Genomic DNA, 72089 nt, shown 5'->3' on the forward strand with positions numbered 1-72089 from the left:
TGACACCTTGATAAGAGAGACCACCACGAGTAAAACCAAAAAGGAACGCGTACAAGCAATAGAAGATGCTTCGGAATCTGCAGCTTCTTGTGTATTCAAAACATTGTCATAATTCTTTGTATGATGTTCATGTCACTGAGAATATTCAACAAGAGAAATACAAGCAGTGTCAAAATTAATGCCATCCTTGTTAGACAGAATAGTGACAATATTATCATATGAATGATCCTTAACCGTGTTAAGAAGATGTGTAATCAACTGGTTTCGTGCAATAGTTGTACTAGCAGCAGCAATGTAAGATTCCTCCCCAGCCTCTCAAAATGTCCAGCATATTCCCCTATAATCAATTCCCTCTTCAGAAATATAAGAGATCTCGTCCTACCTGTTTTGACTTAGAGAGAGAAAATATTCTAGAGAGAGAATATTCAGATTATGAATATTTTTGGATAGAAAAATAACTCATCTTATTAAAATAAGTTCCCTTGAAACATAAATTCAAAAAGAACTTTCCAATGTGCAATTGGAATTTATTGGAAATGGGTATAAAGGACCTTAGCCCAAGGGTCTAGATTTTCAGAAATTTTTGGATTATGGTCCAATTAAGGTTCCTATGGGCCAATAGCATCAATCCATGTGTAGGGAGGAGATAAATCTAATTTGTAAAAGAAGATACCCAAAAATGAGTAAATGCTCACATAAGATGAAGAGTTGACTATGTACAAGGTTTATTAGTAAGAAACTATGAGTAATATAAAAAATATGAGATATTTTTGATAGCCAAAAATGAGTAAATGCTCACATAAGATGAAGAGTTGAAAATGTACAAGGTTTATTAGTAAGAAACTATGAGTAATATCAAAAATATGAGATATTTTTGATATCCAAAAATGAGTAAATGCTCACATAAGATGAAGAGTTGAAAATGTACAAGGTTTATTAGTAAAAAACTATGAGCAATATTAAAAATATGAGATATTTTGGGCATAATAATTCTATTTTAACATATATATAAGGAAGGGGAGTCCATTAAAGGAGGTGCATATTTCACATGCTTGAATGAGTTTTAAACTCAAAAATAATGTGATATTTTTATCTCTCCTCTCTCTTGAATCAAACCAAATTAAAATGGAACCAAACTGAATAAAAAAGGAACCAAACTAGATCCAAATCTAGTCCAAATTCAACCAAACTGAATTTGGAAAATTCTAGAATTCAGTTAGCTTTGGTTAGAGCTTCCCTCTCCTATAAATAGAACATGAGTCCTTTGAAAAAAATAGAAGAATTTTACTATACTAAAGTTATGCTGAAATAATGCTAATTTCTACAATTCTCTAAAATTCTCTCCAAATTGAAGAAATTGGAGCTTCCCTCTTTCTTCAATCCCCATTGGTGGCTCCATCAACATACTTAACCAGTTGATTGGTTGGGGACCTCTACCGTGAACAAAGAATCAAGCAATTTGTAAGGTAATTAGTGAATTTTGATCAGTTTCTATAATTTCTCAATGTTTCTCTCTTCTCAACCCCTCTCAAGCTTGAGAAGCTTAATTGGAATGGTTTTTGAATGCTATTGAAGTTAATTGATGAATGGTAGTGAAGAGTTACATAATTTGATGAATGCTATTGAAGTTAATTGATTTAATGATAGTTAAGAATTACATAAATTTTCATTTATGCTTAATTCTAATGGTTTTTATGTAATTTCTCTCTCTCACTCAAGAAATGGTCATACTCATGACCCATTCTCAATCCAAATGAAGCTTTTCATAAAGCTATTCCTTAATCCAAGATTAATCTATGCTTGAGGTCAAATTAATGGCTTTTTTCTATGCTTTTAGTTTATGTATTTCATGAATATTGATGATTCAACCCATTATTGGGTTAATGATCCAATTAGGGATCATTCTAATCATTTTTTTAGTGATAAGCTTTATCCTTCAAAATAAATTGAGATTTATCAGTCATAGTAGCGGAGCTATGGCAAAATTTTTATAAAAATTACAAATAAAATAATTTTATTCAAAGCATGAAAAGAGAACTTCCTACCATATTCTAGGAATTATCATCCTAGATTAATTGAAAGAATTTTATTGTAATCATGGAGAAATTGATTTTTATGTTATGCATAATTGATGATTATTTTATTTTAAAAGTGTTACTTTTATCATATTTGGATTTCATGCATAGAGGTATGCATAAAAGAATTATTATTTTAATATAAAAGTGTTTCTTTTATCATATTTAGATTTCATGCATAGAGGTATGCATAAAAGTTGATTATTTTATTATAAAAGTGTTACTTTTATCATATTGAATTTCATGCATAGAGGTATGCATAAAAGTTGATTATTTTATTATAAAAGTGTTGCTTTTATCATATTTGGATTTCATGCATAGAGGTATGCATAAAAGTTGATTATTTTATTATAAAAGTGTTGCTTTTATCATATTTGAATTTCATGCATAGAGGTATGCATAAAAGTTGATTATTTCATTATAAAAGTGTTTCTTTTATCATATTTGGATTTCATGCATAGAAGTATGCATAAAAATTGATTATTTCATTATAAAAGTGTTGCTTTTATCATATTTGAATTTCATGCATAGAGGTATGCATAAAAGCTAATTATTTTATTATAAAAGTGTTGCTTTTATCATATTTGGATTTCATGCATAGAGGTATGCATAAAAATTGATTATTTTATTATAAAAGTGTTACTTTTATAATATTGAATTTCATGCATAGAGGTATGCATAAAAGTTGATTATTTTATTATAAAAGTATTGCTTTTATCATATTTGAATTTCATGCATAGAGGTATGCATAAAAGTTGATTATTTTATTATAAAAGTGTTGCTTTTATCTTATTTGAATTTCATGCATAGAAGTATGCATAAAAGTTGATTATTTTATTATAAAAGTGTTGCTTTTATCATATTTGAATTTCATGCATAGAAGTATGCATAAAAGTTGATTATTTTATTATAAAAGTATTGCTTTTATCATATTTGAATTTCATGCATAAAGGTATGCATAAAAGTTGATTATTTTATTATAAAAGTGTTTCTTTTATCATATTTGGATTTCATGCATAGAGGTATGCATAAAAATTGATTATTTTATTATAAAAGTGTTACTTTTATCATATTGAATTTCATGCATAGAGGTATGCATAAAAGTTGATTATTTTATTATAAAAGTGTTGCTTTTATCATATTTGGATTTCATGTATAGAGGTATGCATAAAAGTGGATTATTTTATTATAAAAGTGTTGCTTTAATCATATTTGGATTTCATGCATAGAGGTATGCATAAAAGTTGATTATTTTATTATAAAAGTGTTGCTTTTATCATATTTGGATTTCATGCATAGAGGTATGCATAAAAGTTGATTATTTTATTATAAAAGTGTTGCTTTTATCATATTTGGATTTCATGCATAGAGGTATGCATAAAAGTTGATTATTTTATTGTAAAAGTGTTACTTTTATCATATTGAGTTTCATGCATAGAGGTATGCATAAAAGATATTCTTTTTATACTAAAAGTGTGATTTTCATCATAAATGGATTTTATGCATAACTTAGATGCATAAGAGAAATTCTTTTATTCTAAAAGTGTAATTCCTACAAAATTGAATTTATGCATAGGAAGATGCATAAAAGAATGGAATTTCAATTCAAAAGTGTTATTCTCATCCAAATTGAATTTATGCATAGGAAGATGCATAAAAGATTGAATTTTAATTCAAAAGTGTCATTTTCATTTAAAATGAATTTATGCATAGGAAGATGCATAAAAGATTGATTTTTATTTCGAAAGTGTTAGTCTCCTTAAATGGAATTTATGCATAAATAAATGTGTAGAGAAATCTTATATCAAATACCCAAGTCACTCCCTTTCCATTGTGGTACCTCCATTTTTGATGCCCCCTTTGATGCCTCCACGATGCTCACCTCAACACTACCATCTCCCATGAGATGATAATTTAGCACCCAAGTAAATTCTCCCTCTACCCAAGCCACACCTTTTCCATTGTGGTACCTCCATCTGTGATGCCCCCTTTCATGTCCCCACGATGCTAAGCCTCAACCCTACCATATCCCATGCAGTGATACTTTAGCACCCAAATGCCAACCTCACTACTTGCAAGGGTCAAGAGCCTTCCAAGGATGAACGAGCTCTTAAAGCCATCATTCTTGAGGATGCTTTAGTGCCATCATTCTTTAGGATTATTTATATTTTCCATCATTCTCGAGGATGCTTTAGTGACTACCTTGGTGGAGATGTTACTTGCACATTCATGAAGGTTGAGAGAGATGATTCATACATAATAGAGAGCTTATATTACTTGATGGATGTTGATGGGGGTGTAGCCATTTATATGGTAGTGATGTGTGGACATAGGCCAATAATTTGTTGGGACACTTTTTATGCCTTAGGAGGTTTTAAACCTGAGGATGTGCACACACTGTTATGAGTGTGTGTACGCAACCTTATCATATTACTTTGCTTGTGCTTCACTCATTCTCATCAATCTACTTACATTAAGTATTGTGTTTATATGTTTCTCTCATTGCTTTTGCTGTATATGTGTATATGTTGCTACCTTTGTCTCCACTCAGAGTAGGTTCTCTCAGCCCTCTTGTCATATTCTCCTTGAGCTTATCTTTTGATTATCCAGATCTAGCTATCCTCTTAGGTCGAGATGATATATCTTATGTTGGCAAGTTTTTAACATAATTATGGACGTTTCAGTCATGTTTTGGGGCTTGTTCACATGGTGCAAGGCTATTTTAGACATCTCAGGGAGATTTAATTTGAACTATCTTGGTTTAAAATTAGGTTTTGTCCATTACAATCACATACATTTGGTGTACAAATATGTATGTCATTGTTAACAATCGGCATCTTTACAACTCATCATTAAAAAATCTTTCACACCATTGTCATCATTGTCGTCAATTTCTACATTCCTATTAGTAACATTTATACACACTGCACTGTATCATTGAAGGTTGAGATGCTCTAGGAGCCCTGTAAGAGATGTTATTATGAATTTGAAGAATTTTTTCTTAAAGTCTCAACTTACTTTGACTAGTCCCTGTATTTTTATAAATATTTAATAGCTTATAATGTGACTTACAAGATGCATACTCATGATTACTTTTTATGAATATATTGGAGTCACTTTAATTCACTTTTTATCCCCCCCAAAAATTCAAATTTCATATTTCAAACCTTTTGACTCATCTCACCTTCTTTATTCTCCCTTATCCTTCTCTTCCTCCCTCCTCTCCTCCTCGTCCCTCCCACCCTAGATCCCTGTCTCCTCCACTTGGTTCCCCTCATCTATTGATCCTTGTCTACTCCTCTTCCTACAATATGCTCTCACCCATTGTTGCACCTCTACCCCTCCTCTTAACTGTATCACCTATATTACTCACCAAGGTTTAACCTTATGTCAGTTTTCTTCCTTGCAATATTCTGCAAACTTCTATGAAGATTTTTCTTATGTGATTCCTCTCCTACTTGTTTTGCACATCACCTATATCACCTTTTTAAGGTATTTCCTCTCACTAGTGATGTTCCTTGTATTCTACATACTCACTTGATAGTTTTCATCATGTTATTTTTCTAGATATTACAGGTATATAAATATTCATTTTTTTATTTTCTCTTTATGGTACATAATTTGTACACTCATATACTAACTTTTATTTTTTCTATGCATAGTTTATTCTTGCAATTGTTATAGTTGGTTATGGAGACAAGAAGGTGAGAGAGGCTATTTACAAAATGGGAAGCTTGGTGAGGTATGAATCTTCTCTTCAATTCACTAAGTTATATTTCTTATTTAGAATTCTTATGCGCTCATAAGTTATGTATTGGTAAATAGTACACGTGATTGCTATGTATGTAGGTACATATCCTTAAAGGAGATAAATCCTACATCCATTGAGATGGCTCGTCTCAATGCTATTAAGGCAATGTGTATGATCGAGGATAACTTTCCTAGAACAATTCTCACTAGCAAATTGCATCTTGTGGTGCATTTGGTTGATGAAGTGGTGTTGTGTGGCGTTGTTCATGTTCGATGGATGTTTTTCCTTGAAAGGCTCATGAAAACCTTAAAGGACTTTGTGAGATAACGATCAAGGTAAGAAGCAAGCATGGCAGAGGGATGGTTGATGCAAGAGACTAATCACTAATGTGTCTCACGGAAAAGGAAGGCAACCAAGACTGGATGAAGCATTACACCACAAGGTGAATACATTGTGCATTCTAAATAGTCCCATCATAGAGAAGTGGATTGGGAGATACAACGATGAAATCAATAGATGAAAGGATGAGAGAAGAGCTTTTAGAAGAGCAAATAGACACTTGCCATTCCCACTTAGCTTGGAACCTCTACCAAATGTGATCAATATAGAATGGCTTTGTATGGCAATATCAATGGCATCAAGGTAAGTACATTCTTCATCCTTTGAGGCTTTTCTCCTAAGATCTTCTCTTCCTTACTCTCCAAAATGAATCTTCAAGATATCTATAATAGACATCACAAATTTAGGTTTCATGTAGATCTTAACCATGAGTATGCAAGCCTTTGGAGTACTAGAGAAGGTCAAATTTACATAGATGTCAATTGAAAGCATGCAAGCACATAATAAGAAGAGCATTGATCTTTGGATGGATGGTAGGATTTACCAAATGGATCCTTTGTTAGGTGCTCTAGCCCCCTTTCTAAATGTAATTATGTTTCTACATTTGTTTGGTTATGGACTCAATCGTTTTCTTGGATATTATAGAAGACTACACTTCTTAGATCCAGGTGAAGCAAAAAGAAGGTTACAAGCAAAGAATCTTGTTCTGCTGCTTAGTCAACAAACAAGAAAACACATTCAAGAACGAGTTAATGAGGTAATTGCTAAGATAAATGCATTGGAATGAGAACATATTCTCATGGAGAAAACCCTTAGAGTAGTGGAAGGTGATAAGGCTAAGCTATGTAACAACACCTTCACTCCAAAGAGAATGGTTGAAAATGTTCTAAAACACCTTAGAAACATAGAGAATATTCCCAAGGGATTTAGAGAAAGAAAAAGGAAGTGGAAAGTGGTGGACTTGCTAGATAAATGTAGTGGTGCAAGAAAAAGAAGACTAAGGTGCAAAGGTGTGGCTTATTTCTCTAAATTCATTTTCAAAATTTATATTAAATGTTTGTAGGTTACTTAAAGTTTCTCTTTAGATTTGTTTTACAAGAATTTTACTGGTCACATGATGGGATACATAATTGAATAAAAGCAAACAAGAATTGGTCTCATGAAGCATGCCATAAAAAATGATAGAATGATGGGATATATAATTGGAGCAAAGAAAACAAGAATTGGTCTCTTGAAGCATGCCATATAGAAAATGTAGATATAATCAAGATGTTGGATGATCCTAATAACAAATGTCTACATGACATGATATACGATAGATTTTCTAGGAAACTAAAGGACCTTGTTATTCCATTAGGCATATGCCATGCATACATGCGATAGTGGTGGAATCAGTCATAGGGGATATGAAGCCATATATAGAACCTTCACACATTCTCACATAGGAAAGGGATCAATGAGCTCCTTGATTCCAACTCCTTACAGTGTTAACATGGCTAGATATTGCATGAATTCTCATGTAGGTGCCATGTTGTTGCGTAGTTATCACAATGTTGAAGATTCCATGCCTATCTTGGAAGTAACTTCCTTTCATTATAGTGAGTTTAATAACCTTTGCTTGGACTTGGTTATAGTTCACAAATGGAAAATGATCAATGTTAATGGATTGACATGGGATGAGTGCAATGGAACATTTCTATTTGTCTCATCAAGTTGGATGAATATCAACAAATAGTCAGAGTTACTATAAGATATCTCAACAATTGACAATGGAAGAGCATGGAAGTGTGTCAAGTAATGCATCACAGAGAAAACAAAGAAAGAAGAAAATGAATACTTTGGTGTATAATCCTAGAAAAATATTTGGTGGTTAGCTACATTAGAGGTGCTAATAGAATTACACGATACACTCAAATGGTGTTTTGAAAGGAGTTCAATCCCAAATGTGATTAACTAATAATTTATAGGTATGATTCTAGAGGTATATGCCATCGGCATATTTAGCATTGTTGTGGAAGTTGGAAGGTGATTTGAAGACACTGAAGTGCATGCATGTATGTAAACATGGACAAAACTCAAAATTAACATACCTATTCCTACCAATATAGAGTTCATGATAATAAAGGAATTGATGATTTTTATAGGAAAAGAAGGGAAGGAATGTAAAGTAGATAAGCAATAAAGAGAGAAACACAAAGTCAAAGGGAGAAGGAAAACAACCCACCAAATGGGCAACGAGATCAAGAATTTTGATCAATCAATCAACATGAAATTGAAAAATATTGAGAGCTAATTATTGATATGCCCCTTAATCATGTCCATCCATGTACCCTACATGATGCAAGGATTAGGATATTAAACAAACTTCTCATGTTTCATGTCAACTATGCATGGAACATGGAGCTGAAATAGAGATATGATGATTCTATTGCCAAACTAGAGAAGGTTTTGTCAAAAGTGTGCTTTCATGGGGGATCGATTAAATTCACAAAGAATGCCAAAACATTTGGGCAAACATAAGATCGTCTTAGTAAAATTTTCATGGGTGGCTCAAAGGCAAGGCATCTTCTATATTCCAACCATACAAATGTTCTCATGAAACCAATGTTCTTAAAGAACACCAGGCATGGAAAGGGAATAAGGAAGAGCAATCCCATCCATGAGATGTTAAATTGGTTCTTTAGAAGTTTTGGTAGGAGAAAGCAAATGTAATCCCAAAAACAAAATCCCCCCTTACATTCTAAGATAAAAGATGTCATAAGTATGCAAACAAACTTGACATAGCATGACGCAAAGGATAACACCAATGGTTTGCAACATGTTATCTAAGATGGCAAGAAGTGTGTAAACTCCACATTCTAAATTTTTTTCCAAAGAGATGGAGATTGGCTTTTAAAAACTTATCAATGGGTTTATTCATAAATATGTCTCATTTATAAGGTAGTCACTTTCTATAAATAGGTCTCCCTTTTTTTTTCATCATATGGCAAGGACAAAGCAAACTACATGCCAAGTTGTTTCTACACCAATTAGCATTGCATTATAGGCAGCTCTAATAAGGCATACACATTCAAGTAGGAAGCACATGTATGTATAGCTCAGAAACCTCAGCTATAACCATGACCTCAAACCTGCACTAATTAGCAATCTCTTAACCTTCATCCTCAAGGAGACAAGTCTCTTTTACATGAGATCATCACTCCCTTTGAGGCCAACCCCAACCCTATCAACACACCAGCGATTCTCTGATACACGAGATCCTCAATCCCGTTGAGGCCAACCCCAACCTCGTCAACCCTCTAGAATCCCCATCAACACTAACTTCCAATAGTGACCTCCCTGACCCTCTGAACATCACAAATTTGTGTTAAAAGATGCAAGATTCACACCATCTCTAAGTATGCAAGGCTTTGGGAAAATGCACACATGACATGTGTGTGTTTGGTGTGGAAAGTGATTCCTACATCAAAAGGAGAAACCTCAGGTCGTTGTCTCTAGAAGTGGTTCTGCAGATCCCACCTAACCGATGCAATTTGGCTAACTAGAAACTACAGACATTGGTGGCAAGATTACAGAAATGAAGCTTCAATCACAACTTGTCTATCCACCATCCGTGGATAGGACGAGTTCACCTACCTGGAACATTATAAAATCACATCTTGTATGTAGCTTCTTGTAGTGAACAACTATAAATAGAAGTGTACAAGAAGCCACTTGGTGAGTGTGTAGCCTAGCCTAACACTCAAAGCACTGTATTGATTGTAATATCTAAGTATTGATTGAGCTTCTTACCACCATTAGGATAGGGTTTTGAGGATTAGACCTTCCACATTAGAGTAAGAATTTATCATTTGTTGTGTCACATGTGATTTAGTAATATAAACAATTTTGATTCAATTTCAGCTTGTTCATTCAATCTAATTGGTTGATCACTGTGTCGCATTTCCTTGTCCCCATAATTTTAACATGGTATCAAAGCATAGAGTCTATCTAGGCACTACCTAGCCTCTAAGATTAAGCAGACCAGCATCTACATCAGCTTCAGTCAATGCTACCTTAGATCTATAACCATACTGCTCTACATCAGTGGTGCATAATAACTTAGTGAGCCTTCTGCAGTCTCACATTTAGCATCCTTCACTTGGGTTGTTGTAGACTCAGATCTGTAGAATCCATGTCATCTTCCAATCTAGTAAAGTCATGTCATCTTGTGACCTGCTGATGCAATGTCATCTTTTGGTCGTTGGAGTCGGATATCTGAACCAGCTCTCAAACCCATCTTCCTGAATCAGTTTCCTGAATTGGTTGATGAAATTAGCCATTTAAATTAGCTAGTAGAGTCAGCCATCTGAGTCAAAACCTACTACTGACAAGCCATCGACCTATTGTTAACAACCAACGACTTGATGATACTACCTACTACTGATAGCAGTCTCACTGTTTATTTTGTCACACAACTTTTTGATCGGTGTTCATCATTTGGTCGGGTTTACTTTCTTGGCCACGTTTACTACAATAATAACAATCAACTGTCAGAATCAGCTTCCGCTAACAAAATCCAAAGGCTCAATTAGTGGCATGTTTTGCTAACTCAATGTCACCCACAACTTTAGTAGCCTACGCTTGGATGGAGCTTCAAAACTCAATAGTACAAAGTATGCAACATGGAATATGAAGATGGAGTTACTATTATTCTTCCAAGATTATTGAGAGATGATTTCTATGGAGAGACCAACTAATCTTACTACTAAAGCCCTAGAAAAATGGGACAAGAAGGCAATGTTTGCTGTCCACATGATAAAGTTGAGTGTGAAGGATGATATCCTCAACAATTTAAGGAGGTGCTAACTCCCAAAGAAGATTGGGAAAATATGAAAAAGGTGTATGAGTCTAAAGGTACTTCAAAACAGATTGCCTTGAGAGCTAAACTCAAAAATGAAACAAGGAAGCCCAATGAGAATGCTACGAACTTCATGAAGCGGTGGAAGACATGCATATCTGCACAACTAATAGATATGGGAGACAAGATGTCTGACAACAAGCTTGCTACAATCATCATCCATGGGATAAAGGAAGGCTATAAAGGTCTTGTTCAAGGCCTCATCATTTTGAGGGAAAAATTACCACTTGAGGAAATGGAGCAAATCCTTAGGGATGAGGATCACAGACAAGCAACCATGACTAACATCCATGGTAGCAGCAGCAGCAACACTTTAGCAACAAGTAACAATGACAAATACCTACTCACAATAAGAGGTAGAGGAAGATAAAATTGTCAAAGAGTATGAGGAAGATATAACAACTACCAATCCAACAACAATAACAATGATCAAGGTACTAATGATGAAGGTACTTATTCTTCTAATAGTAGGGGTGGCTATTCCTCTAGAGATAGAGGAAGAGGTAAAACTTTCCATAACATCATTCAATGTTATTATTGTAAAATATATGGCCATTTAAAAAAATATTATAGGAAAAAGAAAGCTGATCTAAATGGGAAATCAATCACCTCTGCTAAAGATACAAGTTCTCAAAGCTTCACAAATGCCAACACTTTTCTCTCAATTGAAGAGATCAAAGAGGCCAACCACATAGCCCATGGCAGCAAAAGAAGGAACCATGGTGGATTGATAGTGGGGAAAGATCCCACATGAATGATCATACTGAATACTTTTCTAAACTGGGTTCTACTAATGATGGTTTGATTTACACTGGGTTCTACTAATGATGGTTTGAACACAATACTCCTAATTCCATCATCACAAGCAAAGGATAAGTTTTCCTTGAGCTAAACACAAGGGAAAGGAAGCAACTTGGAGATGTCCACTTGGTGCCTTCGCGCACCAAGAACCTACTCTAAGTTGGAGCCATGGTAGATAAATTCTTTCAAGTGAAATTTCAAGGTCAATAATGCCTAATCAAATATCCTTAATGTAATTATCCTTAATGCAGTTACCAAGTAGTCGAAAGAGGTCAGAAGCATGGAAAACTCTTCAAGTTAAGTGGATCAGTATTAGCAAAACTATCAACAATGCAAGCTGATAGCTAAACCCCCTTACCTTTCTTAGAATTATGGCATAAAAGGTATGGTCACCTGAATTTCAATAGCACGTGTCTACTAAAATCAAAAGGCATGGTTTTGGGCATACCATCTTTGCAAAAAGCTGATAAAGTATATGAAGTCTGTTGCATTGGCAAACTTCTAGAGTCTCTCTCTCTCTCTCTCTCTCTCTCTCTCTTCTTCGCTTACCCACTCTGTCTCTTTCCATCTCCTATGTACCACCCTAAACTTGCTACCGCCTTGTTGTTTACCTCTCTCTCTCTCTCTCTCTCTCTTCTTTGCTTAGAAGGCCCCTTACTGTTGTTTCACCAACACACACACACACACACACACACGCATGGACCTTTCACCCATCATAGATTCCCAAGCATTTAGAGGCATATGTAGAAGTTTAGCCTATGTAAAAGGTTGCGAGTCATGTGTAAATTTTCTACCAATACAATCAAGGATTATCATGTGTGGAGGAAGCAAAAACAACGTGCAAGGATGAAGTCTAAGGTACAAGAAGAACAGGACCACAATGTGTACGATTCCTCCTCTAGCAATAGCCTGAATAATGAATAAGCTTTTACTTCATTACCCTCCTGTAGTCTATGGTCCAATTAAGGTTCCTATAATGGACCAAAAAGATTAATCCAAGTGTTGGGATGAGATAAATACAATGAATAAAAGAAAATACCCAAAAATGAGTAAATGCCCACATAAGATGAAGAGTTGACTGACTACAAGATTTATTAGTTAAAAACTATGAAATATTACTAAAAAAATGAGATATTTTCGAGTAATAATTCATTTTTGACACCTTGGTAAGGAAAGGGGGAGCCTTCAATGAGGCACCTAATTCACATGTGTGGAGGACTTTGAAACTCAAAAATGATATTTTTATCTCTCCTTTCCCTGGATCAAAAAAATAAAAAAGGGAGCCAAAGTGGTCCAAATCTTGTCCAAATTCAGCGAAACTGAAGTTGGAAAATTCTAGAACTTAGTTGGACTCAATTAGTGGCTTTCCTCACCTATAAATAAACCCTCATTCCTTTGTATTCTCATCTGTGAGCTAAACTATGTCGGTATTACTCTAAAATAAGTATATTTTCTATTATCCTCTAATAATCCTCTACAAATTAAAGAGATTGGAGCTTCTCTCTCTCTTCAACCTTCCTTGGAATGTTCATCAACATACTAAACCAATTGATTGGTTGGGGGCCTCTCCATAGACTAAAGAATCAAGAAAATTAAGAGGTAAAGTATGGTTTATGGTCTTTTTTCTTAATCTCAAAATGTTTCTCACTTCTCAACCCCTCTCAAGCTTGAGAAGCATTCAATTGAATGGCTCTTTAATGCAATTAGAACTCTCTAATTAATTTTAGTGATAAAACACATAAAGTTTACATTTATGCTTAAATTAAAATATTTTTTTTAAAGCATATCTCTCCCCTCCCCAAAGAATGGTCATTCCTATGACCAATTCTATATTCAAATGATGCTTCTCATGAAGCAATTCTCAAATCTAAAAGTAATTTCTATGCTTGTCAAATTAGAGGCCAAAGAAGTGGATTTTTAATGCTTTTATGCTATTTAAAAATTAAAAAACTTAGGAATCAAGTCCATAATTGGATATTGATCCTAATGATAGTTATTCTATCATATTGTATTACTAAAACTTTATGCTTTCAAAATTATTGAAAAATTATCAGTAATAGCAGCGGAGCTATGGTAAAATTTATGAAAAATTAGCATATAAATCATTTTCGTACATAATATGAAAAGAGGACTTCCTACCATATTCTAGGATTAATCATCCTAGATTAATTGAATATTTCTCATCATAACCATTTTCGTACATAATATGAAAAGAGGACTTCCTACCATATTCTAGGATTAATCATCCTAGATTAATTGAATATTTCTCATCATAACCATGGAAAAAAAATTTCCCGAGAAAAGATCCTTTCATTAGTTATAAAAAACGCCCGTAGGGCTACAAAAGATCCTCTCCTGCTCACAAGAAAAACAGAGCAGAGAACAGAGCAAGGCAGCTAGGGAGACTCTCCTTAGGTGCTGAAAAGTACAAGTATCAGTACAAATAACGGAGATGCTATATCATACAATAGGAGGGGAGAAAAGCCAAACAGGTGGCCTGTAGTGCCAACGGGGGGACCTCGCGTGTAGGGTATAGAAGGGGCTGCTTCGCCAGGTTGTGTGAAAGGCCTGGCACCGCAAGATCGCCTCATCCGAGTCGCCCCGGATGCGGTCATACTGTCCTCACAAGGTGTGAATCAACTCCTGCCAAATCCCCCGAACAGTCTCTGCTGGAGGCTCCAATCTCCCCTCAAAGGCCCTGAAACACCGGGCCCTCCAGGTGAACCAGATGGTGAGGCTGCTGATGTGAATGTGATGAGATGTGATGATATGTGAATGGGTGTGATGTGATGTAAATGGATAAGCATGAGATGTGAAGTGATACATGTGCATGTGAATGAATGGATGGATGTGAATAGATGTGCATGTGAATGAATGAATGGATGTGGATAGATGTGAATGTGAATGAATGGATGGATGGGGATGAATGAGATGAGATGTGAATGGATGGATAGATGTGGATGTGATGTAATGTGGATGGAATGAATGAGATGTGATGTGCATAGATGTGGACGTGATGTAGTGTGGATGGAATGAATGAGATGTGATGTGGATAGATGTGGACGTGATGTAATGTGGATGGAATGAATGTGACGTGATATGGATGGAATGAATGTGATGTGATAAGGATAGATGTGGATGGAATGTGATGTGATAAGGATAGATGTGGATGGAATGTATATGATGTGATGTTGGATGCAATGAATGTAATGGATGTGAATGGGTGTGATGAGATATGAATAAATGTGATGAGATATGAATGAATGTAATGGATGTGAATGGGTGTGATGAGATATGAATGAATGTGATGAGATGTGAGTGGGTGTGATAAGGATGGATGTGGATGGAATGTATATGATGTGATGTGGATGCAATGAATGTGATGGATATGAATGGGTGTGATGAGATATGAATGAATGTGATGAGATGTGAGTGGATTTAATGAATGTGATGAGATGTGAGTGGATTTAATGAATGTGATGGATGTGAATGGGTGTGATGAGATATGAATGAATGTGATGAGATGAGATATGAATGGGTGTGATGAGATATGAATGAATGGATGCGATGAGATATGAATGGGTGTGATGAGATGTGAATGGGTGTGATGAGATGTGAATGGATGCGATGAGATGTAAATGGATGTGATTTGATGTGATGTGGATCGGGGTAGATGTGAATGGATGAGATGTGATGTGAATGGATGTGATGTAATGTGATGTGGATATGGGTAGATGTGAATGGATGAGATGTGATGAGGATGGATGTGATGTGATATGATGAGGATCTGAATAGATGTAATTGGATGTGATGTGGATGAATGTAATGCACGATATGGATAGATGTGATGAGATGTAATATGATATGATTAGATGAGAATGGATGAGGATCTGAATAGATGTAATTGGATGTGATGTGGATGAATGTGATGTAATGTGATGTGGATATGGGTAGATGTGAATGGATGAGATGTGATGAGGATGGATGTGATGAGATATGATGAGGACCTGAATAGATGTAATTGGATGTGATGTGGATGAATGTAATGTACAATATGGATAGATGTGATGAGATGTAATATGATATGATATGAGATGATTAGATGAGAATGGATGAAAGATGATGGGAACAGTATGACTGGATGTGGAATAAGCAAAGTGAATTGATTTGGAAGAATGTGGAATAACGAGAAATGATGTTGAACAATGTGGAAAGATGAGAGTTCGTTAGAAACTGTATTTATGACATGTTTTTAAATGACTGTTTTATGTCAAGAATGCTAGGGAAGCATTTTGATCATCGTGTGAATGAGATTGTGGAGACCTGAGTGAAAAAGTTGCCACCTACGCTAGGTGACTTGCGAAGGAGCCTAGAGGGTGCTGACCATGTGATACTCGGGCTTTGGGTCGCCGAAGATACCCATGCGTGCGTCGAGGAAGAAAATGGAACAAGGTGTTAGAGTTGTTTTCTAAACTCAAGCATAGATCTAGTTGACTATCCTTGCTGGTCCTCAAAAACGAATGAGTCCATGGCTCTTTTATATGGATCTGTTGGTTGATGTTGCTGATCTTCAACGGAGAGTCCATCTGGATTTTCTTATGTGATTATATTGTCGGGTACTATGAGCTAAGTACTATTGAAAATGCCCCTGAGTGAACAAGTGGTGAGCATTCTGGTTGCCAATGATGCCATAGGTACACCGTACACCCCGAAATTCGTTCCGTGAAGTGGGCAGGGATCTTTCATACGGTTTATGCATAGGCCGTATGCATAGGGCCTATGCATATGGCATACAGTTTATGCATAGGCCGTATGCATACGGCATATGGCTTATGCATAAGCATATGCATATGGCCTATGCATACAGCCTACGCATATAGCATACGGCTTATGCATAGGCCGTATACATAGCCTTATGCATACGGCCTATGCATACGGTATACGACTTATGCATAGGCCATATGCATAGCCCTATGCCGTATGCATACGGCTTATGCATAGGCCATGTGCATAGGGCATATGGCTTATGCATAGGCCTTATGCATACAGCTTATGCATAGCCTTATTATGCATAGGCCATATGTCATATGCATACGGCTTATGCATATGCCTTATGTATATGGCATACGGCCTATGTATAAGCCCTATGCATAGGGCTGTATGCATATGCCTTATGTATAAGCCCTATGCATAGGGCTTATGCATAGGCCATATGCCTACGGCAAACAGCTTATTCATACGTTCATGCATAGGCTGTATGCATATGCCTTATGCATAGGCCATATGTGTAGGCCATATATATATGGCATATTGTAGGAGGTTTTAACAATGTTCTAATATCACATGTTGTATTCTTTGTCTAAGCTTTAAGTATGGCTTGGGTTAGAGCAATCATGTTTTGTTGCCTATGGATGTATGTAGCAGCAATGTCGAGTGACCCGTCTCACAAGATCCCAATGTGGCCAATCTATTGTCCATTATAAATGAGCGATATGGGTAGAAAGCTTGGTTGTAGTTTACACAAACACAGGTATGGTTCCATAAAACCTTTTCACATAAACAAAGTTAATCTTTTATGCATTCTATTTCTCTTATATTTTAATCTTATATGCAGGTGGGCTTGCAGTCGGTGGGCCAGTCAACGCCATGGGGGCAGACTACCCCACTTGGCTAGTCGATACCGTTGGGGGCAATCTACTCCACTTGCTTAGTCGGGGCAAACCACACCTTTCATAGGCACGGGGCTGAGTGGTGCAAGCCCATCACAGTATGGGTGTAATGAGCCTACACCACCTTCCTCTACTAGAGCCCGCTCCCTCACGTCTATCTTCACCACCATGACAACGACGTAGCAGAGAGTCTAGGGGGTAGTAGATGTGCTAGTAGGGGGGGCGACTGCTTTTACTTTGGCAAGAGCAGCACTAGGTCTCCCGATGCGTCTCCCCAATAGGAGGGCTCATCATCTACACATTATGAGCGAGCCCCTAGGAGACCCATTCCACCGTTCAATCCACACTTCCTACCATACACCATGGATCCTTTGCATGTACTTGCGAACCTGGACTTCGTGAACTCCTTCAAAAAATGGAAAGCACAAGATGAACTATCTAAGAAATGTGTTATTGATGTGCTGCTTAAGTCGGAGTTATTCATGCCACATGTGGGTCTGTGTTTCTCTGAGGAGTGGATGATGCGGCACATCAAGCTTTTGCTCTTTAATAGGAGAGCAAATATCAAGAGAAGCAAAAAATAATTTGGAGAATCCTAGCGTGTGTATGGCCGAGGAGTGGAGGCACGCACACAGTTTCGTGAGAAAGCACCTAGGTGCTTTTCAAACAACAAGCAACGGTGAGTGTTTCCCGACTATGGAAGTGAGAGGCTTCGTACTGTGGCTCCAGCAAATCCTCCTTTCTTGCTTGTTTCGTAAGTATCATTTCTTTTCTCCTTTCATTTCGTTTTGTACTATATTGTTTTCTTGAAATAATTATATATTTTCTTAATTGTTTTTTGTAAAGGGAGGTTGTTGGGCATGACCCCAACAAAGGAGGAATATGACTATGGGTATAGAGCCCCTCGTCCGCAATTATGGGCGTCAAGCATACGCGAGGTGTACACTTGGATGAGTCTCTTTTGGGAACTCAAGCTAATGAGGTAATGTGTTGCCTAAACCATTCTCTTTTCTACGTCTAATTGTATTTCCATGCTTTCCTTACCTTACGCATAATGGCATGTATGCAAGATAAAGGGGAAGAAGAAGAGGAGGATCTAGATTATGAGCGTGAAGCAAGTGAAGAGGATGAAGAATCGGATGATGAAGATCACTCGAAATCTGATGAGGATTCCAGCTAGACACCCGCCTCTTCATACTTCTTTTGTTGTAAAAACTTTAGGTATATATGACCAAAGGTCCAACAATTTCTGAAATATAATAACTTTTTGGACTCAATTGTATTCTCCACAATGTATGTGTTTCTTGTATTTGTGTTTGTGTTTCTTATATTTGTATTTGTGTATTCTCTACAATCTGAATCTGTGACTCTGTTTTTAATTTTGTTTTTAAAGAGCTGGGACAGACTGGAGATTCCTATGTAGACTCCCCAGTCTGCCCCAGCTCTTTTTTTGTTGTGCAGAGCGTTCAGTGCGCTCAGCAGCGAAATACAACGATATTTTGCTCTGCGGAACATCAAAATATCACTGCTCAGCAACGTTATTTTCATTGCTCAGTAGCAAACTTGTTATAGCAAAAATAGTAGTGTTTCTAGCGAAAATGTCCCGACACCTAGTTATGCTTTTAGTTATAAAAACGCTGCTATTTTTGTTGCTAGATGCTTATTCTATTGTAGTGATCCTCTGATGAAGCAACACTCAACTCAGGTACCTGTGATATCTCCAACACACTAGGGACCACCTGCCCCCCCATAGTAGACTCACCAACCTCTAAGCAATCCTCCAACACTTTGCTAGCTTCTACTACCTCCAACTTTGGGTCCATAGCCATGCAACTTGCACTCTCTGTAACTTAACAAACACACTAATCCAATGCCTTTAAAGACATACTGACACATCACTCACATAGTGATCCACAACATGCACACTACTACTATCATGGCACACATCAAGCAAATCAAATGTATCAACTCTACCTGGCATAGTGGGTGGCATACACAAACCAACTCTCCATTTCACCTTCCTCTCTTGGTACATCACAATCTTCACAGCTTTTCCAAATGTGTGTGGGCCTTGCACCTCCACCTTCTCCGTGATACTTCCATGCAGCACTTCAACAAACTTGTCCTTCTTTAGAAAGTCAGGAGGAACTTGGTTCTCCCCCAAAGTTTTAAGTATCTATCTCCATGCATCTTCAAACCTACTCATGAAATCTGACACTTCCTCATTCTTTCCTTGGTTCAATCTGCTCAGCTCTCTCCACCAGTTCTTTGGAATATCTGCCTTTCCATTCCTCATTCTCTCCTTGGTTCAATCTGCTCAGCTCTCTCCACTAGTTCTTTGGAATATCTGCCTTTCCATTCGTTTCTTTTAGGGCTTCTCTTAACCCATCCTAGCTTCCTCTCTCAGCATCTGTGGCCTCATTCTCAAACCAATCCTTGGGTGCATCTTCTAACAACCAACTCACCAGTTTCAACTTGTAAGCATCATCATCTCTATTGTTCCTCAAAGATGCCAACTCAACTCTCCTCAAGAATAGAGTGTCATCTTCTCCTTTCTCACCTTTGAACACATCAAGTTCAAATCCAGCCATTGGTCCTGAGTTGATCAGCAAGTGGGTTCCAACCTGCAAATCAAAGCTCTAAAAGAAATCTCTTCTTTTCTCTATGGAGGCACCAAAACATGTGAGGGCTTTGACTATTGGCCTGTACAACAACATTAGACACCACACAAGTGAGAGACATACAGGTGCAAGATGCTAGGGCTGACCAATCACTTGATCTAAATGCATCTATCAACCCAAATGATAACACAAGAGTTCTTGGGAAACAAGGAAAGCCTAAACCAATAGCTACAGCCTCTTTGGATGGATAACTGTAGTTTCTTGCTCTTTCCTAGTCCTTTGAACTAATGTGCTTTCAACCTTCTCAAACCCCAAAAAAACCTTAATGCTAATAGCTCATGCCTTGACCATCTTTGATCCCATATCAACCCCTTATTCAAATAAAAAACTGCCTTGTTTCATAGACATCTAAACCTCAGACTCAACTCAAATAAAACATCCCTTCTTTACAGCGTGAGAGATCTATCACTAACTCTCCTTGTGCCTTTTTAATCCAATGCACAATCATCTCAATTACCTCTTATAGATCCTTTGTGCCACCACATTAGTTATCCCGCTGCGAGAAAGCTTGTAAAGATGTGCATGTGAGGTGCTTGCATCATACAAGCTTGAGTTGCACGCATTCACGTTTGAAATGGGCATTATTCAAAAGATATTCATGAATAGAGGCAGTGACTAATAGAGTTCCAGGAGGATCAAAGCATAGGGCAGAAAGAGGCCTTCCATGCACTCGAAATTGAGACACCACAACTTTAGTGATAAAATTATGTACAATCACAATTCCTGCATGTACAGGATGACCATTGCAACTGTTCTTATGAAGTGGACTTCCTAGCACTGGTGAACCAGCACCCTAAGTGCAATGCCTTGTATCCTAGGTCTCCAAAAGTGACAATTCCTGTAGCAAGCTGCTTACTTGATTCTTTCACATAGGCACGACAACGCTACCATTTACAGGAGATGTGAGATCGGCTAACACCAGGAGAAGAGGTGAGGTGATGAGGAGAAACCCGACCAGTGTTTAAGATAAGATGCTGAATGGCAGCATAAGCTAACCAGCTCGATCCAACAGCCTGCACCGAAGACGATGAAGAAGGAAGGGTGGGGGATGCTCAGAGCCCCAACACCAATACACAGAAGGGTGGGGGAACATCACACAGCCCCAACACCAATACATGGACACACTGTCAAAGTCGGGCTCTCCCTCGATGTGTGCCATCAGGCTGCTTCAAGGCCTTCTTTACAAGCTCTGGTCAGCCAACTTCCTCGTCCGTCCCTACGCTTTCCCCTCTCAAGCAATGCTGGTGCGCACAGGCAGTCAAGCCGAGGCAAGGCTTCTCGTCTCTCCACCCGTCTCTTCCATTCTTTTTCTCCGACTCTTCAGACTCTGGTTGCACCTCCTCTGCATTCTTCTCGGTAACCTCAGATGAAGCAGGCTTCTCTTCCTCCACCACACCCATTTCTACGATGTCCTACACAGCTCGCCGATCAATTGGTGCAAATACCAGGTATTGTATTGATGTATGTATGACTGTTTTTGTTACAAGAAGTAAGCCTCTTTAATATAGATGGAGAGAGGTACGTAGTAGTTACAGCGGATTGCATAACAAACAAGTGTCCCGTGATGAGTGGTTGTTAGATGTGATTAGTATGGTGTAAACCATACTCCAACACTCCCCCGGTCTAAAATCAAATAGTGGTTTTGAGGGAATATGTACAATATTGTATTCTATAATGTGCAAGTGTACATTGTTTGCCCGGATCAAAAGGGGCATGTAAATGTAAAGTCTGAGATGATGTGTATGCTGGAGAAGACATCAAAAGTAGCTTTGTCTTCATCTTCATGCATGAAAGAGGCCGCCGTTTTGTGACAGTTATGTCATGAACAAATCGAAGAAGATTAAAGGTAACAATGATTCCCCCTGTCTTGTGTGAGAGGAGGGACGAGTCACCAAACCATACTGTGAAGTATGCCAAGCGCGAGCGTTGCTCATCCGATTGGCTCTCGAAATGTTGATAAAGTTGGCCGTTATCAAGGCCGAGAATGGGATAGTCGTTGAAAGGCCATACACATGCAAGAACCAATGAGACTCAAGTGAGAACCCATAAAACCAGAGTAGATAAGCATAAAAAAATGTGAGCTAGATACACAACTTACCTTCGGGTGTGGGTGGGGCTCGCTGAGTTGGTGGGTGTCCATATGGAGGTGGACAAGGCTGCATAGAACAGCGACGGTTGAGCCCAGAGTTGAGGCAAGATGATCTGCACCACAAGGAACATAGAAACCCAACAACAAAGCAAGTTCTAAAAAATGAGGAAAAGGATATGGACTATGGGTAATCTTACCAAATAGGGAAATTTTCCCCCCTTTCTTGTATGCTGAAACCATGGTGATAGATGGCCAAGGTTGATAGGTTAGAGTTCCCCTTACTAGGGACAAGAATATCATCATTACACAACAAAGTACATCACCTGAAGGATGGAGTGCCCAAGGCACCCAATATGAAGGATCAGATTTTAAGTTCTCTATAGAAACACATCTTGGCCACATTAGTAAATCAAGGACACAGTTGGAGAAACATAAAGAAACCTTCTCCAAAGTAGACATGGTGCCTCTGTGGGCAAGGTCTCCTTCACACAGAGACAAAAGTGTTTTTAAATCCTTTCAGATGCTTGATGCATAGGCAATATGAGTAGATCGACGGTTCATGGTGGAACTTGTTGTGTTGTGAGCACACAATGGTGCTGATAATGTTGTAATGAGGGTGGGACCTTCGAACAAAGGTCCAGCATCCTCATGAGATGCTGCTATCCCCCTAAGATGTCGAGGGGGGTGGCTGGATGCATAGGCCCAGGGGTGATATATGCCTGAGGTTCATCCATGGAGGTAGGACAGAAAGATCCTCCAAGGAAACTGCCAATGGGATGCTGCAGGATTGTGGACCTCACTACAGTTAAGAGGCTGGATGCTTTTCTTTGAAGCATGAAGGCCCCTTTTATTGAGGGGATAGGTTTGATCAAAGACCCATCTACCTGTGTTTTGAAGAAAACATCCTTGTATGTGGTGGGAAAATCGGATAGCCTAAACATGGGAAAGCAAGATTTCATGCAAGGCAAAGCTTGTGGAAGGCCAACAGGTACAACGAGTGGAGAAAGGGCAGGGGCACTACATTCTTGGCTTGGAGAGGCAAGAAGCAATAGATTAATGGGTGCAATGCATGCCCGACTTGTCAGGACGCATAAAGGGGAGGATGCTTGTTGAAAGCACGACCAAAGTCATCAGCCCCCCATCGGTTGAGAGGGCTAGAGTAGTAGCCTCTACAAAAAATGGGATAAGTGCCACAGATTAGAAGGTGGTGATGGTAGGGGCCTATGTTGCACATTGAGGCGAAGGCCCCCCAACAAAAGTATAGGGTTTTTTGTAGTGAGGAACTTCGTAAGAGAAGGCCAATGGAGATGTCACCTCTAGGAATCCCCTGTCATGTGAGGGCACTACATCATTAGAATCACGTAGAGGCCCCCCATGGTTTGAGGGGGATGTTTAAGCAGAGTCTTCTTTGGGCTAAGCTGGTGGAGGAAAATAGGACCGGTGTGAGCAAGCAAGCACCATGGATGGTGTTGTAGATGTCGCTAAGCTGGTGGTAAGGAGGGCATAGAGGCCACAGTCACCTGCAAGATGTGAATACCAGCTAGGAGTCGAAGCAAAAGCAAGAAGGCTCCCATAGGCTCCCAAGGTAAGTGATAATACCATGTAAGGCTTTTGGGTTGAGGGTAAGGTCTCCATGGAAGGTGCATGTGCAGAAACAAAGACGAATAGAGAATAAAGGAACAAGATGACAACTGGTGCAAATACTAAGTATTGTATTGAAGTATGTATGACTGTTTTTGTTACAAGAAGTAAGCCTCTCTAATGTAGATGGAGAGAGGTAGGTAGTAGTTTTACAAGGGATTGCATAACGGATGTTCAATGGACGAGTGTGCAATGAGTGGTTGTTACATGTGGTTAGTATTGTGTAAACCATACTCTAACAAACAGGACCACCACCCATGTAGCCTTCTCTACCACCTCTGTAGTCACCACCATTTTTATAATTCCTATCATTCATAGACCCCACCATCCCCTAGAATCCCACCCTCCTGAACTGGCTAGCTGTTGTCCCCTTCAATACCCCTTCACGATTTCCACAATTTCCCTTGCCTCAACCACCACGGACCACGTTAGCTTTTATCACCTTGCCTCCAAGCAATGCGGCGACCTTTTGGATCATCATTTTGGACATGCAATTCTCTTCCATTGCCACCTTGCACTTTCTTTAATAAGCTTTTTGACCAAATCCATATCCAAAGGTTCAGATGCTCACCATCATTATTCTCCAAAAGAGAACACCATGAGTGTGTATTCATGCAACCTAACAATAGTCAAATAATACACAACATATGTACATGTCTTGGCCTCACATCTAAGGGATTCGCATAGCTACATTTATACTCATCAATCAAGAGATTGCTACACTAGAAGTCTCCAGCTCATCGACTATTAGAAGTTCCTTATGCACTCCATCCATTAGCTTATCTTCATTCTTTGGCCCATCCTAATGCATCATCCAAAAGCTCAACAACTTTCATAAACTCATCGACTATTAGAAGTTCCTTATGCATTATCTTCATTCTTTGGCCCATCCTAATGCATCATCCAAAAGCTCAACAGCTTTCATCAACTCGTCACTCATCCTCATGAAAGGATTGCGTGAGGATTGACATGCTCACGAGATCCATTGACTTGTCCATGTCATACCATAAGAAACACTCGTGGCTTCTCCTCCTCTAGGATTTCTCAAGTGCCTTCTACAAATTCATCACAAAAATTTGTGTCACAACTTGTTAAGTGTCATCATGGAAAACCATATGGTCTTTTAATGCCCTTGCCAATTCCAAATGATCCATGGGAAGAAATGTCGATTGATTTCATTATGGGACTCCTTTGTAGATCTAATGCGCATCATAAAAAATGTGGCATCAAACATTTGGGACCACTTAATTGGCAAGAAATGATTCCCATCACTTAGAGAGGACGTGAGATTAATTGATTGTCTCCCAACCACTTGGCCAAGATTAAAGAGAATGGAAAGGTAGTTTTACCCATGGCACCTTGGATCTCAACAAAGAAGGAGAATAAGAGAGTGAAGGATAAAATTACATCCTTTTGTACACCTACGAGTATCATGCATTCTTTAGAAGAGGAATTCATAGAAACAAATAAGAAAGGAGTAACATAATTGTATGGACTAAAACCACATGATTGGTGCAAGATGTTACAGGTATGTTCAATATATATATATTTATATTTATATATATTTCATGATTATTTAATTATGATAATGCATCACTGATTACAATGTTTGGTTGTATATAAGTCATTCTTTCCACATGCATTAGTGGGTGTGGAGATCAAAAAGTGTGTGAGGCCATATACAAAATGGAGGTGGTGGTCAGAGATTTAATATTCACGTGATCACAAGATTTTTTGTGATAATAACACATGTGAACAAGTTATTCACATGTTCTCATGTTACCGTTCACAAAATAACATGTCACTTGCCATTTGGGAACCCCTTAAAAGCTTGGCTACACATGGGAACAAGCTATTCACATGTTCTCATGTTACCATCTTCACATAATAGCAGGTCAGTGGCCACCTAAGAAGATTTTTTATGCCCGACAAAGATAATTTTTTTAGGCCCTTGTGAAAGCTTTGTGAATATAACATGTGATCAAAAGATTTTTTGTGTTATTAACATATGTTATTAACATGTTCACATGTTCTCGTTTACGTCAGTGAAATCCCTGGTGGTGGTGAGATATGCACAAGAAAAATTAAAAAAATGGTTTTATCTTAGTTCAGAGGGTTAGTTGTGGTAGTTAAATTGTGTCATCTCCATCTTAGGTACATAAATTCCAAGGAGATACATTCAACCACTATTGATGCCACTCGAGTAATAGCGGTGGAGGTAGTGTGAATGATTAAGGAGAAATTCCCAAGATCTATACTTACTAGTCAACTACAAGTTGTGGTACATGGGTGGTTGTAAGATCAGGGTGCCCAGTTTTATCCACTCAGGGACCCTGTAAACAATAAAAAAACAAGCATTTGTTTACCTTTAGTGGCCAATCTCTCCTAGTAGCTAATGAAGAAATTTCCTTTCGTTACTTTGTTGGAACATCATATGAAAACTTGGGAATATAGTTACATAATCTGATTAAGCATTAGCTAGTCGCGAAAGTCCTCCTTAAGTACAAAGTCAATGTATACACCCTGTCCCAGATTTGGATTGATTCCATTAAAAATGCTAATATCTTTTACATATAAACTCATATGATATTTCCACTTTGGACCTTGGATCTTCACATAATATAGAGCTTAACTTGATTTTTTGAGAAAAGTTTAAGCTATTTTTCTATTTTCTTTAAATATTTCAAGGTCTTTAAAGTGTTATAATATATGCTACTTTTTACACCCACAATAACTACCACTTAAAATGCTCAATCTTGTAGATCAAAAGAGTGTAGATTGTGAGACATTAGTAGAATTTGGTGGTTAGTCAAAATTTCAAATCCAATGGTTGAACTTTTTAATGATCTCTTTTCCAAAATTCTTCTAGGGTATTAGAAGGCCTGTAAATATTAATAATCTAATTAGTAAAATTATATTTTTGATATAAATCATCTAAAACTTATCGGGACTAGTGTACTTGTAATGGTGCATCTATGAAAAAAAACATTGGATCACTCTAAGTGTGGAAAGATCATTGTTTATCATTTTATCATATATTTTTATTAAATTTAATTAATTAGACTAATTTATATTGATTTAAGTTATATTGGGTTAATTTGAGTGCATTTATATTTTCTATTATTTGCTTGATCTCATTTGAAGTACCTTGCCCCCCCCAAATTTGCTCTCAAAGCATTGTCCCAGTCTAGCATAAACTAGACAAAATTGGACACCCTAATTTGCAACAACCCACACTTAGTAAATGAATTGTCCATGTGGAGTATTGTGCATGCTTGATGGATGTTCTTCCTTAAGAAGTTCGGGAAGACCTTGAAGGATTTTGTTAGGCAAAGATAATTAAGGCTAGAACGAGGCATGGCAGAGGGGCGGTTAGTGCAACAAAAAGCATGCATCCATATTTCATAGTATCTCTCTTGTTTGGATCCTACAATATGGAGGAATGAGGATGATGATCAGATGCCATCACACATATACCACAGGCAAAGGAAGAGTAAGGAGAATGGATAGAATAATGATAAACAAGTTGAATACATTTTGTATATTCATCAATAGTGAAGTTATGAAGAGGTGGGTGGCAAAGTTGAATACATTTTGTATATTCAATAGTGAAGTTATGAAGAGGTGGGTGGCAAAGTTTGAAGAGGTAATAAGGGTTAGAAATGAGATGCTTGCCATTTTCACCAAACCTTGCATCACCTTTGAAAGATTGTAGCATTAAGTGGCTTGATGAAGAAATAGAGAAGATAGAAAAAGATGGAGAGGCGGTGATAAAAGAGGAATGGAAGAACGCAAGAGGATGCAAGCCTCAAGTAAGTGCACCTCTATATCTCATAGCTAACCCAAATAGAATCACATCATTTTCGTTTATATATTTAGTTTCGTGTTGGTCATAGTATAAGGTCTACAATGCTATGTGGTTCAAGGGAAGTTATGGAAATAAATAAAAATACATAAAATTGTGGAGCTATGGTAAGTTTTGAGCAATAGAGTGGAGAAATGCTTGATTATTGTGGTATGATTCAAAACATTCTAAAGGTTGGTTATATTGTAGATGTGAAATGGTTCAAGAATGTTTTGTGTTAAGGTTCTGAAAGAACCGTGAAAAAGCATCCAAATGGATTTATCGTCGTGAGTGATTGACTTTACAAAGTTTTAGCAAATAAATAAAGAGACATATTTGTGCTCCCTCAACATTATGAACAAGGAAAATCTAGCCATTAGCTTTTATTATATAGTTTCTTGTGCATTTTTAATTAACACTTTATGTGAATTTTCGTAACTCTAGGTTATGTTTCAACTGGACTAGCTTGCATAACAAGAATTTGTGATATATCATAGAAGTTACTCCTCATTCAAATATTATTTTCCAAGAGGAAGTTTCAAGAGGCGAATGTTAAAGAGCTCATGAAAGAAGTAGTGGGAGTTAAAAACGAACATGCAGAGGATCAAGTTCAAGATGTCGAGAGAAAGATACCACCAACCAATGAAGATGAAGGTGCCCTATCCAAGATAAGGACAAAGCAATAAAATCTGAACTTACTAATGATGATCGTGATCTATTAGATGATGATGATGACGTGAAGTCCAGTTTAGCTACTAATAGTAGTATAGATGTTTTTGTTCATCCTACAATGGGTGGAAATATGGATCTTGAGATAGAAAATTAGCGTGTATGAATTTAATTAAAGATGGGATTGATGTCAGGCCGAGATCACCCTAAAACATTAATGGATTTTTCAATTAGTAATGTGAATTTCATATTTTTCATATGAGTTCTTCTTTCTAAATATGATCATATTGATCTTGGTCTCCTAGAAATTGAAGATGTATGCCACAAACCAACACACATTTTCTCTCGACTGATTGTGAAAATTATACTCTTAAGTATGCCTTTGAAATGCTATCTGATTAGTCTGTAGCTATATATGTGGGTATACACATGCATACAATTGCATGTATAGCTGTATAGCTGTGTGTTGTAATTGCATACAATTACAACACAGCTGTACATGCATACAATTGCATGTATAGCTATGTGTTGTAATTCGGCACCCCTACAACATTCACAGTGTAGCCCCACCACTCTCTGATCTCACTAGTGGTGCGGCTACATCACATGAATACATCAACACACTATCTTCCATGCTAGTGATGATGTCTCGTAGAGAATCTACATCCCTTTCTATCCAAGTTTGGACAAATTTGGACAACACGTGGTACCAGGTTGCCGTGTCTATATTCCTTGTTTGTGGTAAAGGTGAACATCAACACTAATGACAATGTCCCATAACTTCCATAGGAGGAAAGAATGAATAGCATTAAGCTTGAACTTTAGAGAGGATAAGTGATGCGATTAAGATTTTTATCTTTCTATCAGCACCAAATTGTGACAATGGGCAGAGTCTTATAGAGATGTTATTTCTCCTAAGGACAATAATCAGCAAAGAAGTTTTGTATAGAGTGAGAGCTCTAATACCATGTAAGAGAATATAACATGTGTTATATATACGAGAACATCACAAGAAATAGGATCTTTCACTAGCACAAAAAATTAAAAACTTAAACTACATAAAAATAGACATAGAGATGCATATGAATATTATATTACGAAAAATTACTAAGTGATATTACAGATGACAGTCCCATACTGCACAATAACAGAGATAGAGATGAATATTGTATGACTAGAAAATACTCAAGTGATAGAATAGATGACAAAGTTGCACACTTCTGTGCTACTATGGAAAAAAGTTGCAATGGTTGATCTGGAATTCGTAAGGTGAGGTTGTATGCTAGTAGTAAGTTAGTAGAAACTACAAAGGAAACTATGTGAAGAAGGGGGCTAGGCATCTATCTATATAAGCATGTATATACGAGGTAGTCATGACATGACTACTTAGGTCAATAGTTATAGTGGATGCCACCTTCTGGAGTGTAGACTCGTCTCACAATCATCCAAGCTCATCTTGGGCCATGTTCAAGCCATACAATGTCAAAATAGGGTGTCCAAGAGTAAAGTATACCAACTCCATGTATGGGCCACATGCCCACACTTCTCTAAACCATATGGCCTCCTAGGACACCTTCTTCCTATGTGAATACAGAGATGTTGATCATGCTGGGCTTCTTAGCCATGGTTACTACACGTAGTAATGGGGGCGATATAAATAAGAGGTAGCTTGTGGTGGTTGGACAATCTAATATGAGGTCGGAGAAATAGTATCCGACACTTGTTAAACAAGAGATAGGAAAGCCTAACAACCAATCAAGAATGTAGGAATGGAGTGTAATTGTTAGAAATATTTAGGCTAACTCTATTATTACTATATACCATGTTGAGATTTTTGTTAGTATATTTAGCTAGATGTTGGTTCTCAATGCATTCATTTGTTAGTATATGATATCCATGTGTAGCATGTGAATGTGTGATTGTGACTTTAAAGAGAGGATATAAACACGACTATGAATTTGAGCCATATTTTATATGTGTATGTGCATTTGTAATGATTTTTATATAACTAGAATAGCTAACTTTAAAACCTAAATTAAACCATGAAGATGGGCATTATAAGCCAAATATTTATATCCCATCGCATTTATTGCACCATTTAAGCCATTGATGGCTGGTTGGAATAAATTCATATAACATTGCATGAGCATGTTATGCTTGAAGGTTAAAAATCAACTTTAACATTGCATGAGCATGTTATGCTTGAAGGTTAAAAATCAACTTTAACACAAATTTTGTATGATTAGAGATGAGACAAGCCTAATCAAATGTCTTCTTGTTTTGTAGAGGGAAGTAAGATTAAATAATAAATCACCATCATTTCTCATTCATAGTCTAATATTTGAAGAGCATGAAGATGGAAGTTAGTGTGTGTGTGTGTGTGTGTGTATGTGTGCGCGCACTAAAAAAGTATGTTTTTATAGAAGACATCCTAACCCCTTAAAATTTTTATGAACCTTGCAAAACAATGCTAAAAATTTGTTGTATATGTGTTGTTTACATGGAATAGGGCTTTTTGTCAACAAAGCGTGGATAAAACTTGGAATTTTTCGTACTTCTTTTTTTTTGTAGTCATGGTATGCAAGACAACATGTATACCTAGGTGCTAATGGTAAATAATCATAGTGTAGTTTTTTTCTAATTATAAATTTAGGATTTATAAGAGCTTAGTCAAGGACACTTTGTGGGTTAGGTGGTCATTCAAGGAGGTGAAATTATAACCAATTTGTATGTGTTTAATAATGTAATATTATTGATTAAGTTTACACTTCATTAAAAAAGAGACAACGAAAGTTCACAATTTTAACATCGATCGCCTGTTCTAGTGGTTAAAGGGGTGGCTTGTACCCTGTGGATACTAGGTTCGATCCCCGGATTGCTACCTTACCCTCACTTTGTAGACGATATGAGGATATGAGGCATCCTCATCACGAAGTTCGTTACTCCCTTCTAGTAGTAGCCAAAAAAAAAAGTTTTAAAAAAAGAAAGTTCACAATTTCATTTTTAAGTACATATGGTTTTTAGTATGGAATATCACCTTGTTTCATTTTGTGCCAAGTATCTTTACAAGTTGCATATCTCTCTCTCTCTCTCACTCTCTCTCAATGGTGTCTCTTCTCGTAGAGGAGGCCGTCGACATCCACCTAAACATCCTTGACACGCTTGCTCTAAGAGCACTGGTGGTGCTTAACCTCCCATGTCCTTTTACCACAAAACATGACGTTGGAAGGGTAGTGTTTTCTCCACAAGGCACTTCTCCTCTACGCAAAACTGCGATTTGTATGCGAAGGTGATGGGGCTCCAGCCTCCAGCTTGTGTGGTCACTGCCTCAGCACTATATCACACGGGGGCTGGGACTGTTTCTTCCGCCAGTCGTGACTCCAGTCCAATCGGTGAAAGCTCCGGTGTTTGAGCCCCACAGACACCCTCGACCCTGGTCAGAGCGCTGCACCCACTTGAAGCGCTCCCACACAGAAAATTCTGTGAATCGCCTTAGAGTGTTTTAAGGTGCTCAAGAACGCACCGTTTGCAGGTCCTCCAGAACGTCTCAGACCTCCTAGGCGTCCCTTGACTTAAAGCGGGCACCAACTGTTGCGCCGGAACGTGGCACTCTCCCCTTTAGTCGTTCTTCTCGAGAGATTAGTTTGTGGCCAGGGGTATCGTTTCGGGAAAGGAAGAGGGATTAGTGAGTGGCTCGAGGCTAGTGAGTAGAACAAGGTCTGAGATGGATTAAGGTTAGTGTACAAAATGGGACGGGACGGGACGGGAGGAGCAGACGGGCGAGAGAGCCTGACGGACTTTTCTCCAACGGTGGGCACCTGTGGGCAGGTGCCAGGTGACGCCACTGGTCACTGGATGTAAGGCTCCGTGGTTCACTAACCGCAGGTTGAAGGGATGGAGTCAGAGGAGCCATGTGGGGAGGAGTCCGGAGGACGCCGCGGGAGCAATTGGAAAATATATGAAAAGTCAGGACTCAGGACGGAACGGAACGTTACGGAAAGAGAGCCACGAATCTTAAAGCATGCGTTGGTGATCCCGAGGTCTCTGTACGATGACTGTGACTCTCGGGAATGCCAGCTCCACAAGATATCCCACGCCGCCCGGGCCTCTGGAGTCTGCTGCCCTGCAGGCTATGCCCCCATGGTCCATCCAATCGTAGTAATGAGCATCGGGCGCAGCTGGTTGGGTGGTAAGTTTCTCGTTTTCATCGCTCCAGTCAAACCTAGTATTACTGTTTTGTGTATTTTCTCCCTTCGCGCTGTTGCCACCGGCCACTGGCCGTGCTTGAGCTTCCAATCCCCGAAATATGGACTGCTCGAGGCCGGACCTTGAGAAGAAGAAGAAGAACAACGCCACAGCAGTGCAAGCTGCAGGACCACGCCTTTAAAACCTGCACTCTGCTGCTGGGCGCTTGCTTGTTTTTCTACTTCCCCACCTGCCCCTCCGTAAGGACCTTGCCGCCAATCGTTCCTACTAATTCCTTCGCTTCCAGCGTTTTTCTGTTCATCTACCCTTCCTAAACTGGAAAGGTGCCTGCTCGCTTTTCGTTCTATCCAAGATCTAGGGCTTCCAACACGTGATCCGGACCGCTTGACTAGCTTCAAGCCCTCAAACATCGGCTTCTTTCATCGCTCAGCGACACGCTTTCCCTCCATAAGCGACATCACCAGTACTCTGCGAACTCTCCATGGATATAGATGTTCTTCCATAGCTAATCAATTCACTTATTCCTGTGTTTTTTGTTAACCCTTTTATAACTCTCTTAATCTGATAGTTGTTTGCAGCTTCACTTTTGATATTCTTTGGTGCCTTCTGTGCTGATTTTTGAGCCCTAACAAGGCCTCAAAGCACGTGAATCTGCTGGTAAGAATGATCGACAACGAGAGTTCTCCTTCTTTTATTAACACCAAACTTTCATTGTAACCTGTAGGGCTTAAAGGTTAAACGATCGTCTCTTTGAAACCTATATCTTGCTTGCGCTTTGCAGAAGCTTGGGTTAGAGTATTACTGTACAATCTTTCCACAATATTACTGTCAGTTCAACCAGGAACAGGCCCATTTTTGTGCGACAGGCAGGACTACAACAGCTATTTGAGATTTGATGTGAAGCCTGGTGCAACGATTCGCGGTGCGATGGATTATGAGGGAGAGGCGGCCTCCATGATGGCATTTGTAAAGGAGCAAGTTCAAGGAAACGAGCAGCATCTCTTGGCCTCCACGACACAGGGTCCTGCTCTTGACAGACAAGTCCGCACCTACTACATGAACCACGCAATTACCTCACAACCTTACCCTAAGAATGCCCTCTCTGAACCTAATATTGATGCCCATCTGCAAGCTCCACACATCTACACCCATGTGCAGCCTCATGATCAAAATCTTTATTTATCCAGAGGTCACTTCTATAGCCATATCGATCAGGTGGTAGTGTCTGCAAGCAACCAGGAGAAAACATTGAAAATGGATGCACACTCCAATTGGCAAAAAAGCGACCAGCGAGAATCTTCATCCATGGTAGCCAATCCAGTTGCATCTGCTTCACATTATGCAAGTGTATGTGCATCGGACCTGGAAAGCCAAAAAGCAAAGATTATCGCGCACCCTTACTTCTCTCAACTCGTACTATCTCATGCAAACTGCTGCAAGGTAATTCTTTATTTTGTTCTCCACCGGCACTCTTAGAATTTTGAAGGTTTCACGAACAACTGTGTACGCCTATATAAAACTAACAATATCTTGACCGGATGCTCCTTAGATTGGAGCTCCCCCGGAGGCGGTAATAGGTCTCGATGAGGTCTGTAAAGAGTATCAGAGATTTCAATCGGCAACACCAACTGCTATTAGCGTAGACCCAGAACTTGATGAGTTCATGGTATGAGCTTTTCATGATGTCTTGCTGCTGCTTTGGAACAGCCAAAAGGTTTTTTTTTTCCAAACATTGACAATACCACGCTCTAAATTGCAGCATGCATATTGTGATACGCTTCAAAAATACCATGACGAGTTGACAGAATCATTCAACGAAGCCAAAGATTTCCTAAAACGGATGGAAATACAACTCAATGCACTTAACAAAGACACGACGACACCTTTTGAAACAGGTGCGGGCATGTGGGTGTTCTTAGGAGTGCGTGTTAGAGAAATATATATATATATATATATATATATATATATATATATATATATAACTATATAACTAGTTCTGGACCGAGAGTCCAACAAAAGCCATAAAGTTTTTTAAAAAACTATAGTAAAATCAATTAGGTACCTGTGTATGTATATCTAACTATCTATCTATCTATATATATATATGTAGATAGATAGAAACAGGAAGAGAGTCGATATTGGAATGTGAACTCCTAAACGATAATCCTGCACACATATACATACATACATACATACATACATATATATATATATATATATATATATATATAGAGAGAGAGAGAGAGAGAGAGAGAGAGTCGATATTGGAATGTGAACTCTGAAATGATAATCCTTCGGTTGTGAAGGATCGAAGAATCCATATGCTGTGTGTGCTCCGTGCATCTTCTCTAACTTTGCTCCCTTTGCCAGTTGCTTGAGTTGTGTGTGTGTGTGTGTGTGGGAGAGAGAGAAAGAGGAAGAGAGAGATTGAGATTCAGTTGGGATAATGTATGGCGAGACAACCCTAGATCTTTTGTCTAAAAGGCTTGTCATGCTTTATCTTGAGTTAATAAACAAGGCACATCGAAATTTACTCATGAGTTTCGCATTTGTGTTTTGACACTATGATCCCAAGTGAAATATGAATCTAATGTTAATATTTAGTGAACAAGTTGCCACCATGCCTATGGTTACATTGGGCTTTGCAAGGAATTGACATAATAAATTTGATAATAATATGTTAACAAGTTATATATACAGTCTTTACACTAAGAAAAGGTAAACTTGTGATGAAGTTAAGAAAGTTTTGGGAAAGGACAATTTGAAATCGATAAAGATTATAAAAATCCCACCATTTTTCCTCTTTATTTTTGCAAATATATAACTAATTCAATGACTAGGCTTAAAAATTTAAGTTTTCCTTGAGTCTGTCCAGATAACATAGTGGAAAGAAAAAATTTTGAAGGCCATTCTTAGATTTGTTCTTCTAATAGAAAACATGGGTCAGACGATCAATATTATTATATAACTAGTCGTACCACTAAATGCAAGTCTTGTCCGTGTTCTATAACGTTAGAACCAAGAAATAGCAATAGGTTGTAGTATGTTCAAAAGATTTGTTGCTATGTTTGTTGCTATAGGTGTGTTGTTGATCAATGAACACATCATTGAAAATAGCAGCAAGAAGTCCTCAAATATTTTGTTTGGAATGTACCGTAGCATGTTGCTTTATTTGTTGGGGAGTCCCTACAATAGGAGAAAAAAAATAGGCTCCCAATTTTAGTTATTTAATAAGACAAATTATTACAAACAAATACTAAAAATTGCTCTATTTGCATTGTTAAAAAACTAGGGCGATTGGGGAGTCTCGTAGTTTATCCCAATTTTTGTTATTTAATAACAAAGAAATTCAACACATATAAAATGCTACAAATATCTTGATTTGTATTGTACAAAATTGTTTTCATAAATATATTTATATATAGTTTCAAAGGTACACACCATGCTATATAAAGCATGAAAAAATCCATTACTCGCGTTACAAAAAAGTATTGATTATATTATCAAAGAACAAGTACCTAGGGAGATAATCATCAACAAAGTGAAACTACAAATGTTTTGATTACAAGGACAAAGGAAAAAATCCATCAACATAAATATGCATGCTTATTTACCATCATTGTTGTTGTCATTGTCATAATTGTTATCTTCATCCTCATCAAGATGATAACTTGCTTCCTCATCCTCATGATTATCCTACACCATAAAAGAAAGGTTAGCTCGAAACATGCATATAAGAAATTTGGAGACACTATTATATTGGGAATACTTTCTACATTTAGACTTAATAACTACCATATTATAGAGATCTTACTGTGAGATTGCATAGGATATTCGTTAAAATATTGCATCTTTCTTTTATGCTGTCGTGGAGCTGTCGGCCTGTTTTCCTACAGCCGACAACTTCATGTAAAAGTATATAAGAGGTGCTCCCTTTATTCATTCAACATATCATTTCTTGTCCTATTTGCTGGCTCTTGTACTTTGTAACCTCAAGCCAATAAAGCTCGGTTCTTGCTTGCAATCTTTCTCTCTCTCTCATATTCATGGCTTCCGCTTGTGCACATTCTTTCATGGTATCATTCGCCTAGGCTCTGGCTGTTGCACAATCTGTTCCTCTACGTTTTGTGCTTCCCTAGATTCTCCAGGCTCTAGATCATTCAAAACAGTGGCTGCGTTTCTCTCTCTTAGTTGCGTTTTTTCTCTACAAGCCCCTAGGTTACGTTTTCTTCTACAGAGGCAAGTGGAGGAGGTCTAGTTGTAGATTCAGCAAGTGCATCAGACAAGTGGCACATCAGCTCTTCTCCCTCCAAGATCCCCTCCCTCTTCCAGTAGGAGGTTTCCGGTGGTGTGTTTTTTGGGTTTCTTTTGCCGCTGTCCAGCTTGCATCTTCAGAGAGGGCTATTAGTCCCTAGTTGGATCTTGTGGAAAGGTGCTTGAGAGAGCACGTGGATTGCTTAGCTACAGAGGTGGTTTGAGACATAGCTTCTTTGAGGTAGACATGGGTCCCCCCCTGCACGAACAAGGAGGACAAGCTCAGTGGTACAAACTATGATCACTGGAAGCTACAGATGAAGTTCTGGTTTACACACAAGGGTCTGTGGGAGATTGTTCAGGGCCATGAACAAAAGCTCGAGCGCCCTACTAGCTCTAGGAAGTGGACTCAGGACCAGGAGGATGCCTTTCTCACCAAACTTTCAGCTTGGGAGAATCAAGACTCAAAAGCTCACTCTGCACTTGTACGAGCCATCTCATCGGAGGTTTCCCCCGTCGTGAAACATTGGATTGTGTTGCTTTTGTTTGGAGAAAGCTGACAGACCTATATGCACGGGACTCTACAATGCGGTTTGTCAACCTATTGGGTCAGCTCTTTTCTCTGGAGTTTACAGCAGGGACTTCCATGTAGTCATTTGTGATGAAGGTTAAGGTAATTCATGACCAATTAGTGGCAATGGGTATTGCCCTGACCTCTTCTCAGTTAGGTGCTCTCCTCCTCATCAGGCTTCCTGCAGATTATGACATGGTTTCCCGAGCTTTGCGGGTTCAGATCACAACACATTTCCTCGAGTTTGAATATTTATGTACTATCCTCTTGGAAGAGGAATCCATCCTAGTTTCTCGGGGGAAATTGAAAGTTTCATCGTCTATTGAACCTGATCAGGCACTCTGGACAGTTGAGAAGAAAGTTTGGAGTCGATGTTACAAGTGTGGGAAGAAAGGCCACCTGTCAAAGGATTGTCAGAGTCAAAGGACAAAGGCAAAGCCAAGGACAAGGGCAAGTCTTCCAAGAAGGGCAAAGACAAGTCACATGACACTAACACAGACTCGTCTAGTGACAACCCCAGCTCTCCCAAGGCCTTACAGTCTGGAGAGAATATGACTCGTGTCCTTCTCTGATCCTAAGGGCATCCCCTGCGTGCTGTCTTCCAGAAACGGTTTGTGGGTGGGAGAGGAGGCTTTCAAAAGCTCTCTTATATTAAATCTGGAGCATGGGACATGTGTGTCGGAGTTCCAAGTATAATTTCACTTGATGGTCTGGATAAGTTTCAGGATCAACTAAGTTTTCTTCATGGTTTGATGAGTTCAAGAACTATTGGTTAGCAGAGATTATGAATAGGATGTGTTCCATGTTCATTTGTTCAAGGTTATTGGATGTGATGTGTTCACAGTTCTACTTTGAGTTTGGAGCCAAGCAGATTTTCTTTTGCTCTCTATAGTGGCATTATGTTCTCTGAAGACCACAAGGTGACTTGTGCATTTTTCAAGGTGTACTCAGTACTGGCCATGTTGAGGTGTCCATGCTCGCACCTTCGTCATCAGTTTTCTTCTGACTTTTTTGCACACTTCAAGATGTAGAGGGGGTGTTAAAATATTGCATCTTTCTTTTATGCTGTTGTGGAGCTGTCGGCCTGTTTTCCTACAGCCGACTACTTCATGTACAAGTATATAAGAGGTGCTCCCTTTATTCATTCAACATATCATTTCTTGCCCTATTTGTTGGCTCTTATACTCTGTAACCTCAAGCTAATAAAGCTCAGTTCTTGCTTGCAATCTTTCTCTCTCATGTTCATTGCTTCTGCTTGTGCACATTCTTTCAATATCCTTGCATGTATTAAGAGCTTTATGAATGCACAAAGAGCTCTTATGGATACACTAAGATAGATCTTTGTATACAACTATGCAAGTATTTGAAAACATCTATGTATGCATTCATAGCTCTTAGATTCATAGAGAACTCTAAGATGCTTACATCGATCTCCTACATGCATCAAAGCCTTAATGCTAAGGTAATTTGTCATATCTCTATCCATACGAGGGTGGATATCAATGCTCCATCCTAGGGGCTAGCTCATGTTTGTTTGGCCCTCATTATGAGAAGTTTCCATGGCACCCAATTACTTGGCAACTCCATATCTGCATGGGATGGTGGCCTAGGAGGCCATATTAGTTAGCGATGACTTGGATTAGATTTGACACATTGTTAAATATCTTTTCATCCTAAAGAGTAATGGGTTGGAATCTTTGAAAAGTGAGGATTTCGTTGAACATGAGCATTCAAAGATGTAACAAAACTATCATATTTAGGTAGCAATACACATAGATAGAAACAAGTAAGATCTTGGGAGAGAACACTGATGCCAATTGCAACTGTTTGGCCATGGAGAGATTAAATTTTGATGAGAAACACCTCCAGTACTTCACATTCATTGCTCTTCAAGTCCCATTGAAGTTGAATTTTGAGATTGTTGATAATTGAGGGATTCAAGTTATTGCATTGACTCTTTAACAAAGTCGATGCTTTTATAATTATAGATTATATGCATCGTGATGAACATACTATACTACCTTCCATGCTAGTGATGGTGGCATACAGGGCATCTGTATCCCTTGTTCTCCAAGCTTGGACAAGGTTAGTAGTATAGAGTTAGTTACCTTCTACATTCATCATTCGAACTACAAGGAAAAGCGACGGTAGGTGCATTTATAGGCACATTTTGATAACGTGGTTTAAAATGTTACGGATGTGTTTATAAGCGTGCCCAAAATCACGTCTATCGACAGGCGTCTATATGCGTGTCTATATCAATATAGATACACTTATAGACGTGCATATACACGCGCTTTGGAATTTGATTTTTTTTTAAAGAGAGCTATTTGTGCAAATGTATAGTTGCATTTTCTGCACAGGCAGCTCTCTGGTTTAAGTTTTTGCTTACTTATACATAGACAAATCAAGATCATCAAAGATATCAACATAAAAACTAAAATTAAAGATAGATATGCACAAAAAGATATGTGAACACACTTTAAATATTGATTAAAGAAGGTGAGAAATTACATTTTATATCCAAAAATTTGTCCATACATGATCTTAGCCACATAAGGCTTGAATAAAAACATAGATACATAAAGAAGATGAAAAATTTCATCTTATATCCAAGAAGTTATCCATACATGATGGTAGCCACATGAGGGTTGAAAAAGAAACATAGTTACATAGTGGCTTCAAAGTTGGCCTAATACTATTGAATTTTCAATAGACGTCTGGTAGCCTTCGTCAGTAAAGTATCAATATGATGTGTATTGTCCAAAGTAATATAAGTAAATACTCCTTGCAGGGGTTCCTTTAGTGGGTGAATTGTGACCCAATATGGTGTTGTCTCTTCTTCTTCTTCTTCTTCTTCTTCTTCTCCTCCTCCTCCTCCTCCTCCTCCTCCTCCTCCTCCTCCTCCTCTCTCTCTCTCTCTCTCTCTCTCTCTCTCTCTCTCTACCTCTTGTGTATGAAAGATTTCTTCATACTCCCTTCATAAAGATCTTGATGTGTGTACACGATCTAGCTATTACATTGGTATCAGAGCTTCTGGTTGTGACCCAGCTTCACTACCTAAGTGAGAAAAACAGTGAATGGTCAAAGTGAGGTTAGGGAAAACCACTCAGCCATGCACCACATCAAGAGAGGAAGAAAGAAGTTACCAAGAAGGCATATGTGTAGAAGAAAGTGTCAACAAATGTACAATTGTAGAAGAAAGTGTCTGCAAAGATACTAATGGAACAAATTAGGTCACTCTCCCTATAGCTATAAGAAGCAAAAAAAAGAAAAGAATAGTAGCGTAAAGAGTAACCAAAAGAAAAACCTAAAATCATATTATGGAGTAAGGTTGCCAAAATTTTCAGCATATGCTTCTTCTCATGGAGTAACAAAGAAGATTGGAACATGATGAGGTGTGATAGAAAGAGGAAACCAAATGCAGGGAGGTTGAAGATTGGTGCCAAGCAGAATGCATGGTGGTAGAACACGAATATAATCTAGATTGGGAAGCCATGTGAATTCCCATGCGAATCCAACATTAGCAACTTCTAGAAACCTTTTAGGCTAGTATTATGGCAATGATTCCCAAAACAGAATGTGGTCCTAGCACCTTATCTGCTCCATCAGCCACCATCATGCAACGTCAATCAAACAGCAGTAAGTATAATGGTAAGTGTGACCATTTTGCAATTACACAATTTACTCATATAATTTGTTGCATATTTTCCTTTAGCTAAGGTTTTATATCCAAGACAAAGTCCATTTGGTGGCTCCACACCTCATGGGAGAAGCTATTCCTTTGTGACAACATTTGTTAGGTCTACATATGGGAGGCTTTTGTACATGGCCAATTTGGAGGATGAGTTTTACAAAGTCTCCCATAATAGTTTGCTTGTTTACTTATTCTAATAAATTCATGACCATAGCACACATGAGTTGGAGAAGATGGAAGGAAGCTGAAACAGTTTCTCAGTGGACTAGATGCAAACATTAGGTTTCTCGTTTGCAATTTTGGGCCTTATTCTTATGACCGAGCTTTGAATCTAGCACAAAATCAAGGGATGATGTTGAATGAAGGTGAGCCTAAGTAGGTTCAGACTAGTCTCAAACCCCATCATTAGTAGTAGTTCTCATCCATGCTAGGTAAGGGTACTTAGAATAGTAAAGATGAAAAATAAGTGACAGAGCACATGAGGCACCAACAAGCCCACAAAGGCTAAGCCTAAAAATATGGGTGAGGAAAAGAACATGGAGGCAAGTATTGGAGGTTATCTCTTGCCAGAGGAGCAAAAGTGGTACCAAATAGAGAATCATTGTTTTTTCTCTCACATCAAGTAGCCCATGGTAAGTTACATGCATATAAAGCCTCCAAAGCATCCTCCTCTGTTGTAGCCACCGTTGACACTACATCTACTCCATCTTCAAACACGAATGCTATATAGTTACCCTCTTTGAATCTCTATGCCCAGTAGTACTTGATGATAACTATATGAGAGATATTGAAGGGTAGATGAAAGCTCTCATCTATGCTTATGGAATAGCTCAGAAAATGCCATCTCTTTGTAGTTAGCTGAGATAGTGAGTTGCACAGTAGTGTCTTGTAATTAAGTTGTGGATGCATATACAAAGCGTGTTCGAGAATTTCTGTAGCATACACTAGGCTAGGACCATGTGAAACAATGAGACCTTCTTTAAACTTGACTTTAGTGAGTCTTTGGCAATCCTTTAAATAGGATACATGAACTCAAAGATGTAGTCGAGTAAGAGTATTTGCTTTATTTCTTTTGGATAAATGAATACAAGTTGAACTGTGTCCACAAGACTAAATGGACCAACTAACTAACTTACCACCAAATGCAACCAAATTCCGGGTAGAGCTGCGCATAATCTATAGGCAAATGTGAAGCTATCTTTGAAGAGAATACACCGGCCCAAGAATGAGGGTTGGTGTGCTAAAAACTCTAAGAAGAGACTGAGCTTCGGATACCTTAACTTGAAAGTACAAAGAATGTTGAAAGTATTCAAAGGCTGGTTGCCTAAGCACACATGCTTGACTGACCACCAAATGCAACCAAATGCCGGGTAGAACTGTGCATAAGCTATAGGCAAATGTGAAGCTATCTTTGAAGAGAATACAATGGCCCAAGAATGAGGGTTGGTGTGCTAAAAACTCTAAGAAGAGGCTGAGCTTCAGATTCCTTGACTTGAAAGCACAAAGAATTCTGAAAGTATGCAAAGGTTGGTTACCTAAGCGCACATGCTTGATTGCTATTAAGAATTTTGATCTTTATTTGATGATTTATGGACTTTGGATGGCTTGCTCTTTTATATGACCTAAAGGTGTTAGTTGGCTGGTTTACTTGTTGTTGCCTTGAATTAAATCTCCCACAACTGAGCTAATTAGCATTAAATGTTGTATTTGGATCTTGGGTTGGTTACCTAAGCGCACATGCTTGATTGCTATTGAGAATTTTGATCTTTATTTGATGATTTATGGACTTTGGATGGCTTGCTCTTTTATATGACCTAAAGGTGTTAGTTGGCTGGTATACTTGTTGTTGCCTTGAATTAAATCTCCCACAACTGAGCTAATTAGCATTAAATGTTGTGTTTGGATCTTGGGCTTGTTTGGTTGTTGGTGAACTCTTGTTAGCCCTGGCCCACTATTGCGCCCAGGCCACTTTGATGGTTGCCGAGGCCGACTAGGCCTAGATGAAGGCTAAGGGTGTTTATACCCCTTGCAAGGCGCCTTGGGGATGGCCTTCAGGGGTTGGCCTTTGGGCTGGCCCCTACTACATGAATGCAACTAGCATGGCTTTGATTCTTTCTACTCCTAAGGTTGACATCTACATGCATTTATATGAGGACTACCTGGTGAATTCTGTAAAGTGGTTAAGAAAACTGACCTGACATTGAGGTGACATATCTCTATGGCTGGGAGATTGACCTACATAGCTCGTTTTTGACATGTGTCAGCTCGGGGCTCACAAAAGGGTCATGGCATATCCCATCAAGGTACTAGTTCTGTACATGTTTCTTGCACTATTGATGAGTTAATGTGTTATTGTGTGCCATAGTACATCGGTGCATGTGACATTCTCGATTGCTTAGCTTGGTGGTAGGTCCATGGCTTCAAGGCAGTCAACTAATAAATGTAGTTATGTAAGGAAGAATTATTCATCTAGTCAACGGCTTCATCAGTCCATCGATATTTGAACTTGGTACAAAATTGGCAAAGTCGTTATCGAGAACCATGCTTTCACGATGTAGAAGAATCTACTCGAGCTCTATCACTTCTGCTTCATGAACCATTTTTGGTTTCTACTCTTCTGGGAAATTTTTCAATGGAGGTTTGATATAAGACTTTAACTAAGAGACATGGAAGACGTTGTGCATCCTCCAACTGTCTGGCAATCTGAGTTGCATGGCAACATCACCTAACTTTGGACACTACTTGCCCACTTACTTGAGTCTTTGCTTCATGATCCTTTAAGTATACTCAATCTCCCTCTTCGAAGTTTACGTCTCTCCTTTACTTATTTTTCTCTCTAGTACTACTCCTTCTCATCTCGCTGTAGGAATCCTTCCGTAAGGCTCTCCTTGAGCTTCTCTTCAGGTGTCTTCTTGGGTCCATGTTGTCGCTCCTTCCTAGTAGAAGAGCTATTCTTGACCTTCTTCTTTTGGTCGTTGTTGTTGGGTGCCCCCTTACCTAACTGTTGGGTAGACACTTAGTTTTGTTGGATGGTCTACATTTTCTTCTACTAAGGTTTGGTGGTGATTGGAGCGGTTTTGGGCTTGCCTCCGTTCAGCATCATCTCGTGGTTTTGTGCAATGGACAAGCCCTATCATAACTCTAGGGTTTGAAGTTTTGAATGGGGAATTGAATGCTTGGATACAATTTATGAATGAACTACTTCAGCTTCTCCTCCTTGGATTTTCCTAAATGTTGAGCTAATATGATCATTTTTTTGGAGTAGTTGAGCATAGGGGAACCTTTCTAGGTGAGTTTGTCAAGCTCGTCTTTGAGATTTGGAGATAACTCTTGACTTCCTCAAAAGGGGGTTAGAGGAGCACGGAAATAAATTTTATCCTTAAAAGAATCAGAGGAAGCAGGCAATTTACCAAGAAGTTTATGGATGGGATTGTCGATGGTCCTCCTGTGCAGCTTGATATGGGTGAACTCACCAATCTTCTCAATCAAATTATCTAACTCAATGATTGTAATTTTCTCTAGATCTGACTCCAATTTGGAAATCTTCATTGTCAAAACACTCCCATAGGACCTCTCCCATAGCTCCTATGGATCTCCGTCCACATCTCATGAGCATTACTCCGAGTAGAGACAAATTGCGCCTGTATAGATGGAGTCATGCAATGGATGATGATAAGACGAGTCTGAACATCCAATGTGATTCTTAAAGCAGGGTCCACCAAGGGAGGTGGGGAGATAGCCATCCACACACCGGCTCCTTCCAGCAATAACTGAGTGTAAAAAGACCAAGTATGATAGTTCGTTGCTATAAACTTTATGGAGTCACTAACTTGGGGAGGATTTTAGGATGGTATATGGGTAGGGATGGGAGCGAGACCTCAATGAGAAAAACTTAGAGAAAAAATATTGGGAAGAGGAACCACTTGGGGAGCGGAAGTAGGGGATCCAGGCAATGAAGGATCTAGAATGTCAATGGGAGAAGGAGTAGCAGTAGAGAAATATCCCGAAGCCATGTCCTTTGACAAGAAACCTTTTGTGAAGAAAGAGGGTTGTAAAAAACAGCAAATAGCCTCCTCTCAAGCTATGCTCAACAAGAGGAGAGAGAGAGAAGAAAGGGAGGAAGGGTGGGAAAAAAGAAATAGAGAAAGAAAATATCTCAGGAACATTGTCCTGAACACCTAGAAGAGAGCTTCAGCCTTCAACAGAAAAAACGCAGTAGTCCAACAGTACAGATGTAGAAAATGCTTTGAATTGATGAAGCCTCTGTTTCAATCAGAAAAACACAGCAATTTCATACTTACAGATCAGGGTTTGGGTCTAACACCATGAAAGAAATATCAATCAGAGGTTGTAGGCCCAAGCACAAACTGTAGAAGGATGGAAACAGTTGAGTATTGCTGAAAATGGGCAAGAGGGAAGCCTGTAGGTACTTACAAGCATAAGAGACTGTCTCTATAGCCAATGACCTCTAGTAGATATGCAAGAATGAGATGAAAAATGAGGGGAATGGTGTGGTACGTTATATATCCCTCATATGAGCTGGTCGGCTAGCTGTAGCAAGCCGACAACTATCATGTATTAAAATATGCTATAAAAAGCCTAAAAAAAGGTAGAAAAAACCTAAATAATATTTGCTAAATATGCCGATGTAGGGCCTCATGAAAATGACCAGTATAAGAATGAAAAGGTACATGTAGACTCTTTGGAGACGATATATATTCCAACAGTTGGCCAGCATTAAATGCTAGTCGGCTCCCAGCATTAAATGCTAGTTGGATAGAATTATTGCTAAACATGGCTTTTTTGCAGCATTTAATGCTCATAGCATCATGTTGTGGTATTTAAAGTAGGCCCATAGCAGCATGCTATCATTGACCATAGCACCTCTATAGCGTATATAAGCAGCCCCTCCTCTATTACATAAATCCATGTCATAAAATTAGTATTACCTTAGAGGACACAATGTAGATATGTGTGCTTGAAGACTTTGGTTTTTGCAAGCATAATTCACAGCAAAGCACCTACTTTTTCAGTCCAAAGGCAGCCCTAATGTTTGCTTTAGCAGTTAGCCTTTAGTAGTGCATCTCCCTCAGCAGATCTGGGTGTGCATAAGGCTATCCGAAGTGGCTTCCAAGTTACCTTAATAATACCCCGCTTAGAGGTTCAACAAAGGTATGGTCTACAACATTCTTACATTTGGCAATGTCCATTAGTTAAGTCTTAGTAAGTTCTTTATATTGTAACAATTCTCCAAAGTTATATAAGAAAATGCTAGTGCTTGTAGGGGGGGCTCTTTGATGGGTAGATTGGGACCTAAGCTGGTGTTGTGTTTGCTTCTCTCTCTCTCTCTCTCTCTCTCTCTCTCTCTCTTCATGCAGTTTTATCCCCTCCATGTAGACATCATTGAGTTCTCACAATTGGGTGAAGTTCTCCTTTTAGGGGACTTCAATGCGAGGACTTTGAGCAGGCAAGCATATGTATATAACAAGGAGGCGTTAACCATGGAGGAGATAGGCTTGGAGGATATTGGCATTCAAGGAGCATCACAAGAAAGAGGGGACATTACAGCATCAAGAAGAGAGTTTCGCATGTTGGGGACCACACATGGCTTAGCCATCTTCAACATGATGTGTCCCGTTGGCCTTCTTTTAGAGCTCTCACATGATTTCCACATGGTGATGGCTTGAGTATAGTGGATTAATTGATGGGATCTCCGGCTTTAGCCACATCCATACATACCTTCACCATTCCCATCCGCCCACTTAGAGTTCACCATGCCTCTCTCTCTCCTTAAACCTCATCTTTTCCTGATCATCCTCACCACCGCCGCCCATCTCCCACTACACCCACATTCACTTCCACCATGATGGGGAGTCCACTTACTCCGACCATCTCTACCGACATCACCTCTCAGCTCACCATAATCTTACATATCTCTACCGACATCACCTCTCAGCTCACCATAATCTTACACATCTCTTCCATAGCCACTTTCCCACCCACACCAAAGGATCTACTCCCAAACTCCCCATCGACACTATACCCCAAAACGATAGGTATGACGAGGAATGCCGTACAAAACGTGAGCGTCTCCTACATGAGGCAAATCCGAGAGTGAGATGATCAAAGGATTAACCAATACACAACCAGATGTAAGAAACGAGTACATGTTAAGGGCCAATACAAGGACTTATACCAATATGAAAAGACCATATTAGGGAGTTTGGGAAAATCTTAATTCCCATTTTACAAGATTGAAAAATGGGGGACACGGTGAACTCTTTTTTTGATTTTGTCAAAACCCCCTAATGTGACATCATTGGAAATCTCTTGAAAAGTCGGTTCTAAATTCACAATCTATGACAACTTTGGAATTTGTATGCTTAAGATACACCCAAAACTAGATTGAAAAGCAAACTCCCTTATATAGTCCTGGAAGGTGATGTGAATTTACCATTAAATCTCTCAAAGGTTTGAATTGTACTCAGTTTTGGAAAGATCAATCTTCTCGATGAGCCATGCTATAGAGGCTAGATTGATGTGAGGGTGTGCTTATCTTGCTCTCATGGAGATACAATGCTTCTAGGCCCACATCTAGGAGCCGAAGACCAAGATGTGACTATTTGACACCTTGGTCACTCTGGCATTGATGTATGGAGCACCCTTCTGGGCACCTAATCTTATAGCAGCCAAATGGCTGAGGATAGAGAGGTCGCAGGTCATGATGCTCTCTCATATGATACACACCAAATCATTGATACCACGTCATATTATGCTAATAGATTTTGGTGCAGAACCCATGGTAGTAGAGTCACTCTTCCAGACAATCACATACATTCACAATATTCCATTGCCCCCTGGAGACTTCCAAGGCTCGCCCTATAGTCCTCCCAATAGCTAGCAACACATGGGCATGAGTCATGGTATAGCCAAGTATGCACCTTGTTCACAAGGCAGATACTCCGGATGGATCACCTCCCCCCACTTCAATATCACCCACACTCCCCATTCATCAAGCTCTCTCACGATGACAGTAACTGGGTGATCAAATATGATTTATTGGGACTATACATAGAGGATACCTGGATCACAGCATATGAGCCACTCTTACACAAACCACAGTACCGCATGGATACTTTCATGAAGCTTACAGAGGATGGTTTCACATTGAGGGCTAGATATCTTGACATATACATGTCACATGACACTTGCGAATTATAGTGGGCTAGTTACAAGTTTCATCGCACCGCTTGAGGATAGAGACATGGAGAGACATGTAGATACGTCGTGAGGAGAGTATATGCATGCACTATTTGTGTGCAGGAGGTTGATTCAGAGAAGCACTTCATATGCAGATGCGTCGTATATTTTGAGATTAGAGGGAGATTCCACTATATCTTTAGATAGGGGTTTGGACCCTTATCTAGGATCATGGATTACCAAGATCAGCAGTGCCTGGGTGACTTCCTACTAGAGCTTCATTGGCACAAAGACTCGCTGATTAGGAAGTCGAGACCCCATGGGAGACACCCACCCTAGCCCCAAGCGACCATTACTTAGTTTTTTTGACAACCACGAGAGGATGCCCCACAAGCTATGGATGGCATACCCACAGCCTCATGGAGCCACACATTCTTGAGTGCCCAACCCCTTCCAAGACCCCACTCTAGCATGACTCTAGACCGGGCGCGACGACACTACAACAAGCCCGATGCACCAAACTCCCTGGACCTTTCCAGCAACATAGCCATCAACCTCAGCTTGAGGAGATCTTGGAGAGGACAGAGCCACCTTTCCACACCTGATGGATCTCTAGAGCCTTCTATAGGCTAAAACCCATGCTCGATATCCTTGACATCCCCCTTCCCCTACTGGGGGTTTAGTTCCTTAGGCTTTATGATGATGGTCCCACTTTGTATCATATGGCTCGGATTTGACAGTCTCAACTGACAGCTCTAGTATTTGTTTTGTTTTGTACCATGGTGAGATTACATAGACACTATTGTATCACTTTTGGTTTTATAGACCCACTAGGTCTTTTGAAGATGTTTAATATAACTTTCTTTTGTTGTACCTCGTAGGTATAAAAGATTGCTTCATTTTCACTTCACGAAGGTGTAAAGAAGGTCCTGTTGAGCGTTACACGATCTAGACATTTGCATGTTACAATGGGCCTACCAATGTTTGTTTGCCAACTCACATGCTTATGTCTTCAACTAGAATCCTTTTTGATAGTGGTTAGACTCTCTTAGTTATAGAGGCATTTACTAAAATGGACTTTTACTAAAATAAGTCCCAATAACATGGCACAAAAAGATTAATTGTTACTCTACGAGTATTGTTCTTTGATGCAACCCTTTAGATGTAATTTTTTAATCTTTTTTTAGTAAGGAAAAAAGTATAAAATATTTTTATTTGAAAGATATATCCTTGCATTTCTTGTTTGCTTGAGTGGCATAATCTCCTTCTGCAAAATGTTTGGTTGCATCATGTACCTCACGAAGTATATTGTTAAAGTCAATTGTGAAATCATCAATGACCTAGATTCTATGTGAAACTTGGTAAGATGGAATGAGAGTATTTTCCATATATGATCTCAAATGGAGCATAACCAATTGCTTAATTAGGTGCATTGTTGTAAGCAAAGTGTAGAAGATAAATGTATTTATCCCAAAGCTTTGGTTGAGAAGATGTATAGGCTCTAAGTAATCTAAAAATTATACTATTTTTTATCTCAATTTAACCATTAGCTTCTGGATGCAAAGCTTTCATTAAATCAAACTTAGTATCCAAGTTTTCAAACACACTGGTCCAAAAGTGACAACAAAATTTTGAGCCTTGATTAGAAACTACAACTCAGGGTAAGCCGTGATGTACAAAAATTTGCTTGATGAGTAGTTTTGTGGCTTATTAGGGTGTTAGAGTCTTCTTACAAAGAACAAAATAGTATTGTTTATTGAGATGGTTGACTATAGTCTAAATCATATCATTATGACCGGTCGTAGTAGGTAAACCTATAATGAAGTTCATGGATATTTGCTCCCAAGACTTAATAGGATTGTGTAAAGGCATTAGTAATCCTTTAGTCTTTCCTTTATAGCTTTTAATATTTTAACAAACAATGCATTCAACTCTACAAATTGATTAATGCCTTTCTTCTTAGAAAACTAATAAAATTCTCTTGCCATAACTTGGAGAGTTTATGAAACACCTCTATGTCCCATGTATGGAGGTTGGTGCATCTCTTTCATGACCATCTATCTAAATGGTTGTGTTATGCACAATTTCTTCTCAAATAAGAGATAAAGATAATTATAAGAATAATTATCATTAGGAGTCCAATCCTAACTGTGCATGTCAGTCCAAAATGGAGAGAAACCCGAGTCATGCTTGTAAGTTTCCTTCATGGCTTCAAAGGGTTCACTCTCAATGGTAGAAATATGGTGAATACTCTCATTCTCATAAGTTTCATTCATGGGTTAAGAGGGTTCAATCTCAATGGCCTTCTAATAAGAGTGTCAGATACAATATTTTCTTTACTCAATTAGTATTTGGATCATATGCTGAAAGCTTTGGATGAATGATGCCCATTTGATATGTCAGTCAGAAATCAAGGATTGTGAGAGAATGTTTGATGCTTTGTTGATCAGTTTTTATAAGGAAATTGGAACCATGAGGTAATGTTTCTAAATCCTGAGGATGTACTGCAACAGACAATTCCTTCTCATAAGTACTATAGTTGCCTTATGTTGGTTTTAGTTTTTGACTCTCATATGTAGTAGGGTTTTCGTCTTGCATGAGTATTGTCCCAATTCTATAACCACTAGTGTCGATCACAAATACAAAGAATGGTCTTGTAAAATTAGCTAGTTGTAACACTCATGATTATTGGATAAGAGCATCGTTTAAATCTTGAAAATATTTATCATGTTGAGTAGTCCAATGGAATTGTTTAGTCTTGTTTACGAGTTTAATCAAGGGATGGGGAAAACATGAAAAATTCATGACAAACTTTTTATAGTAGACAGTCTCAAAAATGATCGTAAGGCACGAGGTATGGGCCAAGTTACAATACTCTCAATTTTTTGGATCTACCTTTATACCATTGGTGGAAATATTGTGGTCGAGATATTCTATCCTATCTTGAAAGAAACTACTAATTTATCTAATAAGTCATCTAGTTTGGGAATAGGATCTATATTCTTTATCATAATTTTATTTAGAGCTCTATAGTCAATACACATATGATAAGTGTCATGATTCTTTTTGACCAAAAATATTGGCACACCATAAGGTGAGCTACTAGGTCTAATCAACCCTCTTCCCAAAAGTTCCTCTATTTGTCATTGAATTATTTTTTGTTCATTGATATTAACTCTATAAGGTGCCTTGCAAGGTAGTTAATTTCCAAGAGAAAATTTTATCTTATGATCTTCTGGTCTGGACTTAGGTAGGCCACGAGGTAATTATTTAATAAAACAATTCAAAATTTTGGAACATGAATTTTTATGAGATGGACTAGTTGGTGCTATCTCTGAGGTAGTGACTATACTTACAAACACCAGGGTAGTCTTTTCTCTTTTCCTTAGACCTCTCTTTTCTTGAGTATGGCTCAAAAATGGTTTGAGTTATCTTTCCATTTGGTTGTTGAGTCATAGGGATTTTCCATTCTTTTGGCTGTTGAGTATGGATCAACAAAGGTTTGAGTTATCTTTCCATTTGGTTGTTGAGACATAGGGACTTTCCATTCTTTTGGATCCAAATTTCGTGTATCATAATCAATTTGTGGATTGTATTAGTGTCTGAAAATGATATCTACTCATTGGAAAGGAGCAATTAAAAAGTCTCTTTCTTCTTCATAGGGTTTGATTGTAAGGCCTTGATTCTTTACTAGTCTTAAACAATTATATCTTGTGCTTATAAATGAACTTTTAACTTTGAATTGTGATGATGGGGTCTCTAACTTGAAAGCTCTCATTAGTTTCTTGATATTGAAGTCATGGGTGCTCCCATCATCATATAAAATAGTGACTTGTTTTCCTTTAATAGTTTCTTTCATTTTTAAAAGAGCATGAACTAAAATTTTAGGCTTACCTGGATAATCGTAGGAGTCACTGTCTGATCTATCCTCTTTCTTGACTTGGACATAGTCCTCTTTATCATCAATCATGTTTGCAGCAACCACTTGAGTCTCTAATTTCTATAGACAATGAAACGCATAATGGCCTTCCTTTTTACACCTCTGGAACATTTGATCGAATTAGTCTTCCACAATGTTTCGTTAGTTTTTATGGTAATATATGTATTCTTTATATTTATTTGGGATTTGTTATTGCTATCAATATCAATATTGGGTCTCTCAAAAGGTTTAGTGTATGGTTTAAATCTAGGACCCTTTAAGATATAAGATTCATGTGGTATAGATTCCTTTGGAAGTGAATTCTTCTTCTCAAAGTTGGTGGCTAAAGATGTGGGTGATCTGAGAGAATCAGAATGTAACATGCTGACCTCCACTCTTATAGTGGGTCTCAGACTAGCGAAAAACTTTCTTTTTTGCTCCTGGTATGCACTTTTTCAATGGCTTGAAGTTGTAGTAGGTTTGCCAAAATCTATCAATATACAGACGCATTCTCTTTATCAAATTGTCTAAGGATAGCCCACTCTTGTCTAGCTATAGATTTATAAACTAGTGTGGTAGAAAATACTTTTAATCAACTTTTGCTTCTTCCATGAGTGGGCTCTACCTTTGCTTTTGCAAGTCACATTACACCATAATGCTGCACTTTCTACTAAATTATTGAGTTAGTGTACTTGACTTTATCCTTCTCACATAAATGTTTCCTCGAAAGTTAGTCATTAACTTCACTAAGTCATGCAAGTAAAGTGTGAGTATCTTTCTTGCCATCAAATTTTTGAAAAGTAAATGCTTTCTAGCTAATCTTGATCCCTTTTTTTGATTCCTAAGTATGAAAAATAGCTTGAACCGTTTTACAAATATGCTTACAAACCTATAGATACACATACATACATAATATATATACTTGTGTATGTATATTCTCTCTCTCTGACACATGCACATAATATATATGTGTGTGCATGTATATTCTCTCTCTTACACTTGCACATAATATAATATTACAAGATATGTATGTGTGTGTGTGTGTGTGTGTGTCAGCAAGATGGGGGAGGGCTGGGCACACTCCAACACATGCACGTGTGTTCATGCATACGAGTGTGTATGCGTGTGTGCACGTATCATGTGCTTGTGTTTGTGTGGGGTGTGTGTGTGTGAGAGAGAGAGAGAGAGAGAGAGAACATACTGTGTGTGCGTCGACATACATATAAATCTATTTATATATACATACTTACATACCTATAGATACACATACATACATAATATATATACGTGTGTGTGTGTGTATGTATATTCTCACTCTTACACATGCACATAATATAATATTAGAAGATATGTGTGTGTGTGTGTGTGTGTGTGTGTGAGAGGAGGAGGGGGAGGGGTGGGCAATTTGCTTTCTAATGTATTATGTATATATATATATATATAAGAAACTCATTCAATGAGTAAATGGTTTGGGTGACAACTAATTGTGAGCCCTAATACATCTAGGTGTGTGGGAAAGAAACCCCCTAACACTTGTCTTCTCTTCTCTTTTCTCCTTTTCAAAAATTCCCCCTCTCCTTTTTCCACGTGAAGGAGTATCCATCTTCCTTTATCTTGTATAGATAATCTTCTTGTATACGTGAGCCTTTCTCTCTGGTGATTTTGTGTGATTAAGCACCTTATGTTCTTCTCCTCCAAACGACCATAAGCAAGCTCTCACCACCAATGTGAATCTCTTCAAATTGTACCATAGCGGGTCTGATTCAAATTATATTATATGCATGTATAAGAGAGAGAATATACAAACACACACATATATATATTATGTGCATGTATAGGAGAGAGAATATATATACACACATGTATATATATTATGTATGTATGTGTATCTATAGGTATGTAAGCATGTATATATAAATAGATTTATATGTATGTCGACGCACACACATGTATGTTCATGTACACACACACCACACAGACACAAGCACATGATACGTGTACACATGCATACAAACACACATACACACTCACACGCATGGACACGTGTATGCGTGGGAGTGTGCTGACCCCTCCCCATTCCTCCTCACACACATACACACATATATATCTTCTAATATTATATTATGTGCATGTGTAAGAGAGAGAATACACACACACACACATATATATATTATGTGCATGTGTAAGAGATAGAATATACACACACACGTATATATATTAGGTATGTATGTGTATCTATAGGTTTGTAAGCATGTATATATAGATAGATTTGTATGTATGTCGACGCACACACATGTATGCTCATACAATGATACGTCGCCTGTGATGAACAGGCTAAGAACTGAGAAGTAACCGAGAAACATCTTGATAATGAGGTGCACGAGTGTAAAATCACTGCTTTGCTCTTGGTGATCTTGATAACGAGGTGCACGAGTGTAAGATCACTGCTTTGCTCTTGGTGTCCTGAGTTGTAACGCTTCCCGATGTATGTGAAGAACTCCCTCCCATGCTTGGGAAAAAACAAGAACCCCCAGCTACAAGGAGCAGGTGCAGTTACAATACTGTGTGCAGAAGAACTCCCTGCAATGCTTGGAAAAAAACAAGAAGCCCCAACATTGCACCGGCTCTCCAGCTCTTGTCCAAGCTACGCCTTCTCATCACCACCGGCTCTCCTCCAAGCTACGTTTTCTCATCACCACTGGCTCCAAGCTCTACTAGCTGATTATTGCCTTTTGTCGTTGTAATTTGTGGTGTTTACGGCTGTCTTTCTACTCTCTTCTTTCTCTTTAGTGAGCTGCTTTGACATTATAGTCGCCCGTTGCAGACAGAAACCATACAGGCCACTGAAGTCTCTGATGAATGCAAGCACTTGCACAAACTGATCAGGTATAAGTGGCATACTTCGGTTACTTACATCCTCTTCTGTTTAATTATGCTTTTGAAGCCACGGAGACGATGGGGAGAATCGGAACGTCAGATGACGAGGATGGAAGCTGCGGTGAGGTAGAGCATGATGATCTCGGAGACGCGCTAGCCGACGACAACCAGCTGAAGGAGAAATTACTGCGCAAGTATGGTGGCTACGTGATCTCAAGTTTGAAGAATGAGTTTCTCAAGAGGAAGAAGAGAGGAAAGCTACCAAAGGAGGGACGGCAAAAGCTACTCAACTGGTGGAGTGAGCACTACAAGTGGCCTTACCCATCTGTAAGTACTGAAGCTGTGGTTATCTGTATGGGAGGCATGCTACTGCAAGTTTGTGGATGTGGGGTACGACGCCGCCGTGTGGTCGAGTTGGTAAGGCGGCTGAAGTCCAGAGCAGTAACGCAGGTTTGATCCCTGCTTGCCCGCAGGCTTGATCCCTGCTTGCTGCAGCAGCAAGTTTGTAGATGTGTAGTCCCACGCCGACGTCTGGTCGAGTTGGTAAAAGGCGGTCGAAGCCCAGCGCAGTAACGCAGGTTTGATCCCTGCTTCCCCGCAGGCTTGATCCCTGCTTGCTGCAGCAGCAAGTTTGTAGATGTGTAGTCCCACGCCGACGTGTGGTCGAGCTCGTAAGGCGGTCGAAGCCCAGCGCAGTAACGCAGGTTTGATCCCTGCTCGCTCGCAGGTTTTTGATCCCTGCTTCCTGCAGCAATTAGTGCAGGTTTTTGATCCCTGCTTCCTGCAGCAAGTGCAGGATGTGCTCTCATGTGCACAACTCCACAGAGAAGAAAACAGGATTCAATACTGATCCTAATCGGGTTTTGTTTAGCATGTTTTTTGAAGAATTTAAACTGATCTTCGTAATATTTAATCTCAGGAGAACCAGAAAGCATTTCTAGCCAGAGATACTGGGCTCAGCCAAAAGCAGATAAACAATTGGTTTATCAACCAGAGAAAGAGGCATTGGAAACCCCCAGAAAATATGCAGTATGTGGCACCAGAGAGTTGTCTTCCAGCATGCAATTATCAAGCCTGATATGCAAATGCCACTTATTTCTATATTATAATCAAAGCCATTTGGCATCTAAGTAATTTTACCTTAGGTAGTTGCAAAGTTGTTTAGACCTCTTTCCCTTGTTAATGACCATTAGCTACATATTAACACACCGATCCTTATTCCCTTGAGAATATTTATAAATGGCTTCTCCACAGCTATTTTGTTGTTGTATAATAGTATATACTTGGTCCGTAGTGGATAGGCTTGTGGGTCTGCTAGGCTCATTAAAGGTCTTGTTCACACGTAACAGCTGGTTGGCTGAGCCGCTGACTCCAAATGAGTGGCTTGTGAATATAGATTAATTAACACAGTTGGCCTATGAATATAGATTGATTAACAAAAGACTTATGTGTGTTCAAAACGCTAGCTTAATCAAAAGACTTATGTGTGTTCAAAACGCTAGCTAGATCATGTGATTTCTCTTGACGGTATGCATTAGGCTCCAAATTACTCTTTTATGGAGATTACACTTAACCTTAGACACAATGAAAGCTAAATTTTTTATTTTTATTTTTTAGAAACACACCCAGCCTCCGTGAGGTGGAGGCGGTTCCTACAGTGGAGGGTGATTGAAGATCCACAGATCCTAAATGTGCAAACCCACGTTGCATAGTACTAGTGGGTGAGAGGCTCCACCCAAGACTCTCAATCTAGTGGTAACATTTCTTCTCACTTTTGCATTAGTGTGGGCATCTCACCACGGCATATTGCTCCTAGGATTTACCTTCTATGGTAGAAGAGACCCCTAATAAGAAAACGAGGGTTGACCCCATAGAGATGATCCAAAGAATTATACAAAAAAAACGTATCTTATTCTGCTATATGCTTGATTTATTACAACATGAATTATTTATTCATTTCATCATACTTATACAATACAAGAACTTGAGTTGTAATAAGAAAGTATACTTTATGAGCTTCTCTCCCATTTGCATATTCACAAGTACCATTGATAATCTCTTTAACCTAGCAAGATTTATAAATAGTAGTAGGGGAGAGCTAGGATTGCAGTTGAGTTGTAGGAATTTGCGAGCTGAGGAGGAGTTGTTGGACTATACATTTAGCATATCCAGTCTCACTTATCATTTACGTGAGCACACAAGATTACTATCAGATGTTTCATAGGGACATTCAGAGGGTGCGATGATTGTACTTACATATTTCTGTATTGAGATATTTTTGTGCTCAGATGATTGTACTCGGATATTTTTGTACTCAAATGATTGTAATCATATATTTTTGTATTTAGATATTTCTATACTTATATACATTGACAATTCACATGTTGATTTGTCTTTGTTTCTTTTTTTTGTAGAGTTAGATTTAACATTTTCAAAAGGTCGTAAACCAATTGATGTCTCATTTTTTGCTAGTTGCATGGCTTCTTCAAATGTTGTCAAGTCTTGAAGGTGTGCTTTAGGCTTTAAATTACTCTTTTATGGAGATTACACTTAACCTTAGACACAACGAAAGAAAAATTCATAAAATGAATATACATAAGAAAAGTTTTTAACATTCTTAAAGTCTCCTTCCATGCAAGTTTGTATGTAATATCCACATAAATGTGTAAATCATCACATATTATTATAATGCTACATTCAAAACAATTACATGAAGCCATAATCACCACATTATCATAATGGTAAACAATTACAATAAGCCACCAGGTGGTTGCAGGATGGGACTATCTAGTTTTGTTAGTAGACAGTCTTAAGTCTAGCTTGAAAACAAGAAGTTGTTCATAAAGAATGGCCAATCTCTCTTAGTTGGCCGATAAATTTCACATCAAGGTCTTCTAATGAAGTATCATATGCAAAGTTGGGAACCTAAAAGTATAGTTTGATTGAATATCTAATAATTGTAAAGTCCCTTTTGTTAGGGTACAAAATATGTGTGTAGGCCAGGCCTTGTTCTAGGTTTGGGGATGTAGGTTAAATGTGAGTAAATTACTTATAACTTTTATATCATTACTCAATTTGCATATCATAAATTCTTTAAATGTGAGTAAATTACTTATATAACTTTTACATCATTACTCGTGATGTTTTTACTTTGCATATCACAAATTAACATAACATAGAGCTTAACTTGATTTATCGAGTATTTTTTTATATATATTTTTATTTTATATATTATTTAAAAGGTATTAGAATTGTCAAAAACGTATTATTTTGTCTTCCCACCACATTTACCATTTAAAATATTAATTTGTATGGATCTAGTGATGATTGGATTGGAAAAGATTAGTATAATGTGGGTAAAATTACAAATCCAATAGTTGAACTTTTGTAGATGTAATTTGTACGATTTGTTTTGATTATTAGAGGTCTAATAAATAAATTATAATTTAATTTTAGAAAATCAAATATTGATTTTTTTATCTAAAAACTCCAGGGATTACAATACCTGTTACCATGAATTTATTTTAAAAAATTGGTATTATTTGAGTACCGGAAGGTTTATTTTTAATCCTCCCAAGTGAAAACTTTCATATTATGTCCACTCTCTCCTTTTCAAGTCTAAAACCAATCTTCGTAAGGTTTAAAATCTAGGCTTGGTAATCTACGAAGCCTAGATATCATGCCATGTGTGAGACTTGGGTGGGCATAATCTTACATGTATACATCACTTTGTGTTCACATCGACGTGGAGAGGATCCACATAAGCACCATGTCATCTCACCTTGCCACCTCCACCCTCCATGTCAACATGGTCAACCTAGTTGACTTTTCACCTTGTCATCCTAATTGTCATTAATGTTACATCTTCTTATCACCTTTGCAAGACATCTTGTACTTAGTAACATGACATGCCACATCATAGAATGTCATGTCATGCATCCTTCCACATCATCCCTCCATACGTTAACCCAAAATATAGACATGGAGAGTATAGCCACATTAGCTATAATGGTGTAAGCGCCACATGGTATACATGGCCACCTCCCTCCCTTAATGTAGAGATAGAGAGTATAGCCACATCAACCATAATGGTGCCACATGGTAGGTAAGTTCCACGTGGTATACACGACCATGTGGCATCTCCCTCCCTTGATGTAGACATGGAGAGTATAGCCACACGAGCCATAATGGTGCCACATGGCAAGTAAGCACCATATGGTATACATGGCTACCACGTGGCTCCTCCCTTCCCTGATGTAGACATGGGGAGTATAGCCACATTAGCCATAATGGTACCACATGGCAGAGGTAAGCGCCACGTGGTATACACGGCTACCACGTGATAGCTCACTCCCTCGAGATGTAGACACGAGAAGTATAGGCACATCAGCCACATAATGGTGCGACTTGCCACACATGGCATCTCCCTCCCCTCTTTCCATTAATGTTTTGATTTTTTATTTTTAAAATTAATTTAATTTATATTAAGTTTTTGAAGATAACATTATATATAAGAAACATAGATAAAAAGAGAATCAAAATATGACATTTTAAAGAATAGAATATATAAAACTTATAAATGTTATAAAAATTTAAATAACAAATTTTAAAGAAAAATATTTTTTAAATTATGAAAATAGTTAATTTTTAAAAGTCCATGTTATTTTATTTTAATTTTAAATTTTTTAAATTTAGTATTTTTAAAAAATATTATTATTTATTAAAAAAACCTTTGAATAAAATTTAAAAAAATATGGTTTGAAATAAAATATAGTTATATTATCAAATAATACATTAAATATGATAAATATTTATTTTTAATAATATCAATTTTTAGTGGATAATAGATTTCTTTTTATCTATGTTTATCTTAATTTTTCAATCAATCATGTACTATATCGATAGGAAATCCAATGAGATATGAAGTGAATAAGCTAGTTTTTCTATACAAATATATATGTCTAGTATTGTCCCAGTTATTGAGCCCTTATAATTTTTTCTCTCTTAGCTTCCTTGAGAATGGATCCTCAAAGTAGTAGGAGTAAAAAATGTGATAGGAATAGACCTTCCCTCGTCCACCAGCTCAAGAAGAGGAGAAGAAAAGGACAGCTCGTAAGAGAGAGAGTGGAGAGCATGTCAACACGTAACATGTACCATTGGCATCCTAAATCTTGCTCCTCCTCTTCCTCTCCCTCCGCTTTCTTCTCCACCACTATCCCTTAGTTGAGATAATCCACATGAACTTGTCCTTTCTTCTTCTTCAAGAACTCCCCTCCTCTAGGCGCCCATAGTGTGGATAGGAAAGAACTATCAAAGTCAGGGACACATGGTCATCGTTTCCATGCAATGTTCTAATCCTATTTCAAAGACCTCACGCCTTAATCCTCACAAGCATGCATGCTTTGATACTTTGATTAATCATTCTAACATGGCCAACTAGAGTGCGCTTTTTGTAACATTGGAGGTCAATGAAGAGAGGAGAGTTGTCATGGCAGTGCTACAAAATGTTCATTCCTATGCAGTTTCAAGAAGAGGAATTGTGCGGATGCTTTGGCTGCTCGATGGGCTATTGTGGTGGCCATAAGTAGCTCCCAAATCAAGGGTAATGTGAGTGCCACATCTCGCATCCTTTCCATAGCACTAAATGTACTTAGAGTTGGCTCTAGTAGAGAGCAAATTTTAAATGTCAATGAGGCCGGTGCTTTATGGCCGAGTAGTGGTTGTGTAGCAAGGCATGATTGCCTACTAGATGAGACCATGAGAGCCTTGATAGAAAGGATTTGGGAGAAGAATTTTTGTGCCTATGTATCATGTATCTCAAACAAGATACATGAACGACTGAGATCATTTCCATAACTCGATTGGGATATATGAACGGTTGAGATCGCATCTCAATAACTTGATCTTAACGTATGTCGATGATCGAGATTGCATTTCCATATCTCATTTGAGATATGTGGATGGTCAAGATGGCATCATTATGCATGCTGAATGTAGATCCAAGTGGGCATTTATGCATATCCCTTATGGCATTGACGTGGATCCCAATTGACTTAGTATCTCGATCGCGATATCCAAGTGGTGTTTTAGTGATATGGACTGTGATTGAGATATGTGAGCCTTTTCGAGTATACCGGCATGGTGGTGACTGGTATCTTGATCAAGATATTGGGCTATTGTCTCAAGGGACATGTGTCAAGGTGTTTAGTGATGTTCATATCTTCATTGAGATACACTGCAAGAAAAACAAGAAATAGCGGTGCTTATTTGCAGTGTTTTACATTATGCCTCTATAAGCACTGTTTTATAAGCGACGCTATAAGTGAGGTTGGGCATCGTTTATATATAAGAAATGCCTAGAGGCACTTATAATGGTTCTTATAAAATAACTTTTCAACCCTGCACGACATTGTCACACAATTCTTTTCCCCCCCAAAATACTCCCTCCACTCCTTTCTTTGAAGGAATGCAGCGGCTCCATCTACTCTGTCAATCTACTTCTATCCCATGAATTTGTACTTCCTCTTCCTCTTTCTCTTTCTCCTTATTCATCACTATATGGCTATGGTGTGACCTAATGAAGGTATTTTTCTCTTATTCTTAAATCTATGGTTAATAGAGTACGTAATGAGATTAGGGATGAAGTTTAAAGTACTAACCTTCTTTTAGATTCTTCTCCTTCTTCTCTTTGTGATTATGCTTAATATTTGTTGGTCCTTTCTATGTCTCTTATTTTTGTAGGTAGAGTTCCTTAGATGTGCTACTAATCACTTTTTTTATTTTGATATTTTATAGGTCTTGCACTAGTCCTCCCCTTCGGCTTGAAAATAAAAAGGTAAGTCCTCTTTTTTTGTATTTGTTAATGAAAGATCTATGTTTATTGTACTCTTGGGTGCTAGGTTTACGTTTAGATTTATGTATAAAGCTTTATGCATAGAGATTATACATAAAGATTTATGCATAGAGATTAATACTTAAAGCTTATGCATAGATCTTGAAGTTTATGCATGCTTTAATCTTACGCATGGAGCTCTATGCATGTCTTAATCTTTATGCTTAAATCATAATTCATAAGCTTTATGCATGCTTTAAGCTTAATCCATTAAGCATGCATAAAGCTTTTAAATTATGCATAGAGCGTAAAGCATGCATAGATCTTAAAGTATGCTTTAAGCTTATGCATAAAGCTTTAATGCATGCCTAAGCTTATGCATAAAGTCTTATGCATAGAGCTTAAGGCATGCCTTATGCATACATCTTAAAGCTTTGTGCATATAGAGCTTAATGTATTTAGCCTAAAGCATGCATAGAGCTTAGGTAGTTAGAGCTCATTAAATGTGTTTCTAATCACTATTTTTAATTTTATGCTTTGTGGGTCTTACACTAATCCTCTCCTTTGGTTTGACAACAATAAAGAGTTAAGCCCTCTTTTTCTTGTAATCGTTAATGCAAGGTCTATGTTTATTGTACCCTTGGGTGTCGGTTTAGGTTTAGCTTAGTGTAGAAAGCTTATGCCTAAGCTTCATGCATAAATGTTATGCATAGAGCTTAATGCTTAAAGCTTATCCAAAAATCTTATGCATACTTTAAGCTTATGCATAGAGCTTAATGCATGCTTAAAGCTTATGTAAAAATTTAGTGCATACTTTAAGCTTTTGTGTAAAGCCTTATGCATAGAGCTCTATGCATAAATCTAAGAGCTTATTGACTGCTTAATGTATGAAGCTAGTAGCTTAAAGCATGCATAGAGCTTAAGAATAAACTCTTATTTATAAAGCTCAATGTATGCTGCTTTAAGCTTATGCATGAAGCTTTACGCATAGAGCTTCAAGCATGCATAGAGTTTGATGGATCAGTCTCTCTCCTGTTGCCACTTTGTACTGCTTAATTCTATCTACTTTGTGTCACTCACATATTTTTCTTTGCGCTAATTATCATCAAGAAGCATGATGGACTTGAGAATTAACCGCGCATAGTCATAGTAACCGCTAATTATCATCAAGAAGCATGATGGACTTGAGAATTAACCGCGCATAGTCATAGAGCTTCAAGCATGCATAGAGTTTGATGGATCGGTCTCTCTCCTGTTGCCACTTTGTACTGCTTAATTCTATCTACTTTGTGTCACTCACACATTTTTCTTTGCGCTAATTATCATCAAGAAGCATGATGGACTTGAGAATTAACCGCGCATAGTCATAGTAAACTCCCCTAAGCATGGGCATGATGGTAACTCAATGCTCATTGTTGCATTGGGCATATTTGAGTTAGTCTTTTCTCTTTAGGAGTCGAATAGGTGGTTCTAAACCACTGAAGTGTCAGGTCTTCTCAGTAGGAAGATAAGCGGTTAGTCTGGCGGCATATGAACCTTGAATTGTGTTTGTGTGCATGATATGCATGTTCTCCTAGTGTAGAAGAGCTAGTTGGGGTAGATCACTAGAGCAAATATGCACGTCATGGTGTCAGATATGTTCATGAAATTCACAGAGTGCAATAAATAGTATATGAAGAATGAGGGAAATTTAAGCAGAGTAATGTGGTACCCCCCTACAGCAGGCTGTAGGAAACGAAGGGCAACCACATCTTGTAGAAAGATTTTGAAAAAGAGCTTTGCGTTAGCAAGAGAAAGAACAACATAATCAAGAACCTCTGAGAGATGAACAGGGAGAGGAACAATACGAAGAGCTCCGGAATAGGAGGCAAGGAGATAAAGAAGGAGAAGAACAACTAGCTTTGGGAAGAATGTCTCTGAAATACATAAAGTTTAAGGGAAAAAGTGAGGAGGATCTAGATACTCATATTTTCACCTTTGAGACCACCTTCTTGGCCACCCAAGCCCTATTTCCACAAAATATAAAGTACTTTGTAACAACTCTAGGTGGAAAGACCACCAGCTGATATGTCTAAGTGTATTTTTTGGCGAGCAATTTCGTGCGAGTGGTTTTGTGAAATTGGTGAGCAGTTGGAATTATACCACATAGATAACCCTAACATTACTCTGTTAAACTCTCTCTGGCCCTAACATTACTCACTCTCTCTCTCTCTCTTAGGTTATTAACACATGCACACACCAACACATTGCAATTGCACATGAGATATTGATAAAATTCACTACCAAGTGGTTGCAAGATGAGGTTATCTAGTTTCATGTAGTGGGCGCCCTTGGCTTTAGCTGGAAAACAAGCATTTTTTCAAGAAGAATAGCCAATCTCTCCTAGTTAGCCAACAAGGAGTTTCACTCCAACGTCTTCTAATGAAACATCATATGCAAAGCTGGACACCTAAAACTATAATCTGATCGAATATCCAATAGTTGCAAATCCCCTTTTCTTTGGGAACCAAGTTTGTATACAGGCCCTGCCGTAGGTTTAGACAGGTACAGTGAATGTGAGTAGATTACCTATAACTTTTACATTATTACTCATATGATGTTCCCACTTTGCATATCACAAATACAAATAACATAGAGCTTAACTTGATTCATAGAGCTTAACTTGATTTATCGAGTAATTTTTGATGTGTTCTACTATTTTCTATATTATTTAAAAGATATTAAAATTGTTAAAAAACATACTATTTTATCCTCCCACCACATCTACCATTTAAAATGCTCAAATTGTATGGATCTAGTGATGATTAGATTGGGAAAGATTAGTATAATGTGGGTATAAGGTAAAATTGCAAATCTAATGGTTGGATTTTTATAGATTTACTTTGGAAAATTTATTATGACTGTGAGAGGCCCATTAAATCGATTGTAATTTAATTCTAGAAAATTAAATATTGAATCTTTCAATCTAAAAACTCTAGGGATCAATACTCTTGTTACTATGAATTTATTAAAAAAAATGGCTTAATTTGAGTATGGGAAGGTCCATTTTCAATCCTTCCAAGTGAAAATTCCCATATTGTGTCCACTCTCCCCTTTTCAAGTCTAAAACCAATCCTAGTTAGGTTTGGAAATCTAGGCTTGGTAAACTTCAAAGCTTAGGTATCATTCCATGTGTGAGGCTTGGGTAGGCACAAATCTTATATATGCATGCCACTTTATGTCCACATGAGCTTCGAGAGGATCCACATAAGCAGCTTGCCACCTCACCTTGCCACCTCCACCCTCCATGTCAACATGGTCAACCTAGTTGACTCCCCACCTCATCATCCTAGTCATCATGAATGCCACATCTTCTTGCCACCTTTGCATGCCACCTCGCACTTGGTGACATGGCATGCCACATCATGGAATTACCACATCAACCATAATAGTGCCACATGTCAAGAGAATACCACGTGTCATGCACGCAAGAGAATACCACGTGTCATGCACGCATGTGCCACATGGCACCTCCTTCCCACCTCCTTAAAAAAAACATATTTTTGAAAGAGTTAATTTAGTAATTTAGAGAAATAGAATATAGAATTTTAAATAATAAAATATATATAACTTTTTAAATAAAAGAATTTAAAATCACTAATTTTAAAGGATTATATTTTGGAATGAGATCAATAATATTATTATTAAATTTCATATTATTCAATTTAAAAAAATAAAAATTTTAATTTAATATTTCTTGAAAATATTTTATGTAGAAAAAAACCTTTGAATAAAATTTTTTAAAAAAATACTTTATTAAAAAAAGCAGTTATATAATTATAAAATAAAAAATCAATTTAAAGATATATTTATATATCTAGTAATGATAAATATTTAGACTTGTTAATAAATATTATTAATAATATTAATTTTTAAGTGGATACTAGTTTATCTTTAATTATCTTTATGTTTATCTTAATTATCCAATCAATCTTAGATAGGAAATCCAATGAGATTTGAAGTGGATAACCTATTTTTCCTATATAATCACACATCTCTAGTACTATCCCACACTTATCTCTAGTACTATCCCATCATTGAGCCTTTATAATTTTTTCTCTCTTAGCTTCCTTGAGAATGGGTTCTCAAAGTCATAGGAGTCGAAAACGTGATAGGACTAGACTTCCCCCTGTCCACCAAGTTCAAGAGGAGGAGAGGAGAAGGGTAGCTCGTGAGAGAAAGAGAGAGTGGAGAGCACGTCAACGAGGAACACCTTCCCTTGGCGATGATCCAAGCCTTGCTCCTCCTTTTCCATTTTCTTTCCCTCTGCCCTCTTCCTCCCCACTACCCCTTAATTTAGATAATCCACATGAACCCGCCCTTCCTGAGTCCCCTTCTCTTCTACAAGAACCCACCCCCTCCTTTGGGCGCCCATCGTGTGGATAGGAAAGAACTATCAAAGTCAGGGGCACATCGTCATGCTTATGCAATCTTCCATTCCTATTTCAAAGACCTCACGCCTTCATCACAGGCATGTGTGCTTGATGCTTTGATTGATCTGCCCAACATGGCCAACTGCAGGGCGCTTTTCGACATTGGAGGTCAAAGAGAGAGGAGAGCTGGCATGGCGGTGCTACAAAGTGTTCGTCATTCCTATATAGTTAACAAGAAGAGGAGCTCTGCAGACGCTTTGGCTGCTCGGCGGGCTATTGTGGCAGCCATAAGTAGCTCCCAAATGAAGGGTAAGGTTAGTGCCACATCTCACATCCTTTCCATAGTACCACATGCACTTAGAGTTGCGTCTATTAGACAACAAAGTTTAGATGCCAATGAGGTTAGTGCTTTGTGGGCGAGTAGTGGTCGTGTAGCTAGGCATGATCGCCTACTAGATGAAACCACTAGAACCTTGATAGAAAGTTTTTGGGAGGAGAATTGTCGTGCCTTGCCAGTTTTCAAGAAAGCTTTGCGTAAGAGAGTGACAAGAGAAGTGTTCATTGAGCACGGTGCTTGCTTTCTTGAAATGACCCAAACTGAGTTGTATTCTCAGTTTGTGGCTTCGTATCCAGAGCTTAAAATTGGGCAAAGGTCATTTGAGGGGTGTAAGCCTTGGTTTGTGAGGTACTCACGTCAGTGTGACACATGATATTGTCGCCGCTACCATGTTTAGTTCAAACTTTTTTATGATGTGTTCCGTTCTCTTAGTGGGCATAGAGAGTTGCCTCGTAGTCCTTGTGATTTCATCCACTCACTTTTGTGTGCACGCACGGAGGATGCCCAGTTCCATAGGATGCCTTGTGTGGAGAGCGTGTGGAGAGCAATTGAACATCATGTGGTTCACTTGCACATCTACAGATGGTAGATCTTGATGCAAGTGACCAAGAGATAGTGGCATGGCAACGTTATGAGTATGTGACACACCAGCTCCAGAGTGGTGGACAGTCCAGGAAGTTGCAGCTCGTGGACAAACATACACCACGTTGTCACTTCACAGACACATTTAGGGAGCAGATCTACCCCTATATACGGCACAGCCATTGTGCCAAGTGGCAGGATCGTCAGTTCCGAGCATGCCTGGCAGAGTTTCCTATTGGTGTGGTCGTCTCTGTGATTGATTTTGTAGAGAACTACACCTTCACACCTTTTCAAGAGATACAATCTGAGTATTACTTCTTAGAGCAGGTAATGGTTATATTTCATAATATTTGTTTCGTGTTTGAGCTACATTACTTATTTGATTTTTTGTGTCCTAAACGTCTATATTGCTTACCTCACCAGGTTGCTATTATGGTCTACATTAGCTATCGACATGCACAGGCTCATGTAGATGGGATAGTGAGTACCCCCGAGACCCGTGTCATTATTTGAGAGTATGATCGTTCACATGATGCACATTTTGTGCAACACTATTTTCGTCTCCATGACGATTTTTTAGGAGATTGTGGGATCATACGTGGCCAGTGATGGGTTTGGTCGGATGGTTGTGGCGTACAGTTCAAGTTATCACGACAATTCTATTGGCTCTACAGGTAGTACTTATGGTTCTCTTATATTTTCAATTAAACTAAATTCACTAGAACATCTTAAAGAAAACAATAACTAAGACTATCTTTTATGGATTTATAGATGGCATGTGCAGTCTAGTATCCGAGTGATTTGGTCATTCTTCGAGATTGGTCACGGGAAGGGAGAGCATGATGGTGCGGGCGCGTGTGTGAAACATGCCCTGAGGCATCATCAGCTGCGGCAGGATGCTCAGCGGTTCAAAGATGCGGGCCACGTAGTCGAGTGCTGCTCCCAACATTTGTGTGAGAGTGCAGCATCATCGTATCCCAAACGTGATGCTCGGATTGTCAGGTGGGCATGTGGATGGAGGCATGATTGACCGTAGAGCCTCCCATGATTGTGACACAGTACCTGGCACCTTGGGCTTACATTCCATTAGGAGCACGTGCATGGCGGCTCCCACGATTTACACATGACGGTTTGCATGCTTCTCTGGAGCATGTATGGATGGCGATTGGTCACATTGTGCCTCGAGAGGATGGGCAGATGCATGGATATAGACATTCCTCTCCCCCGAGCATCCTTCACATCTAGTGTTGTTTGATGAGCACACAGGTCCTGCATTCATGGTCAGTTATGATGACTTGACAGATTTGCTACAGGAGGGTAATGTATTTGCTGTTATTGCCAGTGAGGGAAATAGCGAGGGAGTAGACTACTATCTGATGAGTTGCACTAGGCCAGAGTGCATCCTTGACCAGGATACAGTGGATGATCATGGGTTTTCTTATGACACCCATAGCATGATTGTGGCAGGCCGGTTCTACGAGCAGATTCGACTTCATCGGGGGAGTCTTGAGTTCCAGCAGTGGAAGTGGGAGTTAGAGGCATTTAAGTTCTCATCTAATGGTTTCTACTTGGCTCACTCTTGATCGAGCATAGAGCTGAAAACACAGTTCTCACCCTCATTTTCGGCTTCAAGTGGATGACCATGAGAGCATTCTAGAGCAGTTGAGAGCTAGAGAGGGTGCTGCAGACTAGATCTCTATCTTGATAGTGACTAAACTCAGACTAGCTAGGTTAGCTCACTTACATTGTACTTAGATTTATGGGCAGTGACTAACCTCAGACTAGCTGGGGTAGCTATTTTCATTCTGATGTACTTATTTGATGTTTATATCATTATTAGTTTTTTCATTATTGAGTATCATTACATTTTAGTTGATGTTCTTGATTTTTTTAAAATTTTTAACACTTTGGCTATCATATTGTTTGTTGAAAATCTCCATGCCATCGTACCCAAACATGCCCTGATGGGAACCAAACTTTGCAAGCATGTGGGGGGAGCCCACCCCCACATGCATGCAAAGTTTGGTCATAATCGGAGTATGTTTGGATTGGTAATTAGTACCCAGTGCGGATTTTTCAAGTCTCTTGGTGCTTAAGAGGCCATGGAAAATCCCGGCCTTCCCCATACCATTATAACCAAACATACTCTGATGGGGACCAAACTTTGCAAACATGTGGGGGACCCACCCCCACATGCTTGCAAAGTTTGGTTACAATTAGAGCATGTTTGGATTGGTAATTAGCACAGTGCGAATTTTTCAAGTCTCTTGGTGCTTAAGAGGCCATGGAAAATCCGGGCCTTCCCCATACCATCATACCTAAACATGCTCCGATGGGGACCAAACTTTGCAAACATGTGGAGGGGACCCACCCCCACATGTTTGCAATGTTTGGTCACAATCAGAGCATGTTTGGTCACAATCAGAGCATGTTTGGATTGGTAATTAGCGCCCAGTGCGGATTTTTCAAGTCTCTTGGTGCTTAAGAGGCCATGGAAAATCCGGGCCTTCCCCATACCATCGTACCCAAACATGCTCGGATGGGGACCAAACTTTGCAAGCATGTGGGGGTGGGTCCCCCCCATATGTTTGGAAAGTTTGGTCTCCATCGGAGCATGTTTCGGTATGATGGTATGGGGAAGGCCCGGATTTTCCATGGCCTCCTAAGCACCAAGAGACTTGAAAAATCCGCACACACTGGGCGCTAATTACCAATCCAAACATGCTCTGATTGTGACCAAACTTTGCAAGCATGTGGGGGTCCCCCCCACATGTTTGCAAAGTTTGGTCCGCATCAGAGGATGTTTGGGTACGATGGTATGGGGAAGGCCCAGATTTTCCATGGCCTCTTAAGCACCAAGAGACTTGAAAAATCCGCACTGGGTGCTAATTACCAATCTAAACATACTCCGATTGTGACCAAACTTTGCAAGCATGTGGGAGTGGGTCCCCCCCACATGTTTGCAAAGTTTAGTCCCCATAGGAACATGTTTGGTTATGATGGTATGGAGAAGGCCCGGATTTTCCATGGCCTCTTAAGCACCAAGAGACTTGAAAAATCCACACTGGGCGGCACTAATTACCAATCCAAACATGCTCTGATTGTGACCAAACTTTGCAAGCATGTGGAAGTGGGTCCGCTCCACATGTTTGCAAAGTTTGGTCCCCATCGGAGCATGTTTGGGTACGATGGTATGGGGAAGGCCCGGATTTTCCATGGCCTCCTAAGCACCAAGAGACTTGAAAAATCCGCAATGGGCGCTAATTACCAATCTAAACATGCTTTGATTGTGACCAAACTTTGCAAGCATGTGGGGGTGGGTCCTCCCCACATGTTTGCAAAGTTTGGTCTCCATCGGAGCACGTTTGGGTTTGATGGTATGGGGAAGGCCCGGATTTTCCATGGCCTCTTAAGCACCAAGAGACTTGAAAAATCCGCACTGGGCGCTAATTACCAATCCAAACATACTCGGATTGTGACCAAACTTTGCAAGAATGAGGGGGTGGGTCCCCCCCACATGTTTGCAAAGTTTGGTCCTCATCAGAGCATGTTTGGGTACGATGATATGGGGAAGGCTCAGATTTTCTAGGGCCTCTTAAGCATCAAGAGACTTGAAAAATTCGCACTGGGTGTTAATTACCAATCCAAACATGCTTCGATTGTGACCAAACTTTGCAAGCATGTGGGAGTGGGTCCTCCCCACATGTTTGCAAAGTTTGGTCCCCATTGGAGCATGTTTGGGTACGATGGTATGGGGAAGGACCGGATTTTTCATGGCCTCTTAAGCACCAAGAGACTTGGAAAATCCGCACTGGGCGCTAATTACCAATCCAAAACATGCTCTGATTTGTGACCAAACTTTGCAAGCATGTGGGGGGGTGGGTCCCTCCCACACGTTTGTAAAGTTTGGTCCCCATTGGAGCATGTTTGGGTATGATGGTATGGGAAAGGCCCGAACTTTCCATGGCCTCTTAAGCACCTGCAAGAGACTTGAAAAATCCGCACTGGGCACTAATTACCAATCCAAACATACTCCGATTGTGACCAAACTTTGCAAGCATGTGGGGGTGGGTCCCCGCCATGTTTGCAAAATTTCGTCCCCATCGGAGCAAGTTTGGTTATGATGGTATGGGGAAGGCCCGGATTTTCCATGGTCTCTCAAAGGGTCCAGACCTCGAAGCCTTTCGTCTAGGCTTTTTTGTGCCGCCATAGCCTGCTCTTGCAAGCCATCTCGATCCTCATCTGCTTCCTGATATAGCAAACAGAAGAACTGACCAAAATCAGCACATAAACATTACGATACAATTTCTCACAAGTACACGCACACGAAAAAAGAACGCCGATGATGACATCGTAAAGGTTGTTGAAGCTACGAATTTTTGTGGAGGAGACGTTGAGGGCATCTGTGCACACCTTGGGCACCCTCTCCTCCATGTAGTCTTGCAGGTACGTTGCCCAGTTGCACGACGTTGTCACAGTTCCTGCGGCCGCGTCCTCATTCATCCCATGCGACCAATAGTAGTCCGTCACAGCCTCCTCCTCCCCCTCATCTGCACCCTTCTCTTCCTTCCTCAATTCTACTCACGCCGTCGCATCCTTGCGCATATCCTCCTCAATTTCGATGATCCTGCTCCGTAGTCACCATTTAAGGAGTAACAAAACTATGCCTCCGCATGAGGACAAAGAACGCCACCCATTATGCGTGATGTGGCAGGTGACATGGCAGTTAGCTACCATGTCACC

General features: G+C 38.8%; 1 protein-coding gene across 6 annotated transcripts; it reads left to right on the plus strand.

Moving 5' to 3' along the window:
- Positions 1–32512: 32512 nt before the first annotated feature.
- LOC147605980 (homeobox protein knotted-1-like 1) lies at positions 32513–56618 on the plus strand. Of its 6 annotated transcripts, none has more exons than XM_086792773.1 (7): positions 32513–32648; positions 33244–33322; positions 33532–34105; positions 34215–34331; positions 34425–34560; positions 55251–55510; positions 56103–56618. In XM_086792773.1, the coding sequence occupies exons 3-7, from the start codon at positions 33593–33595 to the stop codon at positions 56259–56261; spliced, it is 1185 nt and encodes a 394-aa protein (XP_086648899.1). In that variant the 5' UTR covers positions 32513–32648; positions 33244–33322; positions 33532–33592; the 3' UTR covers positions 56262–56618. The 6 variants fall into 6 exon arrangements, with proteins under 6 accessions (XP_086648899.1, XP_086648896.1, XP_086648895.1 ...); XM_086792770.1 differs by having other exon boundaries at positions 32515–32648; positions 33447–34105; XM_086792769.1 differs by lacking the exon at positions 32513–32648 and adding an exon at positions 32704–33128 and having other exon boundaries at positions 33234–33322; positions 33447–34105.
- Positions 56619–72089: the final 15471 nt, after the last annotated feature.

The sequence above is a fragment of the Cibotium barometz genome, chromosome 58 (assembly GCF_041138505.1).
Source record: "Cibotium barometz isolate CiBa-2024 chromosome 58, ASM4113850v1, whole genome shotgun sequence".
Classification (NCBI taxonomy): Eukaryota; Viridiplantae; Streptophyta; class Polypodiopsida; order Cyatheales; family Cibotiaceae; genus Cibotium; species Cibotium barometz.

Excerpts from the sequence above, each read along its gene's own strand:
- LOC147605980 (XM_086792773.1), top strand. The coding sequence starts at position 33,593 with ATGGATTATGAGGGAGAGGCGGCCTCCATGATGGCATTTGTAAAGGAG. Across the intron at positions 34,332-34,424 it reads CAGAACTTGATGAGTTCATG|CATGCATATTGTGATACGCT; the intron begins GTATGAGCTTTT and ends TCTAAATTGCAG. Across the intron at positions 34,561-55,250 it reads GACGACACCTTTTGAAACAG|CCACGGAGACGATGGGGAGA; the intron begins GTGCGGGCATGT and ends ATGCTTTTGAAG.